Genomic DNA, 72,089 nt, shown 5'->3' on the forward strand with positions numbered 1-72,089 from the left:
AGTGGAGAGCATGTTTTACATGTTCGATCTCACAAGCCGCTCTTACCACTAGACCCACGTATCTCAAAACCTTGAAAGTCGCTTGTTTATGCAACGTTTTTGTTGTTATGCATCGTACTAAAAATACTATGCAGAACTATAAACCTTCGTTAAATTTTAAAATAATATACCTGAATAAGCAGAAGATATATTTGGCTACTTTCAAATATCGCAAGAAAGACAGACACAAGAAGTGATAGGATTGAGGTAAGAATTTATTAAATATTGATAAATATGCTAACAAATAATGATCATGACCTCACATTCCCTTTTATAGTTTCTAAAAAGATCTAGGCTGAACCTAAGGATGACACCAGACACTTGAATAATGACAAATCACTCAGAGTGTCTCATTAGCAACTAAATCGAAAGTCAAAATTAAACCCCAAATTATAATACGAAAATAAACTTGGCAAGTTTATAATAGCTCACTGTCGTTATAAATTAACCATAATTTACCCTGTAATATCTAATATACATCTGACATTCATCAACATTTTGTAAAACTAATAATTCTAAGAGCATTTTTAGTTTTCAAAAGGGAACACTTAAAACATTGTTAGCAGCAGAGTTGTGGAACCACATTTTTTGTGACTCTCAAGTATTTTTAAATATGATAAACATACCTAGTAATCTTTATAAAATGACAAACTGGACATACAAAACTCATTTATTAAAGGAACTAAAACTAGCTTTTAAAATCTGAATTTCAGGTATTGAACAGTGGAGCTATTTTCCTAGAAAACAGATGGTCATTCGTAATTGACATTTACAAGACAAATTTCTGAAGAACAAAGTTCTTATTATAGATAAAAATAATGTTAAATAATTCTAATTTTTAGAATTAAATATCAGATACAACTGTCTTGTTTAGAGTTTACTGTTGCAGGAATTATAACTTGAAAAATTAGTTTACTGAATGTGTAAAAGTTAACACTTAAATGGTTTTTCTGCTTTATGACTTTTCATATAAACTAAAAATTATTCTTTTCCATTGTTCCTTTTACACAACATTATATACAGTTATTTTTTGTTGAATTTTGCAAAAAATTACTACTAGTGGTCCTACTTGTAATAGCTGTTCTTAATTTTGAAGTGATAGATAAATAGGAGGCAGCTGCTCAATAAGAGAATGTTTAACAAAAAAACATTTTGATGTGTTTGATTGCATCACTTGTTACCACAAGTTAAAAAATATATATATACACACTCATGTATTACATAATAACTAGTACCAATTTAATGTTTTTAGATTTCATAAAATTTAAATTTAAATATTTATATGAGCAACTATTTTCATGTTTATTACCAGTTTAGAGATGTCGAGCAGTTTTCATTACTGTACATCTTTTGTTTATATGGACCATGGACTTCACACATTTTATTATTGGTAGAAACAGTTTTTTACCATAATAATTTGTATCATTTGATGAAACACACTAAAATTGCTGAATAAAACAAAACTTTAAAATGTTTTGTTATATTTTATTACTTAGTAAACCATAAAATCATTTAAATAAAAACTGGAGTTAACTTGTTTATTATTATTACTAGTTTAATCCTTGAACTTGGTAGACATGCAATTTTTCATACAATCATATATGTAACATACTGGCTTACCAATGGCAGCAACTTACAATTGAAATATACTAATACTGATATGATAGAAGCCTACAAGGAAAAATCACCAATAACAATTAGCAAGAGAATCATATTATTACAGTTATAATATGAACTAAACTTCTTAACTGAACAAATGTCAGCCCAAGTTATTTTTCCCAGACTAATAATAACACACCATGCCTTTAACACATCACTAACCTTTGCTAATTCATCAATAAATAATTTATACACATGCCGTGAATTGTAAATGTAACTTTTCCATGCTAAAAATTCAGCTCAAAAGCAATGGCAAAGTTTGTCTGAAAAATTAATAATTTGGTTAAATAGTTACATAATACTTAAAACTGGTGAAACAATAACATTGAATGTTATTAGAAACACATATTAAAATCAAAATATTTACAAGTAGTGCTATAGGGACTTACAAGCACTAACAGCCATTCCAGTTAAAACAGATGATTCAAAATAACAGCTCATGCTTGTGGAAACATTCAACACTGTCAGATTTCAACTGGTATCTTAAAATTTTAAATTATTTTGGTAATCTATTTCTGAGTTCTAACTTTTTTTGATAAAAACTAAAAAAAATATTCAATGTTTTAATTTAGATGTTTCCTAGAGGGAGCTAATGATGTAATCATCTAGAAATTTTCTTCAAATAAAGAGAAATAAGAATAGCAGGTAAACATGAATCGTCACTATTGAGTGGGTTCAGTTACTAAAGTTCTCAGTGAGTGATCTATTAGTGAGGAAACTATGTAACTTTGTGAGTTTGTTATACTTACCACTGGTCTTAGAATTTCTATTGAAATGTTGCTTTCTGCCCTAGGCCTACAACTTGGGTTAAAGTGATAGTAGTATTCAACAGTTGTTAAGAAAAATTAACTAATTTGGTATCATTACATGGACTGAGGTTGTAACTGTTCTTAACAAATAATCTAAAGCAGTGGTTCTCAACCTCTTTCATTGTTTTACTCACTGAGACTCTCCAGGGTATTACTGTGAGCCCTATAATAATTTTTGTAATGGTGAACTTTGCGTAAAGGTAGAATAAAACAAAACTATATAAAGATCCTAATTTATTGAAAATGTTACAAATAAATGGCCTTGATAAATGCTACAAGTGCTAAACAAATGTAAAATCCATGGAATTACTGAACATCATACAAAACCTACTTATTCACTCAGTGTGAGGGTTGATATAATGAGAAAATATACTAAATACGATGGAAACTTTGATATTTAAATTTTAAGTTTGATGTATTAATATTACATAGTTAAAAAAATTTAGGCAATTCCAAACGTTGTAATATATGAAAATTTTTACTCAAAATTAGACAGGTGGCTGCACAACAAGCATCTCGACGTGGTTCAACTGCCGAACTTCAGAGTGTTTCTCATTGGTGGGCAGTTACAGGCACTTGCCACAAAAATTACAAACTGCTCCGTGATTTCCCCAATAATTACCAAACCTTCCGTGACCCCCCGAGAAACTTCAAACAACCCCCCAAGGGTCACGACCCCTAGGTTAAGAACCACTGAAATTATTCTAAAGGAACCTGTCAATAACAAAATAAATTGCAGTAATAACAATGACTTGGGAATGTAAACACATCACAATGGAATATTAAATGTCACATGCACTTGTTTACTTAATTTATACAACTAAATAGTTTTATATTAATCAGAAAATAAATCATGAAGTCATTAAATATAAACATTAAAGAGTACTGAGAACTGACAGAACTATTTTTAAAAGGTATTAAATAACAATAAGTAAACTAAGGCTGCTACTTTGTTCTTGCTGTAAGAAATAATCACCTCCATAAGACACAATCTAACACACTAAGAAGCACATGATAGTTCTTTATCTTGCAGATGGTTGTAAGCAACAAGTGTGCTTCATACAAAGATTTATTTAAAATCATTTGTATGTTATTAAAACAACAGCTTGAATTTCTGAAGTAAGAGAATTACAAAATGTATAAAGTTAATATTTCAGGAACCTGACTCAACACTGATACAATTTCCAAACATTTAGTACCTTTAAATAATATCTTATTACAGTTCTTAGAAAATTTACACCAGCTGGCACTTCCTGAACTTATGAGAACAAATGGTTTACATAAAACTTGTGTCTAACTGGAAAAACTTTTTACATCAAACCTAACATTAATCAACTAAAAATGTATTATGTTCATCGATGCTTGAATGCAGCTATATGAAAGGTAGTTTTCTTAGAAAGTTCTTGCAACCAATTTTATCAAATACCTAAGTTTAAAATTGATTCTACAGGAAAACCCATCAATCTTTCTGAAGAAATCTAGTCTTTCTAATGTAATAATTGTTTGGCACAACAATGTTTTCTATGATGTGACTTTACAAAACATTATTATCACTATTTGAATAATGTTACAGTATATAATTTAAACTGCTGGTTGCCATGTTTCTATATTATACATCACTTTTAAGATTTTAAGAGTTCAAAATTAAAAGTACATTTCAGAAAAGTAGCAAAAGAGAACATGCAATGCATATTGCCTATAAATTTCAAAATACCTATACTTGTTATATTGCTAGAATGTTAGGTATTTATTAATTTAAAAATTATTTGAAAACAACATTTTTTAACTGGATAAATAACAGACTTCTGTCACACACATACATGACCAATAACACTGCCATAAAAGGACAAATTCCAGTGCTGACATTACTTTGAAAAACTAAGAAAGTTATATATATAATTAAAAACAATCACAAACTGCATAATGAAGTTATATTTATATTATATATATTTAGTTCCTTCAATATTTTATTTTTACAACTTCTTGAGAAGCATCCTGCTACACATACTCCCTATTGTCAACAATACCTCATCTTGCTACACATACTCCCTATTGTCAACGATACCTTATCCTGCTACACATACTCCCTATTGTCAACAAACCTCATCCTGCTACACATACTCCCTATTGTCAACAAACCTCATCCTGCTACACATACTCCCTATTGTCAACAAACCTCATCCTGTCCAACAAACCTCATCCTGCTACACATACTCCCTATTGTCCACAAACCTCATCCTGCTACACATACTCCCTATTGTCAACAAACCTCATCCTGCTACACATACTCCCTATTGTCCACAATACCTTATCCTCAGTGATGTCGAGAAAACCACTTGTAGAGAAATATATATTTAAAACGGCTTGTTTGGGTTGAGAAAATATTTTCATAGTATTATCTTGGATTGGAATTATATTTAACGTACCAAAATATATACTAGGACATTTTAAATATTTAATGGAATTTAATTAAGAAGCTGTACAGTTAATGAATGAACCCTAAATAACGATTAAATATTGGTTCAGCTTAAATTTCACCGCCTCCTGGTGAAAAAATGATTAATTAAAAAAATTAACTTTTAAAGTTTGTTTTTGTTTTTTGGAATTTCGCACAAAGCTACACAAGGGCTGTCTGCGCTAGCCATCCCTAATTTAGCAGTGTAAGACTAGAGGAAAGGCAGCTAGTCATCACCACCCACTGCCAACTCTTGGGCTACTCTTTTACCAACGAATAGTGGGATTGACCGTCACATTATAACGCCCCCACAGCTGAAAGGGCGAGCATGTTTGGTGCGACGGGTATTCGAACCCGCGATCCTCGGATTACAAGTCGAACGCCTTAACTCACTTGGCCATGCCAGGCCAACTTTTAAAGAATGTTTGTCTTGTTGCATCCGATATTGTACTATCAAGTATTAATAGAGAAAATTTGAATCATAATTTTAAACGTTACTGGATAAAAGTATTGCCCAGGTTAAATAATAGTTTCATCTCTAAAAAAGTAATAAAAAATTGCAAAAATTAAACATGACGTAGGGATAGTAATGCTAAAAATTACAATAACAAGGTGGGAATGAATACACAAAACCATATATCGTACAAACACCACGAAATAACCATTTTGTTTTTCTCGCCCATTCCTACATATTAAACACTACTGTGTTAGAGATAATAATTGGTTGCAGCGTAAGGAAAATATTGAAAAATCTTTAAATTCTGAGAAGAGTTAGCACACAAGATAACATACAAAAGTTGTAATAGTTTTCAAACGAGACCAAAAACATGAGCGCTTTAGAATGTTTAACTGTTCTTCTTTATGAGAATAAAAAGTTGTGTTTAATGAATGCAATGAAATATGTATGCATTGATGTTAACGTTATACAAACCGAGTGTGCCAAACCAACAGCAGATACAAAACTAGAAATTATATTTGGTTTACAAAAAGTGTGTTTACACACTTAGGTGGTCTGCCTTCAATGATTATAAATACCAGAAAAAGGAAAACACAATTACTAATCACAACCAGAACATGGCACAGACAACTGAGACATTTTCTTTTAATTACACTTCAGAAACTTGGGGTTGTCGTATTTTAAGGTTGTCAAATGCACATTTCAGTTGGATCTTACTTTCTTGTAGAATGAAAAGGTAAGTCAAGCAAGCACAACACAATGTAAAGCTTTTTCAATAATTAACCAACACAATTTCTCATAAAAACTCCAGACAATAGAAAATGTATTATGAAATAAATTACCCACATAAACAGTTTTAACTGTTAAATTCAAGTGACTCTGACACATACCTCTCACAAGAAATCAAACTTAATATTGAAATAAAAACTGAACTTTTGTTTAAGGAATTCAAGCATTATAAGTACATCACAGTTCTATGGTTTACCAAAAGACCACAAGGAAGACATGCCATCTGACAATAGCATCCATCTGTTGACCAGCATCAGTTTTACTACTATCTTACATTCCAACACAACAAAGTACAAATGATTTTTCGAGTTAGAAAAGGTACCAATCCAGCAAAACTTTCAGTCTAAATGTAATCACTCTCTATTCATTAATATCTGTAAATTAAGGTTTCTCAACAATAGTAAATACCAGAGAAAACCCCAAAAAGACCTGAATATGTTTTTGATATTTCTCTGAGAAATTTAGAATGATGTATTCACTATGTTCTGATTAATAGTTATTACAAGTTCAACAAAAACTTTGCTATGGAAAATAGAATTACAATAGATTTAGTAACAATAAACATTAAAACAAAAGGTGCTCTAATTTCATGATTCTAAAAGGAAGATGAAATATTTATGTTGTGATTAAGGTGTACACGAGATATCTTCGACCTTCCATCATCCATAAATAAGAAACATTTCACAATATTTGAACAGCTAACAAACAAATATAATTTTTTTATACTAAAGCATTCAGTTTTCTAGAAGTATTTCTTGATTATCTATGATGTAAGGTTATAATAAGTGTACTAAAATCTCTTATCTGGATTGGTATTACTACACTCAGATTCACATCACCCTACTAAATATAATAAAACTATCATAACACAGGCCAACAAAATTGACTGAATTTTACATTCTAATGAAAGCAAACTCTAGGGGCTGACAGACATGCAACATGTGCTCATACTGAATGATCAGAAAGAGAGTTTTATCTCTGATTCATTCAACCATTCCTCAAAGGGAGTTAAGAGAGGAACATTACTGAATGCAAGGATGCCACACATAACTGTACAATTTGGACTACACTATCCATTAGTGACAGACTTAAAAACAACTTACATTCAGTGATATGGTGGGTACGGTGTCATCATTTGTACAAAAACCAGGAATAAATATTAATAAATTTCACATTCAATCCAGTTAATGCTTACAAGAAACTTTATGCTTTTACATTGGAGAAACATTTTATACATTACACAATAGATTTATTAAACAAGGACAAGACTTAAGTGAACTAAACAAAGGTGCCAGTGCCATAGTATAGTAGTTCCCAAAGTCTTAGTCTGAGGCTTCCTTGATGTAAAAGGTTTGAGCCCCTAAAACACAAAAATGCCTTTAAAATACTCTACACACACACTACTTTAACTTGCTGTAGTAAAAACAATAATGCCTCCTTTGAACATACTGTATTATTTAATTATTTCAACATAACTTTTATCACATTATTCTTTATTTACAATTGAAATTGATTCAAAATCTCTGTTTTCAGCTCATTTTTTTGCAGTTACCCAGAAAAAATTTAATGACCCCCACTTTCCGAAACATTGCCATAGTGGACCACCACATAAAAAAAAAACATGGTAGAGTGGCATGTGATTACCCTTTAAAAATAGATATGATACTGATTTTCTTGCTTACAAATAGATATGTTTTGAAATTTAAGACAAATTACTCACAACATGGGATAGGGTAAATTAGTGTAGTTATTTCTTTCCCATCTACTTCCACTTTTTACATTTTTCTTAAATATAAAATATAATGATTTTATTTTCATAATCACTTTTTTATACCAATATTCAAATGATTTTCACTAAGATTTCAAGCTACATAGTAACATTCATATGATCAAACATTAGTGCTACTGTGCATCTTTATTTTAATGTAAATTATCTTATCCATATAGTCTTGTTCTGTACTCTCCCATTGGTCTATATAACAAATTTAAAAGTTTGTTTGTGTGTAACAGGATCATTCAGAAAAAAATGTAAAACAAATCTTGGTGAGAAATAAGTATATTTTTCAGGAGTTTGTGATTCTTTTTTCTCCATATAAAATGTCTTAAGTTACTTCAGTCAGCACTGGATACTGTAAAATCATAGCATTCACAAAAATAATGAAGTTTGATATTGTTAGGCAATTATATATAGTGGTATAGCTATTAAAAGGAGAAAACCACTGCCAAAAAAGTGAACAAAAACATTACCTAATATTTTATTAAAGCTTATCCACAATTAAAATTATGCATCCCTTACACTGGTGTGTAACCAAAGACAAATTAAATTCACACAATAATTCATATTTTGCTTAACTAACAAACACAACCAAAATCATGCAACCACTAAAATTAAACCATCTTTGATAATGGATTACAGCTGCACATCATGAATTAACAACATTAGCTCAAATGTAATATTTTTCTTCTAAAATGAGTATTCATTAAACCTAGCATGACAAGAAGCTATCTTAAATCTTTAAATAAATCTATTTGGTTTAACTTATTTCATTTTACTAGTCTTGTTAATCAGATAGGGAATCTTTACTAGTATCAACCCCAACTTTATTAACACTTAGGGTAATGCCTTGCAGAACTGCTTGTATTCCACTATTACTGTCCACAGGAGAACGCTGAAGAACCACCGAGTCTTCTCCCAGGAGTGTACAGAGTTCCTGAAGTCTGCCTTCCATCTGTGGTACTCCTGTTAACTGGGCTTCTAACCTTTCTTTTTCTTCTCGTAATGACAAACGAGTGTTAGTGTCAAGTGGCTCTAAACGCCAATTTCCTTCTCCGTCAAACTGGAGAAGATGGGTGTGGAATTGCCTAAAAATGCATGCAACACAAACAATTTCAGAATGTAATTATTATTGGATAATATATACAAGTTGATGGTCTGAAGCTAAATAAAACAGTCTGATGTAAAGAAAAGAATGTACTAATACAAACATTTACACTCATGGTAAAATCAGAAACTTGTATACAAGTTCTTTAAATGCAGTTCTATACAGCTTATAATAGTTGACATTTTTTATATAATGCATAAACTATAAACCAACAGATTCTCCTTATTGGAAAGATTCACATATACATTTCATGAAGTTGATGACAGTAAAACAAAAGAAATACAGTTTTAATCACACATAAAGACTTCCTTTTTTTTAAACGTTTATTTCTTCACTTGTTTCTTTCTTAATGCAGTATTTTAATAGACACAGGAAGGTTGTATTTATAACCAAGTACTAAATACAATGAGGTTCCACCTATAATATTTATCGTTTATCTATTATTTGCTGGTAATTCCTGCTTCACCTTGTAATTATGCTTTTCAAAGCAACATCAAATTTTTTATAGAAAGCAAACATTGTTTACACTAAAATTATGATTTTCTTTGTAATTAGGACTAGTTATTAATACTTATAAAAGCAGATACTCCATTTGAAACTAGTGAACTTCAGTGAAACTAGATGACACCACAGTTTTGTTTTCTGTGTTATCACATAAGAAAAAAGGAACCAGGTATTCAAACATTTTGCTATGACATTCCCAGAACTTGTGATTCATCCATTATATGGATATTATTATAAAAAGAAATACTGTATAGCATTATAAGGTTCTGATAATCTACTGCAGAGATAGTTAAAATACCATTTTGATTAACACTCCAACGCAGGGCTACTGTTTGCCTGATAAACCACACAGTAGGGAGTCCAAACTAGTGAAATATACTGTTCTTACGTTATTAATTGTAAAAGTTAAAACCAACTTTTCCATCACTTTAGTGCCCTTGCTGCAATATATATTTTTTGGACATAATTTCATTAATATATCATGAGGTCCACCAGTTTAAGATTTAAGTTAGTATTAAATTCATATACTAATCTAATGATGTAAAATAATCTTTATAAACAAATAAATTTATAAGAAAATTAATCATAAAAACATACATTAGACAATCTAATCAACACTAAAGAAATTAACATCACATAAAATATACAACATACATAAACACAAGCTGTTTACTTCATGTACTGCTGTAGATTTAATGTTCCTTGAATACGTTTCACGAACTTTACAGAGTGCTCCTTAATATCTTTTTTGGACCAACGAAAGCCAATTATATAATGCTGACAGGATGTAATTTTAGAGTATCCTGACATCTAGGACAAATTACAGAGTAACATCATCACATGCAAACAGTTGTGTGGTCATTTGCATCTTAAATAATATATATGCATACATTAATTAAGAGACGAGAACAGTTTCCAAACAAAAAATATTACTGTGCTCTTAATTTAACCCTTTTACTACTACTACTTTGCAAAAACAGTTGCTAGAAACAAATGTGCAAGGAGTGCCAAAAGAGTTAAAAGTAACCTTTTCCTCATAGGCAAAATTTATTTATTTTTTATTAAATTTTAGTTTTATTAGATTAAGCACTAGCTATCATGTTTCATGTTCTTTCAAGTGCCCTTTCCTTCTCTAGTACGTGTGTACAAGTAACCACAATTTTTAGTTTATTTAGAGATAAAAACATGTATCATCTGGAACTTTAACTTCTGGGTGTAACCTTAAAAAGAAAAGAAAAAAAATAACTATTTTAACAAGTCTTAGTTCAGACAAATAATCCAATTTAACAATAATTTTTATGAACAGGACATTTCAGGAACAGATTTTTAGATTTTTTTTACACACAACTTAAAACTGTAGATTCCTCCTTAGAACATACAATGCTTTCAGAATTTTAAATCCTGTTGAACAGTTACCTGAGGATATCGAATATCTACCTTTTAATTCAATGTACTTAAACACATCTGAATATTTTAACTGAAAACATTAACTACTGATGTAACAATAACATTCCCTTTTTTGGATGTTAATTATTTAACCAAATGTTGCCTTTGTTAGATGTCATCTACTGAATATCTTCACAGCTTATCATGAGTTCAATATTTCATATAGAAGAAGAAAAAACCACCTACTTTCCTAAAACTGTAAATGCAAGACTAGACTATTTTATGTAATGAGTAATCAAAGTATGTTTGATAAGCTCTAATGTAATAAAATCTCCCTTCATATTAACCCTTTTGCAACAGGCTCTGAATAATACACACACATTCATCTACACATTTGCACCTGTTGAGTATTTGCACTATAACTTTTGATAATACACTTGTATCTTCATAAAATCTGATAGACTTTTAGTAAATATTACATGTTTTTTTGTATGCATAAAATCAGTTTTTTTAATGAAATATTTTTAATAAAGATTTGTTTGTGGAAATAAAGAGTGTTTCTTTACTTGTCTGATGGTTTCATGTATTGCTCACAAAGCTACTTTTTCATTCCAAAAATTTCAAATATTGTGTAATCTCTAAAACCTCCTAAGTTCATTTCAAATGTTTATTTTAAGTATGACGATATATTTTGTTATTTTCTGTACCCTAATTACTGAGGGGTCTGTCACTTGCCCAATAACTTAACAATAATAAAAAATTAGGAAATAGATATACATTATTTGTTTTTTTTTCATGCTAAAATGACTACATATTATAACAAAAATATACAGATGCTTAGTGTAAGTTGCTTAAGTTCCATAATGCTTCATATTTATTATTTTTCTTTATACTGACCTTCCAGTCATGCTGAACCAACATTACATACCTTACACTGACACGGTAGAAGTGCACTCGTGTTACATGTCCAGTAACATGTAATTGCACTTTAGTCTCTCCTGTCTTGGTCATGTTTTACTAAACTAGTATTTTGTAATGTACAGTTACATTTCAATTATTATACATTATATATATGTATATAGATTATCACTATTTAGAAATAAACTATGATTTTTTTTTCTTAATAATACAAAACAAATTAAGAAGAAATATACACAATTATCTCTTCCAGCTATGACCTTTGAACTCAGTTGTTGCTAGACATAGGTTGCTAAGCCTTTTAAAATATTGCAGATGATGGACACCAAACAAAATTTGATTTTAGGTTTTTTTTTTATATATATACAGTTGAATAACCAAAAAATCATAAATAACTACACTGATACCATAAAATTCCACTATAATTTATTAAGTTTAGCAACTAAGATGTACTTCAGTTTAAAAAAATACAAAACTTCAAGCAGACTAAGGACACAACCTACCTTCTTGGACGTTTTACAGCATAAAATGACTGAGAAAACCCCTGTGGGGACGTTCAAAGGTATCAACTGATTATTCAAATCATATATTGAAGTAAATGTATACAAGGGACCACTTCCAAAAAAACATAGAAAGAGGTAAAGAGGGCCACTGCATTTAATTCAGTACATAAGCCATATCTCAGCAAAGAAAAAAGATACAAATTTCTTATATTATATTCCAGCTTGTTAATATCAGTAATTTGAGTTCCTAATTTGTCCAAAAGTATAGACTTAGTATTTTAACATCACAGACATCAGTTTTAAACAGTGTTGGATTAAACATACCTCATGACTCACTAAAATCTGTATTTAGGTATGTTCTTTTAATATTTACTTTTAAGTTAAGAAATTAACTCATACATAATATTAAAGTTTGAATTATAACATACAATTTGATTCTACACTTACTGACTTCAATTCATAAAATAGTAGTTCAATGAAATTTTGAATGCAAGTCAACAAATGCAATGACATGGCCTTTAACCCCTGACCCTTCATGAAAGCATTAAATACATTTTTCTTTTTATCATACATATAATAACAACAACCTAATACAAAAAACTGAAAACTTCTTTGCCCTAATAGAGGTGATGCTTTAACTTTGGTTATCTGAATCTTCATTCACTTGAATTCTACATTAAAAAAACTGAATTTGTTATAAGCTTTCTTACCATGACTTAATGCTATTTCTATTTGTAATGTTTCTCACAATTCAGTTATCACACAAGTATTTCTGACAGAAAACATGAATGCTAAACAGTAGCTTTAATGAGTAGTGTATGTACTAAAACAAAACAAACCTTCAAGGGCACATCAAGCAGCAAATATTCATTCACTGATGATAACTCTTTTCTTAGGACTAATATCCTGAAATTACCTTATGTATATTTTTCTTATATTTAAGTTTGAAAACGTCTGGCTGGTTTAGTCTCAATGCTGCAGATGGACCCATTGCAGAGATCAAACCCTACATTTTAGTACTACGAGCCCTCATGGTTACTAGCGAGCTACTCGAAGGCAAGTTTTACAAGAAAACTTCATATTTTTAATAATTTTTTCAAAGTTTTGTTCAAAAAGTTTAATGTGGTAATCACATACAATAATAAATAAATTCCATAGAAGAAGTAAAATAATTAATTTAGCAATGACGTTGTTGGAAGTACTTTAATAATTAAAAGGATTGTTAGTTACTAAAGAACACAGATGTAATGTTATTGAGTTTTATGCACTAGCAAATGCTTTGTCATTTTAACAGTTCAGGTCTTTAATATCACCATGCAATAGCCAAGACCAATGCATGTAAAAACCTTATTAATTTGACTTTTGCACAAACCTACTTGACGGTTATTTACGCTAGCATCCTTCAATCTAAAAGTAATAGAATGGAGGGAAGGCAACTAGTTATTTTCCATCCACCATCAATTTATGGGCTACTGTAATCAAATACTGGGATTTGACTGTCACTGTTAAGACACACTCACAGCATCGAATTGCACAGCAAAGTCAGCAAAAGACTAAAGCACAGAGCCTTAGTCAGCTTATCTCATTAATTAAGTACATATGGACTTTCAGTAACAGAGTATATACAAAAATGACAACAAGGTTTCAGGTTTATATTCACCAGTGTACTTATTGTCTTTTGGTTTATTAAGAACTGAAACACAATTATTTTATAATGTCTATTTTTAGTCCATAATTGGAAATGTTTTATTTCCACATCTGCAAGTTTGTCCATAGATTCAACACTTTTTTTTACTTACAATTTTCAGTTTTGTTCAACATCAATTTTAGAATCAAAATAAAAGACAGAAATGTCATACAAATAAACATTATATAGTTAATATTACTTAGAAACTTGTACTGGTATAGGTTCATGCAAGTCAGATGAAACTAGCAAATAATTAATCTGAAACTTTAATACTATTCATAACTACTGTTAAATATTTGGTTTGTGAATGGCCTAAATTTACAGATTAGATTTCTGTGGTTCATACATAGCTATTCTTGATTTATAACAACTGACCAGAGATAGGGTAGCCAATCAACAGCAACTACTTCCATGTACATAGCTATTTTTAACTAGATATTGAGATAAACCATCATAATTATGATGCCTTGCTAACAAAAGTGTGAAATGTACACAGTCACATGTTATAACTTAAACTTTGAACTTTGTAAACCATGGTCTGGTACATGCAGTTTACTTGATAATTTGATTTCCTATACTTTATAAAAATCACTTTTAAAAATTATGAATATTCTCAGTTCTTTATTAATTTAACTTTATATTACACTCTACATGACTTTGAAATATAAGGTATTTTCTATTATATAATATGTTATTATATAAAGCTTATAATATGTTAAAGGTGGATTATTTGCTTTCATAATACATAATAATGAAAACAGGAAACTTCAAGTAAGGCTAAAATTATTACAGTAAAATATCAAAATAAATTAAACTTACCACAGAGATGGACGATGAGTGATGGTCAATAGAGAAATTCCAAAGTCCTTTGCAGCCTGATACATCTTACTTTCAACATCAATAGACACTGCACTAGTACACTCATCAAGAAGGGCAAACTGGGGTCTAAAACACAGTTTGGGAATTATTTATACTTTTGTAAATTTTTCTTCTAACAAATTTAGCTAAAAAAGCTAGTCCAACTTTGAATCATACAGGTAAGTAAAGCCCCTTCCTCCACCCCAAAATAGCCGAATTTTGACAACATTACACATTCCTCTGAATGTCACTAGTTTTAGAAAAATACCCAGTGAATTATTTCTCTCTTTAAATACACATGTACTGAATGCATGGACCTTATTTATGTAAAAGCTCCTCAAAAAGATAAAACCATAATTTAAACAAAGCATATTTTATTTTTATTCTACTGTCAAGACTAGAAATAAACATGATGCTAAAAAACAATAAATTACAAACAATCAGTTTAACACAGAGATATCATACACAATGACTCGAGCACTTTCAAAAGATGGACCTTTCTTCTTCAAGAGCAAAACAGTGATTCCCAGTTAAATACTGGAAACAAAAAAACAGCTGAAAAATCTATATGACCTCAAGAATTGTTGTATACTTTCATAAATCCCAACCACTGTCAGAGAAAGTGACTGAAAAAGAAAAACAAATGTTCTCCCAACTGGGTATATTTTCCTCTGACATAGATTTATATTAAGTATTACATACACACCTGTGGCTTCTTGCATAATCAAATAGGGCTTATACAGCAAGCTATGCAACCATCATTTTGATGGTCAGTTAGTCAGAAAAAGAAGACTCCTTTTTCCCCATTGCTTCATTATTTTATGAAGAGAATTTGATGTTCTTACATAAGATAATTTTCATTATAAATCATTGTTTGTTACTCTTTCATTGTGTCAGCATAATATACTTCCACATACAAATATGCTTACAGTGATAATACCTCATTGTACCACATCATCAAAGGATCAGTTTCATCATATTTTTCTTACTTGATGTTGCTTATTACAGAAAATAAGAATTGTTTCTAAAAAAAATTTTACTTTAGAGCATTCACAGCTCATTTATTGTGATAAAGACCTCAGATTTAGACACAATGAAAAACACTGTAAAGTGCTGGGTGTTTGAGTACAGGCAACCTCCATAATAATATACATCTTGACCTCAAGAGCACACCTTAGTTTCAAAACAATAATCCAATTCTGTCACGCTGCATGTTCTAATCTCTTTATTCAATCTTTCTTGTTCCTTGAACCTTGTTTGTCATTTGACAAACACAGGACTGTCAACTTTTCAAAGCCTGTTTTAGTGAGTATGTCAAAAAAGTAAACTTTTAGCATGTGCTAGTCTTGAAACAGTAAAAGAAACAGTCTACACCTATAGTACTAATGGTAAGGGCTCTTTTGCTGTTCTAAAAGGAAACTAGACAATTTTTCTCCACAGCTTTTACATTCCTTAAGACAGGACTGAACCAATGTCTATGTGATTTATTAAGACTGCCTTAATACCTTCTCATGAAAATTCTTTATTCGATTAAAAAAGAAATGCAATCTCATCCAATTTTTGGATCAACATGAAGCTACATTTGACCTGAATTCAGTCAGAAACCATAATGCATTACAGAAAGCTTCTAATTTGACCAAAACATGAGCTTTACTAATGTTTGAGAGCATGAGAATAAATCTTTGTATATATGTTTCATGCTCAACAGGTGAGTTGGTAGCACTGCAAACAGTACATTTTTTCCTAATAAATTACTCAGGTATAAGCTAGAGATTATTAGGTAACAAAATAAATTCAATCATTCACTGGCCCAACTTTAACCATTTCTACAAATGTTCATGGATAACAAATGAAGTCATATTCTTTGAGACTCTTAAATGTGCCATGTTAGTTGCTGTCAATGAAACATCTCACTTTTCATAATTCTTTTTAATATTTTGTTTTAAACTTTATATTTATATAACTGATATTATATTTTTCCATCCATATTTTACTTTACATGGCCTTTTCTCTCTGTCTATTGGATCCACCAGCTACCAATGATCCCACAGCCCAAGCTACTCTGTATCATCACATTATCTGCTGCAGGTGATGCTCAGTTATGTATATTTTGCTTTATAAGGAATTAAAATAAAATTAATGATAAATTACTATTTTATATAATTATTGTTTGTTGGTTTGTTTCTTTTAGAATTTTGCACAAAGCTACTCGAGGGCTATCTGTGCTAGCCATCCCTAATTTAGCAGTGTAAGACTGGAGGGAAGGCAGCTTGTCATCACCACCCACCGCAAACTCTTGGGCTACTCTTTTACCAATGAATAGTGAGATTGACCGTCACATTATAATGCCCCCACAGCTGGGAGGGCGAGCATGTTTGATGTGACAGGAATGAGAAACCCGCGACCCTCAGATTACGAGTCGCACGCCTTAACACGCTTGGCCATGCCTGGCCCTTATATAATTATTAAATTTATTTTAAATAGTTAATTACATAAATACAAGTACAGGTATGAAATAAAAATTTAACAAAAGTGTATAGGCCTGTTCTCTCTTTGAACTTCCAGACTTTATTAAAATAATCTAAGCATCTTTTTTCATATTGACATCTTTCAAATCTTTCTACCATATATATATATATATATATATATATAAATATGTTAATGACATAATACACCCAGGATTTCATTTGTACCCAGTAATGTGAAGACTGTTTTTATTAAGGCACTAAAACTCCTAAAATGAAAATAACATATTTAATGAAAACAGCCTATTTCTAAATAGTAATTTGTCATGGGCTTTCATGCTTTAGTAAGTTGATTTTGCTTGCCTAAGTTTGGGGAAGACTATACAAAATTTTCCAAAACCTTCATCCTTTATTTAGACAAACATAGATACAGTTTACATAATCTATTATAACTGCTTTAATACTCCATAAAAATATAAGTAGAACAATTTTTATGCATAAAGTATGGATATATAAATACTAAATGTACCATAGCTAACTCTAAGCAATTTTTTTACACTAATGATAAATTATTTTTTGTAATCTATGTCCTAGAAGTATCACTGAATCGCATGAAATTCACTAACATTTCACAGCTTTTGTCTGTAATATGAAATTCCCTGATGTTTTCTGAGTTAATAATACAAAAAATATAGTTCACCCACTTCTTCTGGTTTCCTTGACCCACAGAAACCATGGTAAATGTAAACAGAGGCTTACATAGCATGTGACCTATTCAAATTAATGATTGAAGTGACTGTACATAAAGATAAAAACTTAAGTGAAATAATAAAATGACATCCAAATTTCATTAAGGTATTTTAACATATTACTTAGAAAGTTATTTTTTAAACAGTTTACCTGTGATAAAACAGTCTTGCTACACCCATTCGCTGTTTCTCACCGCCTGACAAAACGTCCTTCCAATCACCGACAACATCCCAGCCTGTAACACAGATGTGACAGAAACTTAATACAAGTAGGAAGAATAGCAATGTGCTACATTAACCCTGTAATATACCAAACAAGGCAATAAAAATTACTTGTTAAGAGAAATGCATAGTATATCACTATTACCTTCACCACTCTTTGGTGGACAGAGGTTATGGTTTTACCTCTCTCTTTCTCTCTCTCTGTGTGTGTGTGTGTGTGTGTGTGTGTGTGTTTGGGTGAAAGTTGGTATGCATTTGGGCTATGACTCAAGTTAGAAGTGATCAGTTTTTGTCAAGGTCACAAAAAAAACACTGGAACCAATTTTTCAAATTTTATTTGCTCTATAACTCAAAAATGACTGGATTTCAATGACATGCACAAAATATTATTCCTTAGTGTTCTCCCAAAAATGGTCCACATCCACTGGTAATGACGGAAATATGGACACAATTTCTTATCTTTTGAGAGCCAAGTATGATCAATGTTTCATGCCAGATGTGCAAGTCCTTTAGTTGTTTTATATATTTTGTCTTGTGCTACTTTTTGACATAACACCAAACACAGACTACACTTTATCTAAAAACAAGTGTATTTCACACCATAAGTACTACGTACACACTATGCATCAAAACAAGCATCCACTACTAATTGTGGAGTTTTTGAGATTATATTTTCCAGTTTATATTTGTGAAAAAAGTGTGTAATATAATTACTGGCTAGTATGTTTACACCATATCTTATTATATTATATATTAAAGGTCTTGTTACTTAATGGTAAACGGTGTTCACTCAACAATCTGTCTTGTCAGTCATGTGGCAAATATTCATCTGCTAACTATATTGTCCATGTGCATATTACGTAATGCACACTATTTATATAGAAGAATTTGCTGTAAGTTACATAGATTTTATTAATTGAATGTAAACACTGACAGATTATGCAGTTTTCTCACTACATTCTATGTCTACTTAACCAGGTGGAAAATACACATTCTCTAACTGTGTATTTATAATGTGCATAATTTAATTATACATCTGTATTTGTCGCAAGATGTTCACGTATTATTACATGCAAACACTGATATATTATATACATAAAACGTTTTACAGCAACATATTGTGTATTTCAAAGAAGTTCAACTGATGATCAAAAGCTAATTTGCTCTAATCCAGCAGAAACTTAATCATTAGTAAAAACGTTACTTAAATGTATATTTTCCAAAAATGATAATGTAAACCACAGATTCAAAAGTTTAATTTAATTTTTTTTTTTAAATTATACATTGAAAGATTACAATTTCTATCAAATATTTTTGTGCAAATTTGTAAAATTTAACTACTTATTCAACTAACCTCCTTCTCTGATGATGATTGATTGAAGATTAACAATAGCCAAAATATCTTCCAAGTCTTCATCTGTCAGTCCTTTCATCTTCATTTCCTTCACTGTATCTGGGTATATAACCTGATCTCTCAAAGTTCCAAGTGACATGTATGGCCTGGTTTTTTTATTTAAAAGAGAAACAAGTGTTAAAACAGAAAAATACATGTATATGTATTCACTGTTTTCAAGCAAACAACAAAATATGTTTTTCGTTCAACATTCATGGATATATCTTGTTTCCTTTTTGTTACTCGTGAATTTAAAAATATTAACACATTTTTCATCTAATTATGTATATACAACATACTTAAACATCACATCATTTACAAGTGCCAAAACCAATAAACAGAAGTGATAAATGCACTACTATAATAAACATCCACTTTTATGGATATCTTGGACTCTAGTAACAATATTCCACAAATCAGATTTTTTCATGTTTCATTTAATAGGATGTATGCTGTTATTCCTATAATTATAATACAGAATATTTTAAAAGTGACTGCCTAAATAATTCTCATCTACGATTTAAACAAAAAAGGGGTTGTATGTCCACAAATTGTCCAGTTTTAAATTAAAAAAAAAAAGGAGAAATCTTCTGTCCACACAAAAAAGTAGAACATTCACTTTATCCAAACACAATAATATATTTATATGACACAGCAAAATGCCTTACTTACCAACAGTCTTGAGATTAATTTATAAACATGTCTCACTCAGTATCAGATACATTCTGTTAGCTGTACAGTCTATATTCTGGAGTGTATGCTGTCACTGGTTACCTTATCACTTAACATTATGATGAAACGTGTACATCACTGATGCATTTGAGTTTCATTGACAAATACAACTTCTGAGATCCAACAATATTCCTTCATCAATTAAGGAGACAAGTGATTTTAATCTTTAGATGTAATTGTTGTAGACAAATAATCCAAAAACCATTAAAAAAAACTATTAAAACACAAAAGGTATGCTTACTGGGACCTACCTCTGAGGTATATAAAACATCTGTCCTGTTGGTGGTCGTTCTAAGCGACCAGCATATGTTGGCCAGAGACCTCGTAGTATTCTGAATAAAGAACTTTTACCACATCCATTTGGTCCAGTAATTAACAAATGCATACCTTTAGTCATCTAAGTAAGAAATAAAAAATTCTCTTTGTCTATAGTTTAAAGCAAAATTTTTGTAGAAGAATATATTTGTAGAATTGTGACACACATTCTAATAAAATTAATTTTAAAACAGAAAATGAATCACCTACACAGCTACAATAGTATGATAAGAAAATATGCAGCTACTAAATGTGCATCCTTTGGACACAATTCTTAGAGTAATATATTAATTACATTCAAGAACATGGTTCCCAAAGTAACTATCATTCTTGTAAATAATATGTACATTTCACTGTTACTTCAATAAGATCTACAAATATTTCTAGTATTATTTATTAAACACTAAGTATATCACCATCAAACCACCTTACAATACAAGTTCAGTTAGTAGAGCCAAGGTTTAGTAATACTTGAGAATTTATCAGTCTTGTAGTTACAAATAGCACTTACAATACCCAAGAAAACATTGGGTGACACAGTACTTCTCACCTTTACTATAAAGTTTGATTACATTTAAAACTGTGATTTTCATCACTGAAATATGGTAGGTCATCAGTCATAATTTATAAAACACATTATTTATAACAAACAGATCATTTTAAGATTTTTCAAAAAACAAAACCAAGTCTAAAAATTATATTTCTTTGCAATATTTGCTCACAGACAACTTTAGAATATTATAATATATCGGAAAGTTGCTTTATACTTTTTTTACCTGAAATAGACAGAAAGCCAAGTACTGGTTTGTGATCAGATTACTGGCAGTGTTTTAACTAACATTGAGTGATATGTTTTCAAACAATGCATTTTTAATAGAAGACTAAAAACGTTTATTAGCACTGGATCAAGTATAAATTACGTCCAAAGGACCTGAATTATATGTGAAAACAACATCACAGTACAGCTTAAAATATATATAGTTCCCAATTTTTAATTTGCAGACCAAACTCACTTGTTCCTTTCTCATCATGAATGTTTTCTTCTTTTAAATCACACACACACATTTATAACGCACACATATCTGTCTATCACCTTTCTGTTAGCTTGTTATAAGTGCTGCATGTGATCCAATTTCACATTCAGTTAGAAAGAAAGTAAAGTTAAGACTAAAACTGTTAAGTTGCTAAGTGATAAACTGATCAGCCAGGATCAAAAACAAGTTTATACAATTTGTGTTACTGCTCCCCTCCACATTTGTGTTTGTTTAGATAAATTGGAAAATGATTGCAAAAATAAATAAATACTATTCTCACACCAAAGTTTTGTTTTGTAAACGTATTCTATAAAGTCGAGAAAACAATACACTGGCCTAAACGTATGCAATTCCACAGCATAAACACAATGTTGCAAACTACTATAGAATCTGTTAATACCACGTGTTGTTTTATGAACACCAGACTTTTAGAAATTTATGATGGAATAAGTTGTATAATCCATACACATAAGTACATAGGATTAAATATGGATATAAATTAAAAACAATAAAATCATAAAGTAATGCACCACAGTGGGTAGCATATGTATATTTCAGAGATAATATGTAATATTACATTTCTTCACTAGCTATAACTGCATTGGCCCAATGTAATAGGCATGGAATATGAAACTTTCCATGTAAAAATACTGCTTTAGTGCTCAATAATTTCACTAAGCAGGCCCAATCTCATCAGGTGTTCTTGGGTTAAGGACTGAAAACACTGCTAACAGCATGAGTACTCAACTGCTGACTTTAAGGTAAGGTGGTATAAATTAGCCTGTTACTCATAACTGATTATTATTATTATTATTACAGATTCTTAGCAACTCTTCAGGCTTACAAATTTAAACTTCATGGAAGTTGTTTTGCTTTTTAATAATAGATTTTTCCATAATTCAGCTATGCAGATTTTGAAAAAATATTAATTTTTTTCTATTATATAAGGACTTTTACAAATCTCGAACAAAAACTCTTAATGAGAGCAAATTATTATTTCATTTACTGTAATGAACATTTTTTATTACTACGTTTGTTATATTTGGTCTCTAAAATGATTGACAAGACTCTAGCTTTGTGATTGGTGGAAAGAAGTCTAGAGCAAGTGATTGTTAACATTTTAAGCAAAACAAAATGTGACCCAATTCCGATGGAAATGATTCATTGAAAAATTAAAAATACACAACATTTTGTGAAAGATCTATATATGATGGAGGAAAATGGATATCATTTTTAGATTCAGTGTAGATTCAAGGCAATAAAACCATAACAAACCTATCTTATTAAAGCAGAATTTAGCATTGTTTTTGGTTTTTTTATTATTTTAGATCCTCAATAAAAACAGGGATTTTACAGTGCAATTGCTACGTCATCTTAACTCTTTTAACCCAGGTGTCCCATATTACACATAATGGAAAGTTGTAGCGTTATATGCTCGGTTTTAGTAAACTACTTTTTGTTTGTGTTCTACCAATTAGTATAGCATAAAATATTAACTAACCATCCAACTTTTAATAGTAAATAAGCTTTAAGTTCCTTATTCTACAAGAAAATATTTTTAAAAATCCTTAATTTTCCCCAGTGTGACAGACATGACATTTTCTCTAATCATCTTATCTTCTCTATTTTTCCACCACCTCTTGAAAGAGCAAAAAATTAAACAAATTATTCACTACAGAAATGTTATTGCTGAGACAAACTATAAACTTTTATTGCCTTCAATTTTTTTGGTTACAGAGTACCAATAGAAAACCAGATCCTTCTTACCACACCCACCTGTAACATTCTCTCTTTCAGGATACATTAACAGTTCTCTCTTACGTTTAATTATATATTATATATAATCCACAGAAATTCAAAGTTATTGCAGAGCACTGTGTTTTGAATAGATAATAATCAATTTCACACAGCATACAAGAAATATTCCAGCGAGAAACTTAATGACTAGTTTGGATGAAATTATAATGTCTCTTGCTGCATAGTTAGAAAGAGGAAGGGGAAATTGTCTACATTTTGCATGTTATTAGTCTGTGTTCCTTGTTGTATTATTTGATTAAATAAAAATTATTTAGTGTATTATTAATATTATTAGTATAAAACATAGGCTTAATTATCCTCAACAACTGACAGCAAAAAAACAAAACTTTATTTCTTATTTTACATATTTATTCTTTATTTATTATTATAAGATTAATTAAAATGTAAAAACAGTGATCTTTTTTAGGTTAGTTAAAATTAGATTATGTTAATTGAATAATAATAATATAAAGATGTTTCATGAGGCAAGCATGCAAGCAGCACTTGGGCGATATAATTCGACAGTATAACGTAAGCCACACACACCTCGAGTGACTTAACTCTATAATGGCATGGATAGTAGTTAAATGTGGTTTAAGAGGCAAAAAAAAATGTTATTATGAATAGATGTATACTGTTACAAGTTTAAAGTTAATTAGAATAAACATGTCATCCCACATGACAACTTGAAGACATTCTAGAAAGAAACTAAAGGTAATTTAGATTTTTTTTTTGTAGTTAAGAGGTCAGTCAAATTGATCAATCTCATTTCAAGTGAGGAAAGATAAAATAACAGATAAAATATTAAGTTTCACTGACAAAAAAATGTTTGGAATGTATTAAGGAGATTTTAAGGATGAAAAAGGAAATGAATCTTAACATGAAAATTACTTTGCAAACAGACTATTCAAAACAAGTACTCAATATATTGATGGACAAATCTTTATTTTAGTTTATTAAAAAACTTCACTAAAAGCTAAGTTTCTTTGCATATGAGAGACTTATAATGTTAACTCAAAGAGTGCAAAAATTTGTGAAGATATACACACTATGTTGAAAGTTAAAAGTATTAAATCTACAATGACATTAAATGAGTACAAATAGATCATGTGACCTGTCAAATTAACCAAGTCACTGTTGAAAGGGTTAATACACATTGCTTTAATAAACACTAACTAACAATCAATAGAGTTTTTCCACTTTTCGTGAGATTCTTAAATCCTCCATTTTTGTTATTATATATATAGACACACAGAGACAGCATATAAATTTGCAAGTTCATCATTACAAAATATTGTTAGGCAGAAAAATTCTAATGGATTCCCTATTTATTGGTGGATAAACTGTACCATAATATTATGAACCAGTGTAAATTTGTTTGTGATTCATCACTAGAAGTGAAAATAATTCCCAATAAAATACACTCATCAATAGTTCTTCACTCAAATATAGTAAAAAATCAATAGCTCTTTTTGTTTTGCTAATCAAATATTTTTTTACCATATCGTAACATGCCGTATTTATTTGTGACAATAATGAAACCATACATAAAAATACATGTTAAGCCTACTTTATTTATCAAACAAGTGACCACATATCAACATTATCCAAGATCCCATAACACAGACCAAACTGTATGTGTCTTTGTTTGAAGTTAAGCATGAAACTAAACAGTAGGTTACCTCTGCTGTAGCCATCGTGAGTATCAAAACTGGTTTTTAGCAATATAAGTCTGCAGACTTACTGCTATAGAGGGCACTGTTGATGCAAGTCATAATTTATGTGACAATGTCTATTGATTAAACTTTTAAAACAATTTCAAAAATAACCAATGAATATTTACACATAAAAAAAAAAATCAACTCTTTCTTTCTTTCTAAAAATAGCATAAAGTACTTATTTACTTAACATTACTTTCACAATTATATTACTACATCACTTTATCTTCAAAACCATTTAAATAATGCTATGGATGTTATACCTATCAGAGCTATGTTACACCCTTCAGACACCCTAATTAGTTTTCTAAACTATTACCAATAATAACTAATTATTAAACTTACTTAATATAAAACTAACAAAGTTACTGGAACTTTGCTAGCACCAAACTTGGGGTTAATGTTTTTCTTTGTTTTCAAAAATAAGCTGAAAAATTTATAACGTGATATTAAATAAAAACCCCTTTCAAAACCAGGTTTATAACTAATATTTTATATTAGGGTTAATTGATAAAACCTAAATTGGCAGTAAGAAAAAAAAACTAGCAATGTTTTCAACTAATTATCATTTACATTTGTGTATGTTTGAGTGTGTATAGTTAATCTGTGTTCACAGCTTACAGACAATTTCAGTCCAAGTTCAAGGGTAAGATAAAAAAATAACTGTAGGTACATCACAGTTATTCTAATATAAAATACTGTGCACTAGTCATTTACTAATCTCAGCACACAAACTGTAGTATAAAAACACAATTTAGGAAATACTGACAACCAGTACATCTTGAAACTACTTAGAATATTATGCTAAAGCAGCAGCAGTTGTACAGAACTTACGTTAAAAGTAACACATTTTATCCAAAACTTACAACAAACGAGAGATCTGGAACTACAACATCACAGTTGGGAGTGATAATGGGGACATTTTCCAGTTTGAGGGTACCATCATCTCTCTCAATGACTATTCCTATAGAAAAAAAAAAACATTTAATATATAGACAAATTTATATTTAAGCCTAACACAGTAACTGAATAATAAATGTACACTCAGAGCTCTATAAATATTAAGAGACGTTTAGGAGATACATAGGTTATATATCAGAGGAAATATAAAACAAAACAGATGTGAAACAAACAAAAGCACATTTGTAGAGTAGGAAATCTGTTACTTAAAATTTACAGCAGAGAAAAAGACTAGAAATGTGAAAATATTTAGGCTCAATTCAATTAGGTGAAAATAAGTGTTTCATAACTGGAATTTTATTTTCACAATTAAGTTACTCAAAACAGTTCACTCGTGAAAAAAAAATCAAGAAAACATTATATTCACATACTAACAAATCTAAAGAATAGAATTTTTATTCTATAGGCATATGTAGACTGTAAAGTACTTTTGACATTAAATCTATTTATGCAAATAAAACACAAATTTCTTGATAATGAGAGACTCACTTGAAATAAAAATGTATTTCAGAACAGCTGGTGTGAGTATTAACACTTTTACTGACAAGCAGAGAACAACATTTCGACCATCGTAGGTCATCTTCAGGTTAAACTGTTAATAACCATTCCAGCCGTCCTGAGAAAACACAAACTGACATCTTTGTCAAAATGATTTTGTTCTTATGTAAACTTATTGTACATAAATGTATAAAATTATTAAAACTAAACAAATCTTATTTAGTATTCCTTTTCCTTTGATCAATGCTATCATACATGGATGCAAAAATATGTACATAAATCTAATTATGTTCAGAACGTGTTGCCTATAAAAATGCATTTAGCAGAATTGTAATAAATCTTTAATTTTTTGTGATCATTCATGAAGCATACAGAAAAGATGACAGCCAAAAGTAATAAAATAAGTTATGGAAAATCAGAAATTATTGGACACAAAACTGTGGAAAAAAAAAAGAATACAAGCAATGATCCTCACAATTTTGAAAAGATTTTATATGAAGCAAAGAAAAATAAAAATTAAAATAAAGGAAAAAACACCTTTTGAACATAGCAGTGCTGTGTAATTTCTTTTATATACATTTGGTAACTATGCTGACATGATACAAATATCCGCAACGTTAGAGTAGACATCTTCTTGCTTCTTTTTTTCATAATGCGTCTCACTTTAAGCAACTGCACAATGTGCACGTACAAATTCATTTGCACATAAATCACCACACACACATTTCTCACAAAAGAGCAATGTCACAGATATGTTTGGACGTGCGTACAACATCATGTTTCTAAAGTAAAACCAGTGGCAAATATTTTGTTTTGAACTTGAAACAATTGTTTCAATACACGATTATATTAAAATACACTTATATGCTATACTGTACATGTATTTCCTTTATACTTTCATTACTAATTACAAGAATGAGTTAGCTCTAAAGGATAAAGCTTAAATTTTATGTTATTATGATATAATAGCTTGGTTGATATACATTGCACAAAAAGAAATATTGTAAAAATCAACATTGCCTTATGCTAGAGCTAGTGGAAACTAGAAAACATCGAAGGAGCTATGCTTCATTTGGAGATGATAAAAATATACACAAAGTAAAACATTAACATAACAAAGTTAATACAGCAAGCGATTATCAGAGATATGAAATAATAATAAACAGAATGACTAACAAGTCTAGTTTGTTCTTGTGTTTTTAATTTCCTTTATTTTCTGTTTAGTTTATTTGATGTAATCCTGTTACAGTAGTTTTATACCTGTTTGAATTTAATAATTACAATAAAGATAACTACAAACATGAAATGTAATTCGAGTCCAATTAGTACAGCAGTTGACTATAAATTGAAACTACATCAGCTAATCTGTACATAAGACTTGACAAAAATGTTTATATATTTCCATTTAATACACATATGCATATGACCATATAATGTGTACTGTCTGTGACAAAAAGAAGTTCAGAAATTTATTATTAAGACATATGGTTGTGTGTTGTGCAGCCAAATCAACCTGCTGCAGAACACATGTGGCAATCCAAACAACTATCACATGTTTTCAGTAGATGTGCTTTACTGGACTTTTAATTCACATAACAAATTTTTGAAGGTAACTCTAAGAAATACCTGATATATAACATCTACTATGTTCATTAAGTTCCTTCCTTTTTTTTTTCTCTTCTCTTCAAAAGTACAAAAACTTTCTTAGGAAATAATACTTGACTTTTACAAATTTTGTTTTTTTCACATTTGGTACACTGGTAGAGCTTTTAACCCATAATTAGTAGCCTCATTTGATGTAAATATAAGGCACACTGCAAAGTTATTCAACAAAACACACCCACATTTAATGAACATTCTTGCACATGCATATGTAAAAAGTCCTGTGAGCTATTGGTTTAACATTCTTACTACAATTTCACCTAAGAGTAAAATTGAACTGTTTTTAGTTTTTGTAAATTGGATTAAACACAGCTAACTTAAAGATACACAAGTACTGGTTACACCAAGTAAGCTAGATCAACAGTTTCTAGCTCAAGTTTTCAAGAGAATCATATGCATGTACAATTATTACTGATTATTCATAACCAACTTTTCAGCACAAATTTACTAAGTTTTATGAAATTATCCTAATTAAAGAGCATTTAATATTATATGATATTAGCTTAGGCAATTAGCATAAATAATGAAACTTGATACAATTGTACCAACTGCATGGGAGTATCATTCTTTAAACATGACATTTCTTTTATTTATTTATTTTATTTTATTTATTTATCAAAGGATTTATTTGTGAATATATTCAGTGTTTCATTACTTGTCCATGTGCAAACTGATTTTAATGTGAAGATCAAAAATGCTTTCCTTCATTTCAAAAACCTCAAATTTCATTTGCATAATCTCCAAAACCTGCTAAATACATTTCAATTGTTTGTTTTCAGTAAAACTTGTTATTTTATCTGTTATTTGCCCAACCTTAACTACATGAAGTTGGTCAATTTGGCATACCTTGAAACCATGAAAAAACAAATTGAAATAAATCTAAATTACACTGTCTTTCTTTCCAGAATGACTTCAAATTGTAACATGAAGCTACATTCTGAAGCAGCTTTAAACTTCAACAATATACAACTGTTTATACATAAATTTTATTGTTTTATTGCTCTTTGACTGTGTCTAACTATTATTGACACTATAAGTTGTAAATTACATAGAGAACACAAGGCTTATGTTATACTATTGAATTATATTAGCAACAAGATATTCCAAGCTGCTCCCATGTGTGACTCATGAATTTTTTTATTATTATTTATTTTACCTAATATAACATTAACTAGCCTAAAGAGATTACCTATTCTTACATTTTAGTTGATTTTATAATAATAAATAAAGATTAAACATGAAAAACAAGAAATACAATACTTACCTGAACCTTCCTTTTGCTGTGGACAACACTTTACTTCTTCATATTAATGAAAGTAGTGCACTAAATACTTGTTATTTAATTAAATAATGCATCAAAGAACATAGAATAATAACTTGCAAAAGGCATAAAATGTCTCATAATTACCACAATTGTTCTGGATTTCTAACTATGCAACAAAAGCCATTACAAATTCATCTGAGTTATTCTATATATTTCCCATGAGAATGAAGCTTATACTAATAGAGAAACTGACAATTGTCTGTTCAGAAAACAATGTAATATAATACATCACTTAATAGATGAGAACCTTGGTTTTCTGTTAGTTATAAATATTATTAAACTTAAGAAAGAGCTATAAACAAATTCTAAAAGAGAGGATGTGACAAATGGGTATGACCTGAGGATTCTGGTTTTCTATTTGATGGTTCTTCAGCCAAACAAAATTGAAGGATACAAACACTATATTTTGTCCGAGTGATGATCATTTTATAGTGACTAATTTAAATCAAATTTCTTACTTAATGGAGGGGTTGTGACTAAATTACAGAAAAGGGGATGACTAGAGAACAAAAGTCACAGTTCTAACATTAGGGATAAGTTGGAAGTTTTTCAAATATTGCTTTGTGGATTATTAGCTACAATTCTATGCTACACTAATTGGCATAGCCTAAACAAAACGTAGTTCAATTAAATTTTAAATGTAAGACACTAGAAACCTCCTGACATGCACAGTAAAGGATGCCCATGTATTAAGGGCTAAATATTCATTAGTAGAAATTGAAGGACAAAAATAATCTCAGAATCCAGTGATCTCATAATCATCACGTATTACCTTTTTTTTGTTTGTTTTTTGAATTTTGCATAAAGCTACTCGAGAGCTATCTGTGCTAGTCATCCCTAATTTAGCAGTGTAAGACTAGAGGGAAGGCAGCTAGTCATCACCACCCACTGCCAACTCTTGAGCTACTCTTTTACCAGCAAATAGTAGGATTGACCGTAACATTATAATGCCCCCACCGCTGAAAGGGCAAACATGTTTGGCACGATGGGGATGTGAACCCGCGACCCTCAGATTACGAGTCACATGCTATAACACGCTTGGCCATGCCGGACCCCACCTTTTTTGTATCATCCATCAAAAGCCTTACTCCCATCCTAGCATTCTTTTACCCCTAATGTATTGAAAGAAATCCTTACTTCTTTTACATTTTTAGTCAACGTTTTTCTCATAGTTTTTTTATTCCTAATTTTCAGTTTTCACTCTTGCTCTTCCATAATCCTCCAAGTTTTCAATAATTTCAGTCTATTTAAAGCTCTTAAATTTATATTTTTCTTTAATTTTTCCTTTACATTCTTTGCGAGTCAACCTGGTTGTTGACTTCAAACCACCCCTCTTTTGATTTTCTATATGGACATTTAAGTTGTTGTTTTTCTAATTTCATATTTAATCAGTATTCTCAGTAGATAACTCTTGCCTCACTCTTTCAAAACTTTTTTTTCCTGAAATTTGGAACCAAAATCTAATTATTCCCTAATCTCTTTCCTAACCCATCCTGATCAGTTTCTGAAAAACCTCTTTCTTTCAATTTGATTATCTTTTACCAGTCTACAAACCTGAAAATAAAATCTCATAACTGTAAGTTCATTAAAAATTGAATTCCTTACCTCATTTAGAGTTTCTCATTACCATCACCAGTTTAATCTGGTGATCTGTAACAGATAACTAAAAAAAAACCTTCTCTCTTTGTAATCACTGAAGACAAGCCAAAAAGATTTAACCTCATTGCTATTAGCTTTGATATCAACTTGAACAGGATGTAACTTGTGTTTTACATATAAAGCACTCTTACCCTCTATTTACAGTACTCATCAAACAACCTGTATTTCAGACAAGTTCTTAACACTTAAATTACCTATTTAATATGTTAGCAAAATAAGAAACATTATATCTACACCTGTATGTGTGTTACATAAAGTTTTGTTCAAACTTCTCGCATGTACCAGCATTTGAAGCAACATTTCATGTGTATATAAAGATGTACCCATAATTACAAAATTTAAATAACACTATTTTCTATAATCTGTAGAAAGTTATAGTCTTATGTACTGATAAAAAGAGATATATTTTACATGTATATGGAGATAATGGATCAATTCCATAGAAAACAAACCATTAGCTTCTGGCATTCCATCCTTAAAAGTCAGTCCTTTTATCTTCAAAGATTTTTTAGTATCTCTCTTGTTTAATGTTGCTAGAGTTCTTTGGTATTTGCCTCGACTAACTTCCTCAAATACTGTGAACATTTTGGACACTCGTGATGTATATCCTGCCAACTCAGTTATCTAGTAAAATAAATAATTCATTACAAAAAGTATAGCGTTAACACAGAAAAAAATATAGCTCTTTAGACTACAAGTTCTTCAAATTCCAAACTGAACATTTGAGTGGTTGATTCTCAGATAACTGTACAAATCTACTCCAAGACTATCTGTGCTAAACATCACTAATTTTGAACTGACAACCTGAAGGAAAGACAGTTAGCTAATAACACCAAATACCAACTTTTGGCTATTTTCTGTATGACTGAAATAGTAGGATCTAACCATCACACTGATAAATGCACACATGGCTAAAAATACAGAGTAATATTTTAATTTTGCAGAAATAGAACACAAAAATTGTAACTATGTATTCTCAAGATGGCTGGTGTGGGTATTAGCACTTTAATTAAAATAAAATAGAGAACAACATTTCGACCTTAGGTCATCATCAGCTTAACCTTCATTTTAATTAAAATACCAGTCATCTTGAGAATACATTTTTACTTCGAGTAGGTTACTTGTCACCACAAAACATTGTAACTGCAAATCTATATTCCAGCATTCTGGTCATCTGGTCATTCTCAGCCAATACCAAACTAAAAGTTGGAATTCCTTCAGCAAAGGAAGAAAGCTGAAAAATTAGAAAACAGTTAGTGTACATACCTTATAAGATTATATTTTTGTCATACATTTCAATATCTGTCAGTACCCAAGTACTCAGTAACTTCTCAAATTCTGCACTTTTCAACTGATACTTTTTCATACATTTCAGTATCATACTTCAGAAACTTTTCTCAAAAATATCTAAAGTACTTATGTTTAAAAAAAAACAAATTACAATATTCTTAACCTCAGTGCTGCCACCTACATGCACCTTCTAAGTTTTTGAAGAACTATACAGCAGCAAACATACAAATACCTCTTTATAGGAGGACATTAGCCTCTCTACAGCATCTGCTCCAGCAATCAAGATATTTTTTGCTGTTGTCATGTACTGTGTCCTTGTACTGACTCCATCATCTCCTTTGTATCCATCACCTGTAAACATGAAAATACTTTTTTCCATATCTTATTACTTCCCTATAATCAACCCACAAAACTGAGATTTTCAATAAGAATGTAATAATGCTTTGGCCACAGTTCAAGTGTCCAGGTATAAAATTTTTAGAAATATACTGTATAGTAATCTTGATATAGTAAAGATCTTCAATCTTTAATACACAGTCAATTTACAGAAATTAATAACTGTATATATATCATGACATGAAGTAGCCAAACAATTTAATACCACTCCAATTTTTTTCAGTTGAACAGATTACTATGCACTTTTCTTCCTGAGTTATCTTTTAAATATACATGAAATAAATACATTCAATGACTTCATTAAAAGATGTATAGAATGCCTTTAAATTGTATCTATGAATAATCAGTAACAGACTGAGTTCGTTTGAAAATAAGAGTTACTAATTTTGTTTCCTGCATTTTGAGAAAAGCTATTCAAGAGCGAGCTGCACTACATGTGCCACAGCTCTTCAATTATCCTTTACCAACAAATAATGTACCCATGGTTAAAAAGGCAAGCATGTTCAGAAATACTTGATGATGAGAAACAGACTTGAAGTAAAAATGTATCTCAGAACAGCTGATATGGGATTTAACACTTTTACTAATAAAGCAGAGAACAACAATTTGATCTTCCTTGGTAATCTTCACGTTAACACAGATTTTTCAACTGAAAATAGCTGGGCACATCTTAGAGATGAGAGTATAAACAGGTATGAGATTGTAGGGAGCCTTGTCGTTAGATGTTAGGTTATTAATTAGTATAGGTATAAAGGTATTCCTTTATATTGGTTTAATTTTGGTTTCAGTTGTTATATAAGTAGAGCTCCTTAAATTTTGCATTTATTTATATTTGTTTCCCTACTTAATATCTGGGTGTTTTCTATGGTTATGTTGTGTTTATTTTATTTGCAGTGTTTATAAACGTGTGAAGGTGTATTTTTTTGCTCTATGGATCTGGTTTCCATTGTTCTACTTGTTTCTGCAATATAAAAGTCATGGCAGTTGTTGCATTATATTTTATAAATTATGATGATGTTGTGTTTGTCAGTGTAGTTTTTACTTAGTGTGGACTTTAGTTTTGTACCTGGTTTTTTAATAAATTTAGTGTTAACTTGAATGTTGTGTTTTGTTATGCTTTTTCCAAATGTTGGTTATTTTTTTGCTGATGTCAGGAATATATAGTATGCAGCAGTGTAAGGTTTTTAGTTTGTTGTATCTTGAGGTTTGTTTGTTCTTGATTGTGTTGTTGGTCTAGGTGTGTACATATAATTTTTTCAATGATTTTTGGAGGAAATTTGTTAATGTTGATGAAGTGTTGTTTTATTTTGTCAATTTCATCATTAATTTTACCAGGTGACCTTAGGAAGGTTGAAACATTGTTCTCTGCTTTATTAGTAAGTGCTAATACCCATACCAGCTGTTCCGAGATAAATGTTCAGCGATAGTTTCTACCCTAGGACTCACAGATTGCAAGTCAAGTACTCTAACTGATAGGCCACTAACATACTAATAAATTGTAAGTTAGTTAAAACATAACACTACAACTAGTAGTAACAGGTCAAGTGTTTCACTTAAAAATACAATGGTAATAAAAAGTATCCAAATAGTTCAAGAATCTGATATCTGTGATATGTTCCTACTACCTTCAGTTTTTTTTCTCCAAAAGTGTCATTAATATAACATAGCATAATGGGACTTGAATAACATGCAAAATGTCATACAAAGAATTTGAGATTATAACTATCTCATAGAACAATGATTTATCACTCTAATATTACTATTTTTACTTTGGTTACAAGTCAGTGTGCAACCCAAATAGAATGATGCCATCCCTACCTTCAAACTACCGACTGCAGACGGTCAACTGGTCAGCAGCTATTTAATGTTATTTTTTTAAATTTTATTTAATAATTTACTAATTCATTTATTTTTTTCACACCAATTTTCCATCACAAGCAAGAGAGGAGTGCAATCTGAATATAAAGAAGTAAAGCACAGCCAACCATCGACACCTCAACATATATAATTACACAAGCTAAGCAAATTAGATTTTATTCTTGGCTACTCATTTACCATGTAACATGTCAACTTAAAACAACAAGAGGGCAAACAAATGTAAGTTTCGTTTAGTCTTAACAGTTACTCAATAAAAACTCCCACAAAGTAAATTGATATAAATTTTCTACTGTAGTCTCGAAGTAATTTAATATTAATTAAAATATTTATTAGAAATTTTAAAGACTATTACATGGGTTGTAGTTAAAAAAACAAGAATCGGAGAACTTGGCTTACTTCACTACATTTTCGTTTAAGCACCTTCTTTCACAGCACATCAATTTATAATTCTGTTTACGTTACTGGTTTCAAAGAACAGTAATACGTACAAGCACAAAATATGTACGTATAATATACGTAATCGTTTCTTCTTCTTCATTCAATATTTCAAACAAAAAAGGTTCACTACTTGCAAAGTCGGTCAGTTGGTTGGTTGGTTTGGTGTTTTATGGTGCAAAACAACTTGGCTATCTGTGCTTCTTGCAAAGTACTGAATTCCTAGTTAATGTTTAATAGCAACATACAAAGTGTGCAGTACTACATCATGATAAAAGCACATTAATATCAAATGTTACTCTCCACATGAATAAGCATTCTACAGCTTATGTCTCATTGCTTTATGAGTGAGTTACATCTGTTGCATTTTAACTAAACCTATGTATGTTGTAACCTCAAGGATTTGATGAGCAATGGCATTGAAAAACATGCAGCAGTAGCAACAGAATATAACAAGCAAGGTATTATATTTATTAAGCAAGGTATAATTGAAATTCTAGTGCAATTCTTTCTAAGTAAATAGATAAAAACTGTAATTTAAGTTACATTTGCTCCTATTGTGATACATGACTAAAGTATCACACCAACACAATTGCCATACACATGCAGTTTTTACAAGTTTAACTATATTAAAAGAATTCAGGGATTCGTTATGTATATTTTTCAACATTATTAACCAGTTCACTTCTTAACAACATGATGTGGCTACTTCACTTTAAAAGTTGTAAAACCAAGTGTCAAGTTTACATGAACAAAATATCTGAACATGGATACCACCAAATCTTTCTATTTCTCAAAAGTTTCACATACGAGTCTCTCAATGGTGTTGTTAGAATCTTGCAGTGGTTAAGAAATTTATTCAATTTTATATTACCGACATACTGTGTACAGTATGTAATAATACATTAATTTGATTTTCTAATCAAAACATGAATATAAAAAATCTGGTCATTAAGTCCCTTAGTAGCATTACAGTTTTCTTAAATAGCTTTTATAAACAACTACAGTTTAATCCAACTGATACAACACACATTAGTAGAGCTAACATTTTCCTAAACTGAAAATGTATTTCCAAACAGATACCCATCTCCTCTCATAATAAGCTTTCTTCATTAGTATTGTCCACTACTTCCCCACAATTTTTTATTGGCACTAGCCTTACAATCCCCACTTCTATCTAAATATTGACATGCAAGTGATCATGCAGCAACCTTCCACCAATAAGAGTGCAACACTACCCCTATCGTGCAATTAGCACTCTCTAATAATACACCCACCTGCTAATGGCTTTGAGATTGAGCCATGACAAAGTCAACTAATACACCACAAGTGGAGAGGATGGGTGGGATATGTGAGAGGAGGTAAGTATCTATTCTGATATACATTTTTAGCTTAGGAAGATGTTAGCTTCTGATACAATAACTTGCCTCTCTTCACAAGTATCCCACATTGTACTGGTTGAGGGATGGTGAGAAAATGATGCTTCTTTAGAAAGTGTCCAAAGGTAGACCAAGTGTTTTGTGAAAGAAATTACAAACATTACACCCTTGAGTAGTGTCACTAAAATGAAAGGGTGAAAACAGAAGTGGACACCAAAATTATTTCATTATAAATAGATCCTCTAAGTGTTGAATAGCTAGGGTGCAACAGACTGTAAAAGGGAGTTCTACCTCAACCAACACCTGGCTGCATCTGGTAATGTATTTCAGTTCCATAGTAGGAAGAGGCTCCTCTACCTTTCATCTGAAAAACAGGTACTGAGAGGGAAGACTAGTTTCCATATCAATAGCCTATCTCCACATGTGCACATTTCTAACACAACCAGCACTGAATCCACCAGGAACTCATATCTAGTAGGTGGTAGGAAAGAAAGAGAGCTCAAAAGAATTAAAATCTGATCTAAAACTTGGAAGCATGGGGAATATCTCATCCAGTCCACAATAAAAAAAAAAAAAACCTGCCTAACATATGTGGGAATTCACAAGTCCATCCAGGTTCAACTAACACCAGATCCATTAGGAATTGACATTCAGCATGTAATAGGAAAATGAAGAGAGAACTCAATTTGGGTTGCATCTCCAGTCTAAAACCTGGTAGCATTGGGAATTTATCATCCAGTCCACAACAGGAGGGTCATATCAACCAAACACCTTTGAGGATTTATGTGGCTGGATCATTTTCAACCAACATCCAAAAGATATTTCTCAGTTGGAGGAACAAACTGCAATACATAAAATATACGTTGGAGTGCTGCAACTAACACCTGGCAAAATCTGGAATAGTACATTAGGTCCATCATAGAAAAGGCATCAGCAGAATGCTACTTCTCTATTCTCAAATGACTGTAATTGTGTTTCATTCAAGAAGATTGGCTCCCAAAGTCTGCCAATCGAGGGATTAAAAACTTGTAGGAGGCAAGGACTCTCATACTCCATCAGAAGAAAAGAGGGACAAAATGCACTGAAGAGTCCAGAGGCCTGCAGCACAAAATACAGTGCAATGAGTGACCACAATAATCTATTTTGAAAAGCAGAGCAACTATGTTGACAGAGTTGATCAAACAACACATAGCATTGTCTGGAACTGCAAATCAAGTTCATGACAGAAAGAAACTCAATGATTTTGATAATGGAAAGGACCCTGAGGAAAAAGTGGATGAGAAGTCCAGTCCTGACTAAGACTGGTTAAACCCAAAGGATGAAGAACAGGAGTTCAAAACAGGGAGCATTTGGTATTCAGATGGGTGACAAATGGATGTGGAGTACTCAACTGAGAGCACAGCCACCTGAAAACCTGATCATCAAAGGCTAACTATGCAGGATGAATCATGTCAGGATGGTATAGATGCTCAGCTACAAGATTGAGAGCACCTGAAATTTTACAGGTTAGCAAACAAATGTGATGACTGTGGGCCCAAAACAGCATGTCCACTGTGTGAGGACACAGTAATTACAACACATGGCCCACTGCCAAGTGAGATAAAATAGTTGAAATGTTAGAGTGGATCAGCACAAAACTAAGGTCTATACTATGTAAAAACTACACTGATAAACACAACATCAACATAATTTATAAAATACAATGTGATAACTGTCATGACTTCTGTATTGGAGAAACAAGTAGAAAAATGGAAACCAGATTCAAAGAACACAAAAAGTCACCTTCACACATTTTCGAACACTGCATATCAAATAAACACAACATAACCATAGAAAACACCCAAATATTAAAAAAAAGAAACAAACATAAACAAACGCAAAATTAAAGAAGCCTTACTTTTACAACAACTCAAGCCCAAAATAAACCAATACAAAGGAACACCTTTATACCTATATTAATAAATACAGTCTAACATCTAAGCATGCCCTCTACATTCCTACACTCAATTACACAACTACCTTCAAACATGTGGTCAGCTATTGGTTAGTTACCTCTATCTTTCTTTGTGAACCTGATGATGACCAAAGAAGGTCAAAACGTTGTTTGCTCCTCTACATAGTGCTTTCTCTACCAATAGCAGCCATTTTTTACATATATAATTTTGTCGTCATCACAGATTAGCACTGTTTAGCCATTCAAAACTCAATGTAGAAACTTACGACCATTGGCTCAAGATCCCTTGGGCATTTCAATACAACCCCAGTCCAACAGAGAAGTGTCCATAAACAGATGCACCTCTGGTTGTGTAGAAAGAAGAGGGACATTGGTCATCATGTTGCCCATCTTGCCACCAGGTAAAATTGGTCTGTAAGGAAGGAGGAAATAACAATGGGCAATCTAGAGGATTTCTGATGAAGTTTTATTAATTCTGCATGTTGATGACAAAGGCTGAAAGTGAAAAAACTGAAAGCAGGCAGTCGTCCTTATAAAGATAAAAATGAAGTCCATGCAATTGAAGTTGAGTGAAGACTTTGTCCACCAGACAAAAACTGTAAATGGCCAAGGCCAACAAAAAGGGGAAGCCAAACCTGTACACAGCCTGTGGATGAAGTAAAGATAATAACAGGATACTGGAGAAATAGAAATGGTGTTGAAGGAAAACAAAGGGAGAATCCTTCTAATAAGACCTGAAGAACTTAATCTAACATGACAGTCACCTACATCATTGACAGCATGCAGGTTAGTAGTGACCAATAATACCTCATGAAGGCTTGAGACATGAGAAAGGAGCCAAAACACAGGAACAGAAGCAGGGAAAGGTAGCAATAAGTGAGAGGCCAGAGGTAAGTATGCAAACAGACAGATTTCACTCTCAATATTAAAAGTTGGGTAGACTACCAAAAACCATTTGTCATAAAAAAAAAAAAGACATGCATAAATCACCCAAAGAAGTAAAAGGAGAGGTGCCAACAACAAAGAAGCCAAGTTTGGAGAGAAAAGGCTGAATAGGACAAGTATAACAATGTAGAGAAGAGGAGGGAATGGACATCTGCCAAAAACCTCTTAGGAAAGTGATGGACAGCCTCAGACAAAAATTGTATGAATGAAAGGTTAATGTCAGGCAAAGGCAAGAAAATTGTGCCAAGGAAATATGCACGGAAGTGTCAGGGTCCAACCCCCAAATAGGGAGGAGTGAATCCAAAATCCAAGTGAATCCAGAAAACAATATCCCAAACAATGGTAAGTCAAAGTGTGAGTCTCAGCCATGCATAGGAAATAGAGTATGCTGACCCTTGAAGACAATTGCTGGACAAAATACTTGGTATGGACTCTAATTCATTCTAATGTCACAAAAGAGCAGTAACAGTAGAAAGACATGTTTATTCACTTCACAAATTGTACTGAACAGACTGTGAGTAAACATGATTGTAAAGTTCATAAATACAAGAATTTTTTGATAAAACAATTTACAGGTCAGAAGATCAAATAAACAAGTTTAAATATAAAAACTCTTAAAACAAATACAGTTAAGGTAGTGTTACTTTTCTAATAAGGTGTTCAGCCTCTGGAGTAGCTTACCTTTATTTTGCAAAATTAGGAGATTAGTTGAGTGCCTTAGGAACTTAGAGGTCAATACACAAGTTAAAAAAAAAATTTTGTTCGGGCTGTGTTAGTAAAAGAAAATGAAATAGCCTAAATGAGTTAAATGGCTCTTTGCTTTCCCTTAAAAATGAAATTGATATAGGAAGTTATACTTGAATACTATTTTATAAAAAGGCCTATGAACACTGTTAACAGAACAGCATTAAATCAGCAGAACTGCACACTATGTTTCAAAATAAAATGTGAAAGCTACTGAATTTATAATAGGCTAATAATAATAATATGTTAAGGGGTTCTGTAATTTTGTCTTTAAATTACAAATAAACATGTGACTGGAAGTACATGTATTTAGGTATAAGGTATAAAGTTGATTAAAATGTTTTGCCAACAATATAATGTACAATGTTGTTAATTAATAAATTTTATTAATATATATATTTATTAAGACAAGAACAAACACATGCAGCATTTTCTGAAGGCGTTATTTCATTGTTTCCAAGATACTCACGTAAGGTACATTTCAATGACTTGTACAGACTAACCTGACTTCAACAAATGCATGGTAAATTGTACCAGTAATTTAGAATGGAAAAGCAATTTCATATTAAAATACAAATAAAATTTGAAAAAAAAACAATCCTTCTCTCTATCTCTATTAGAATAACAAAATACTCATAAATTTAAAAAATTTACATACAAGCTGTACAAAAGATCAGTCAAGATTATAAAATAATACCATTTTTTAACAGAATTGGCATTATTTTGATTCTTCTAGTTTCAATACAAAATAGTTTGAGTATTTTTAACACTGTAATTAACAGTCAGAATAATAACAATAATACCAATTGTATCAAACTTTCTATGTTTTAACATATTACCATTTTCTTGCTGCTGATTACCAGTTAAAACTGGTAAAGAAATGATAATCATTCCCACAGCACTCCAACAGTATTTCATGAGGAACTGTTCCAGCATGACGTAACAAAGTCGTTTGTTGAAGATAAGATTCATCTGTCTGGCAAGGGATCTGTAGCTTTGCTGGAGTATATTCAGTTCAACCTTTTCAAGAATTACATATTTGTCATCAATTTTGTGATTAAAAGCATTAAATACAAATAAAAACTTATCTTTGAAGTTCTAGAAATACTCTATAAATTTTGGTAATAAATGAAGTACAAAACAGTTAATCAAAGTATGTAAAAGAATAGTTAAAGTGTGTCAGTTTTACCACGAGTACATGACAAATTACATTACAGCACATGTGTCATAGAAATGGAAATCGGAATAAGTGGTTGCAAAGATGCACAAATCATATAGATCTTTATTTGGTATATCAGTTCAAGTCTGTTTCACTAATAATAAGTTCAAGATCTAATTCTGTAACTTCATGAACAAGTACTCGCACACGTAATACACTTTATTACATCTGATTTATTCATAACAAAGACTGAAAACAATGACTTAAACTCAGCTTTAAAACCATCACAGTTCAGATTAAGCTACTGCATGTGACTGACACATTAATTTTCCATTATAGGTTGAGTAAAATCCACCCAGCTTGTAACTACAAAAGTATCTACAAGAGTAATTCTACTATGTTTTTGATAATATACACATATGATTACAAAATTTTGCATGTTAGTGGTAAACACTACCAGGTTTTTAAATTAAGTATTACAATTTTTAATTAAAGATTTTCTTCTATTTTTTTTTCCAGAAAGTTTACTATCCAACTTGCAGAGTAATTTTCATTTTAAGACTAAAAAAACTTTTATGCATCAGGAAAGTTTCAAATTTCACATGTGAAGTATGTATAACTTCCAGATAAGTATCAATGTTTTTTAAGAAAGAAGATCTTCATATTTTGTCTCATTTTCACTATTGAATTAGAATATCTGTATGTATTTGATAGGTTTGACCTATTTCTTAGCCAATATAAAAAATTAGGAAATAAATATAAATTTTGTTTTTTTTCCTAGAATGACTGCAGATTATAACTCAAAAACACAAATATCTAAATAGCCTAAATGTCATAACATAATACATTTATGTATATTTATAATTTTTATTACATTGACCTTTCAACCATTGCAGGGTAATATCACACAAGTAACAATGATGTAGTGCATGTGGCCTGTCTTGGTTGTGTTTTAGTGCCCTAGTGTTTTGTAAAATACAGTCACATTTCAGTAATAATACATTACATATGTAAATACATTATTACTTTTTACAAATACGTTTTTAAACTTATTTTTTTAAAAGCATAAAACAGTGAAGTAAAGCAAACATTTCTTCTAGTTACGACCTTTGCACTTGGTTGTTGTTTGTCGAAGGTTGCTAAGCCTATGGAATGTTTGCACATGAAAGACATAAAATGAAATAATTTTAAGTTTTATATGTACATTTGAATAATCAAAAAATTATAAATTACTATAGAAATACCAAATAATTCCATCAAGTTTAGTAACTAAGCTATACTTGGGTCTGCAAAAATATGAAGTTTAGTAACTAAGCTATACTTGGGTCTGCAAAAATATGAAATTTTAAATATGCTGAAGACTCAACTTACCAGCACAATGATTTGTCTCAAAAGAAAGAGATGATGTAATATTTGAAAACAACTGAGTAAACCACTTGGGGACATTCTGAGCATTCAAATGGTTATTCACGTCATATTCAGATGCAAGTGTAATATTAGGGACTGTTTCCAAAAATGGAAAGAGGCAATTTGGGTCTCAATATTTAATTCAGTACATGGGCAATATCTCAGCAAACAGAAAATACAAGAGGTTCTTATTTTATATTCTAGCTTTCCAATATTAATGAGTTCCTAATTTGTATAAAACTATAAACTTTGTATTTTGACATCACAAGTATCTAATTTGAACCAGTTCTGCACTCAACATATCATGTGACAGAAAAACTGATGTTTAGGTTGTTTTTATTAATTACTTTTAAATTAACATAAACATTTGAATTATAATCCACAGTTTGATATTAAACTTAGTGACAAATTCATAAAAAATAGTTCATTAAAATTTTGAATGCAAGTCAACACGGGTGATGACACAGCCTTTGACCTGTGACCTGTATGGTTGAAAGTTAACAGCAATGCAATAGAAAATATTAAATTTCTGAAACATATTAACTGTATCCATTTCTTGAAAAAAAATATTCCAAAGAATCCCAGATGTAAGCACCAACTTTCTCTCTTAATGTTCAACCCACCAACAATAATTTAATTATCCCATAGAATTAACTCAATACCATGATTCCACCTAAGGTCTAGCCTTTGTAAAAATGCAAACCCTGTTACAAATGTCTTAGGCTTAAGGAAAGTGCTTATATCTATTTTAATCAGTAATTGTTTTTACTCATTATCAACTGACACAACAGTAATTATACACATTCAGAAAACAATATGATTACAAAAAACACTTCAGTTTCTTTCCTGTATTTACAGTATTAGTTCCATTTTTACAAAATTCAAAGCTTAAATTTCTCCTGTAAGATGATAGCAAAAAATGCAAGAGGGCAAACAACACTAAATTTTTAGTTGTTTATGTGTATTTTTATTCATTTTTATAAAAGTAACAAAAATATAAAATTCAGAAATGTATGAGATTAAATAAAAAAGCAAATTGAAAAGTTAAAATAAAAATTTCTCAGCTAAGTCTGCATGTGAACTGTTTATGAATTATGTAGTTCATTTATGTAACTCGATCTATGAAGTCACTGCACAAGTTTTATTTTATGAAGGATTTGTGCTCAAAAAGTGTTCCAAGAGCAATCTAATAAAATAGTTGTGAAAGGGATAGACCAGCAAATATTTTAGAATAAATCATAACCGTATTACAATCTGCAGTCATTCTAGACAGAAAAATAAAAGTAACTTATTTTGTTTGGGTTTTTGTTTGTATCTTTACTGTTAAGCACAAAGCTAAACAATGCACTATAAGTACAGTGCCCACCACTTGTGTTAAAACCCAGTTTATAGTGTTATACACCTTTAAAATTACTGTTCAACCATTAGAGGGCTTTTGTGGTGGTTACATCAGGTCATTCAAATGAACAAGTCTGTTATATATTAGAGCTAAGAAAGTAATAGAAATATTTGCTGAAAAGGAAACAAACCTTTTGACATTAATTTAGGATGTTCTAGTGATTGTGAAAATCAAAACCTGTATGATGCAAAAAAATTGTTTTTTTTATACATGTTGTTTAGGTAAAATATTCATCACGAAGTTTAGTTGAATGGATGGCAACTGCCTTGTCGTATAAACACAAATGTAGAGGAAGGAATTTCAAGTCTTCCACTTTTTGTTTGAAGACAAAAAGCAGGAAACTTTTGAAACATCATGGCATTCATCAAAATTATTAAATACATATAGAGTTCGTTTAAAACTATTACACAACTATGAACCAAAATTGAGTGGCAGATAACATACGGCCTTATTAAAAATGAAGGTGCAAGCAACTTGTTTAAAATTAATCTTGAAAGGCATCCGATGAAGATTAAATCACCCACACAATTTTAAAATCTTAAATAAACAGGTAAAAATGAGTATAATAACCTACTTGATGAAGTATGCCATACATAAAAGTTTCTTTAAATATAAAATGGGCTTAGCTTACAATTTTGCAAACTAATCAATTCGCTGAACCTTCTATATCTACTTTAAAAACCAAGCAAAAATTTTCATCATTACTTTCCTATAAATATTTAAATATTCACATGTTAACCAAAATTAAAAAACTGATAAAGAGATTCATGAATACTACAGGGTGTTTGGAAAGTCACTGTGCACTTGTATATTTATTAACAGACATCTTTCAATATAGAATACAGGAGGTAAATATGAATGACAATTATAAACAATGTTGAAAGTGACCCCCGTTGGCATCAATACAGGCTCGGATCCTTCTTATTTTGTTTCTAAACACCGCTATCAGTTGCTGGCTTGAAATAGACTGAATGAATGCTGTTATTGCTGATTACAAAACTGCATAGTGACTTTCCAAACACCCTGAATAATTAAGATTCACTTATTTCTGCTGGGATCCTTCACATACAGGGAATTCAAGAATCTTCAAAACACCTTTTTAAAAAAATGTTAGGAAGACCATCTAATACAGACACATTATTTGTCACAAGTTGAAGAATGATATATAGTTTCTTAAGCTGTATCAGTTGATGTCACTAACATTATTTCAGCAGGACGGTTTCCCTCCACAGTAGAGCTTTTGTATCTGTGACAGACCTAATGAAATATTACCTCGTCAGTGATCTAGGAAGGAAGGTCCAATCAGGTGGCCCTCACATTCACTGGACATGATGCCAGTAGATTCTTTTTTTATGGAGTTTTATAAAGAACAGATTTATAGTGGTAAAGTTGCATGTAAAAATGGATAGCAAAAGTGTACACAAGAAGCCTTCACAAAAATTACTCCTGCAATGTTATGAAACACTTGCCATAAGACAGAGTACAAACTGAACACTTTGTGTAACTTGTGGTGCACACAGTAAACTGTAGTAACTATATGCTACAAAGTAAGTACATAATCTTCCATATCCAAAAAACTGTCTCCCTATGTGTTTCCAAAATTCTTGGATAATATATTTCACAAAGAAAATAAGTGATTCCACCAAAAGTTCTTGATCAGTTCTTTAAACAAGATGTTGCAACAAGCAAGTAATAAAATTATTCAACATGGTGCAACATATACAAACTCCACCTGTAGTGGATGGCATAAAAATAACAATATTTTAAAACAGTCTTAACATCTTATAGTTGTAAATAAACCAGAAGGAGAAACATTAATTCCAAAATTAAAAAGTGTAACATCAGCTCTTGAAGTGTAGCACTGAGGAAAGTAATTCTTTCTTACTGTATGTGACAAGAGCTTATGTGATGAATGGATGAAAGACAAAGCTGATAAGATGTTAAACTTTCTGCTAATTGTTTAATTGTAGTGAGAGAATCAAACACACATTCCTGTTATTTTCTATATTTCTCTCTCTGTATCTATAAAAACATAGAAACTGTAACTCAAGGTGATTTCACTTCAACATGAATAAATTGAAAATTCCTGTTTGCTTTAAAGTTATTTTTTCTCTGGTGTAGAATGATTAAAAATGAAAAAAAAAAAATTTAAAGCATTCAAAATTACTATGGATTTGTACAGTCTTCTCAAAAGAGATTTGAGTGGTGAAAAAATTGGAAAGTTAATATGAATATCACAAATAACAGGTCTAAACTTTGGAAACTCAGATGAGATGGCTAGTTTTAAATAGTTGTTAACTTAATGTTTCTGTCATTCTAAAATACAATTTATCAAATACAGCAGAATGAGCAACAAACATTATTAGCAGTAAAAATAAACTTTGTGGAAAGTGCATGTAAATAAACTGCAGACAGTACAAGTGCAAAACATAACAGCTAAATGAATGTCAGTCCACTTGAAAAGAATGTAGTACATTACTATATGATGTTATAGACCACAAGTCTTGGCTCTTCAATATGTGCATTACATATCACCAGTGCTTGAAAGGTCACTGCTCCTGGCAATGACTACATGCTGAATAATTTTCATGGTTTGCTAGTCTTCTGTAGGGGAACACTGGCAAGTTACTCAAAGATTTGGCCTATTTCACTTGAAGGACTTGTGTGTAAAGTACTTGTAGTTTAAGGCATGAAGAATGTATTCAGTACATCTGTGATTCTTCTTGAATAATGGGTCACCAATTGTTTTACATTATTTCTAATGATAATATATTTTCTTAAAGGCAGGATGAAGAAATTATATTTATTGTAATAATCAGTTCAACTACCTTGAGAACAAAAATATATTGCATAGTAAAATATATGAATTAGAGAAACAATGTACTTCAAATTTAAATTGATACACACAACACACACAGTCTTCCCGAGCTGTAAACTTGTGTTCCTCTGTGTGTGTGTATAACTGTAAATCAAGGTGATTTCACTTCAGAATGAACATCAATAAAGTTAAAGTTCCTGTTTGTTTTGTGTTTGTTTGTTTTTTATGTACAGAACTATTTAGAGCAATAGATGGGCTAGTTAGACCTGTGTGACAGTTTTAGGGGTTAAAGTAAGTTATATGTTAAAAGTATGCTCCACTTAAGCAAGTTAAGAATGTTTGAAGTAGTCTAAATTTATTTATTAACAGTATTTTAAACAAGCTTAGTGGTAATGGAGCATGGGTTACTGGCCAACAAAGAGTTTAAAGGTACAAGATTCAAAACACAAGTTTTTGTTGTTGTTTTTTAAAATAAACGTAACAGTCACAAATAATCTTAGTTGCTATTATTCGAATGTTAGAAATATAAGAACAATATGGATGAATTCAGAGTTCTAGTTAAAATGGACAGACCTACAATAAAAATTACTGCAACTTTATTAGACTTGAAAATATTGATAACAGTAATCAAAATGTTTTGAAATTCTAGGCTATAGCTTATTTAAACAAATAGTCTTTTAAAACAGGGTGAAGGGTAGCTTTTTATACAGAGATAAGCTGCATCCTGTTAAACTGAAAACAAAAACAAAATATGGCAAGCAAGAGCTTGAACCTTGTGGGTCACACTCAGGCATTTCAAGGTTAATAAATTTTAAATGGTAGCTGCATGCCACCTGGTCAGACAAACAAGGTTAATGACAAACTGAATGAGTTCAAGTTTATCACTGACAAGAATATTGATGTAATAATTATGGGAGATTAATTTTAGAGACACTGATTAGGTGATATGGAGTCAAATAGCAAAGGAGAGACATTTCATGAAGATATCCAAGATGTTTTCTTTACCATATGGTCAAGGAGATACCATTTTACATTTAGTTTTAACTACTAATGAGAACAGGTAACAGAAATTGAAACTGGGTAATTTGTAGAAATGTGTTTACAATTTATTTATGCTTGATGTTTTGCTACATGTTAAAATAAGTTAGAAATCCTACTTCCTAATTTTTAGAAAGCTACTTTTGGGGCCATAAAACAAAATTTATTTTTAGTGAAAGGGGATAAAGAGATAAATGGTGATATGAGACAGGTTTTGAAAAGAGTAAAAAAATAAATTGTTTTTTATTTCAAGATAGGCATGTTTCTAAGAAGAAGAACAGGAAATCAGTAGAAATCATGTGTCAAAGTGGTTTACTGCTGACATAGAGAACAAAATCAGGAATGAATGCCAAATGTTCAAGAACTTTAAGCTGATATATAACTTGGAAGATTTACAAGATTGATTTTAAAAAATAATGAAGTTCATAAAATCTTATTAGAAACTGCTGGAGAATGATGTTACATCTAACAGCCATGATTTGTTTAAACATGTTAAATATATGCAAAATAATAAAATTGAGACTGGACCTGATGGTATGTATGTGTGTTTTTGTTTGTTTTTTTTGTTTTTGATGACTATGAGGTAGATTAGATACAATTTTTTTTTTTTTCCTTCCACTTTAACAAAGAGAATACAGTAATATCCCTGATCATAAAATGGTTAATCCACTGCTGGTAATTAGAAACACCAAGATTATATACTTTTTAAAGTTCCAAGGCCAAGGAAGATTTTCCCTCAGATTTCAAAAGAGGTCATATGGGGTACATGTGTGCCAGTCTCTCTTGTTTTTGTAGGTCAACAGACAAGACAGTATGCAGGTCCTTAAGGACTGAAAAACTGCTAATGTTGTTTCAAATTTTAAAGAGGAAGATTCCAACGCCCTGAAAATTACAGGTCATTCAGTTGTACTTCTAAAGTAAGAAAATTAATGAGGTTGAGAAAAAATCTTCACAAAACCATTTTGTGAAATATATCACAAACAAAACCCAACATGGGAAGTCTTGTTTTACTTCTCCCCCCGTGATGTTTCATATCTAGAGATGGAAAAGGTATATCCTGGATGCACTTAAGACTTGCAAGAAGTTCTTGATAAAGTTTCACATAAGAGGACAAAACTGAGTCAGTCAGGATATGAAGAAAGAATTAACTAGGTCAATAGAATATATATGAGAAGACACGTTTCCAGAAGCAGCATAGTTCTACAAAATATGTGGTTATACGTTAGTTAATAGGGATGATTTCAAGAAATAAAAAGAGTGGAGGAATAGCTTTATGTTATCTCTGTAGGTTTGAGGAAGATAAGTCACTTATTGGATAGAAAGGTGTCTAGATGGAAGAAACCAGAGCACTGTTATAAATAGAGTTCATTCCAACTGGATTAATGACAAAAATAAAGTAACTCAGAATAAGTGTGAATACCATTGTTTGTTTGTTTTTTTATCTGGGTCAATGACAAAATGGTCAATAAAGGTAAATAAATTATTTAATTTTTCTGATATTAAGTTATTGGATTGGTCACTACAAGGAGAATAATGTCGCTCCTTTACAAATGGACTGAAATCATTGGCTGAGGTGGCAAATAACCGACAGATTACTTTTAATTATAATAAACAATGTAATGCATATGGATTATCATAATTTGAATTGTCAGTATAGTCATTTTGATCTAAAAATAGTTAAAAAAGACCTTACTAAGCTGTTGAAGTGTCCAGCTTATTTATATATTAATGAATCATCTATTTTTTTGTACTCAACTGTAATTCTGAGAATGATACGACTACAGGACTATAAGTTTTGGAAGTGTAAGAATCATCTTCAACTAAGACACTTTTGTTTTTATAATGAAGTAGTTGGCCCTTAGAATGAATTGTCTTCAGATGTGATGGATGCAAAATATTTAAGAGAGGGCTTGAAAATAATTGAATAATGAGGTCTGAGTTTAGTGTGGATGGGATAACACAAATCAATCAACACTGGTCTCTTTGTCCTCACATTTTGTGTTAAGCTAATAATTGTATACCACTTGTCTGTTCTTATGCTGTTTTAAGGTATTTTTCTACCAGACCAATTCACAGGTAACTGCCATACTGCTTTATTAAAATACTGAATCTTTCTTTACAAGTTCAGTGAATGATAAATAAGTAAACACTGACATATTGGCATCTATTTATTAAGTTACATATAATGCATGTATAAAAAAACATAAATGTTTAAAAAGTAAAGCATCACTCTCACATAATAGTTTTAATTACAAAATGTTTAATTTTCAAGTATGCTAATGACACGATACATAGATATACAGGGTGGCCCGTAAATCCCCACCCATCCATATGTTGTGTCTAAACAACGTTATAGTACTAATGATGAGTTGAAGGCAGCTATTACTGCAATATTTGGAACAATAGCCCCTGCTATGTTGAGGAAAATGTCTCACAGAACGTGGTGTCGCATAATATTATCTAGCGAAAATGAGGGACACCACACAGATACACTGGATACATAAGATATATGGATGGGTAGGGACTTGTGGCCCACCCTGTACATGTCTAATTTGGTTATTTAGAATTAAGCACAAAGCTACACAATGGGCTAGCTATGCTTTGTCCAGCTAGGGTGTCAAAACCTGGTTTTTTAGTGGCTCGAGTCTGCAGACATACTGCTGTGCCACTTGGGTACAGGTATACATGTAATGTGTTGTTTAGTCCTCAGGCTATTCCACACGTATAATGCAGATGACATATCAATATTAATTACTGGATTTTTCTAAAGTATAAACCTTGAGTTTAACAAGGTTAAGTTGTCATGGTTTTAGGATTCTGACCTAATTTACAATGCAGAAGGTTAATACACTGATTACTCAATAACAATAAACAACACCAGGTTAAGTGTAACAAATCAACTTTTTTGTATCCAATGAGCCAATGACAAATATAAACAATTGTTTATATCTTCAATACACTAAAAGAATACATTCATGTGCATATAATATATACTTTCCATTATATTACATTTTGCTAAAGCTACTTTTATAACTCAGTACACTGTCATGTACTTCTGCATCCTTTTTTATTGTTTGTATTCAACAGTATTTTAAACATATCAGTTAATTTATATTTATTGTTATTTTTGTCTTTGGCTGTCCCGATCTCATCTAAACAAATTCCAATTTGAAGTTCATAATGTAACACAAACAAAATTTATATTAAATGTACATTAGTTAAGGCATAGAAACACTACTCTGTACAAATCTGGAGTTACAAATTGCAAGCCTATGTTTTCCCAAAGCATACAAACAACTTTCATTCAAGTCCTTCATATTTTCAGGACTACATTTCAGTCTAAAGAACTTATTTTAAATTTGTACAGCATACACTATGACATATTCAATTAAAAAAACATTACATCAATTTAACTACAACTGTTATGACATTACACTGTAATTATAGGTTACAATTATACACAACCATATTGAAAACCAGAACTTACCTCATGTCCTCCATAAAAAGCTATTTCTTCAGAATTGGCAATCAATCTAGAATGAATGAATCTTAAATATCCTTTGTGCTTGGCTTCTTCTGACACAAGTTTCCCAAACTTTGGTGATAATTTCCTTAATATATGTCCAGTTAAAAATACCATCGCTCCACCTAGCACATTCCCTGTAATACCAAATGAACCCATGCTTCTGGCCATTTTGAATAAAGTCAAGTTAATAATGGCAACATCTAACAATGGCTTAGTTATGTGGGAATACAAGTGGGCAACAGACTGTGAAAATGTTGCAATATCATCGGTTAAACAGTGGTCTGCATTTTCCAAGCGGCCATCCAAATTACTTACTCGATAGTAAGTCTGGTTTTCAAAATAAAGATCATAAGCGTGGCGAACCAAACGTGTGCGAAAGGCTAATGCCAACTGACTTTCCAAAAACCGTATAAGACTATTGATGAAAGTAGCTGGTATTGCTACCAGAAGCCATTTGGAAAGCTGAAAGGCAAATTTCATGATATCTTTTCTAACAATGTTTTTAACAACATGACCTTCTAACCTTGCAACATAAATTGACAAGAATGACCTTGACACCAGAGACACAGTATGCAAACCAAGAAGGCCCATTTCAAGTGAATGTAACTTAGGTATCATTATCCTGATGAGTTTTACAAGTTGTAGCAAGAACTGTTTGTTAAATGCTGGTGACAACTGTAACTTCTTTTTTGTCGAGTCATCTGTCAGCTCTGTTGATGTCAATGACTTTCCATCCTTTTGTGACCTTTTCTCAATTGTTTCAAATGGTTCTTCAGCTTCCTCATTTTCAGTAAGAACCCAATTTCTCTGCATAGATATAATTGGACTCGTACTAGAAATGTTTTCTTGAGCCTCTCTAGCTTTATTCCTTACTGCTGAAAGAGAACTGAGTAAAATTGGATACCCAATTTTTAAAACATAAGCTGTTATAATAGCTACAGTCAAACCTCTTGTAATAACTTCTGGAGGAACGCTTGCCTTCTTTGCTGTAACGTGGATTAACTTGGACAACGAATTTGTCATAGTGGAAAATGAGATGTAGTTTGACACTACAATTCTTCTATACCATAAATTATGATATTTGAAACTTATGGCTGTATATACCAGGTTGTTATTTAAAAATAAATGATACTTTTACAACCATATTTTGTTCACAAGTAGTTAAAGCTTGGTTCTTCTACACTATATACTAATTGTAATAAAACTTTAAAAAACTGTTACATAATTTTATTCCACTAAGCAAAACGACTCATTAATAAAAGAATTTAAGAATACCAGAAACAAGTGCAGACTGTATCTAGCTGAACTCTCAAAAGAACAAAAACACAAAACCTCCTAAGTGTTATGCTACTCTAAACCCAGATAATATATACCGTCCGTTCTTACGATTAGAAGAGCACGCCCCTTGAGTCACTGAATGACACTCTGACAGCCATACGACGTTGTAACGTTACTCTATTACTGTTAAACATGCAGCCCTATTTGTTAACATTTTTAATAATAATACTGTGCTAAGCAAATACATCTATATTAACATGGTTGCTGACATTTATTTTTAAAATTGTTATAGCAATAAACTAATTGATTTTCAACGTATTTTACAAAATTAGTGCCAGCAAGGTCACAGCACATACACAAAATTTATTAATTATTTCTAGTTGTTCACAATAAAAGAGTCATCTAACACAACAGTTGATATCAATAAGTCGCATCACAATCACAATGGTCTGTTGCTTATGCTTTTTAGTAACCTATATGTGTGTGTGATAATCTATTCTATCCGCCCACCGCGCTTTCATTCCAAGCCGGTTTCAATATATGACGTCATCCCATGGAGGACTTGTGGGAGAATGTAAACGTATCATATATTTTCCCTTTTTCTTTTCTAATTACAAAAGGTAGATTGAGGTATCTGACTTATTCTTTAAAATGTGATTTTAATTTTCTTCTTGCGTTGAAATATGAAAAGAAACAGCAAGCTTTCGATATACATATTTCATTTCCCAGTGGGACAGCGATAAGTCTAGACAACTCTGAAATCGGACTGTGCACAGCAGATAACCTATTGTGGCTTTGCTCTAAAATAAACAAAGAAACGTAACTACTTCAGGAGAAAATACTGTAACAACGACTTTAAATATGTTTATCTGTTTTTGAATTTCGCCTAAAACTACACAATGGCTATCTGCGCTAAACGTCCCTAATTTACAGGGGCGTAGATTTTTTACACCCGATGGGGGGAATGATTTTTGCGACCACTTATGTGGACTGTTCAATTTGCAAATTGGTAATCTCTGATTACGTGAACCTGAAAGTTGTAAACATGCAGTCACAGAGTAATCTTGTTGCCACGATACTTCAAGGTTTCCATGTAGGTTTGTATAAGTGAGGTGTTGTGAACAGTTTTCAAAATGTTAATAGAATAAAGACAAATGTGTCACACATTAACTGCCACATGAATTTATTCCTGGACACTGCACAGTATAAAAGATGGCCATTATACTTGACAAGGTTACTAATAACTTTCATTGCATGAATTACGTTTTCAAATATTAATAAAATTAGTAATTACCCTTGATAAGTTTATATCTAATGAAAAAATGTTCATGTTGTTTGATAAAAATAATTAAAAAGTCTTTGCAAACTCTTGAAAATTACACATCAATACAATGTAGCACATAATTATTCATACTTTTCATTGAAGTAAGATTCATTTAGTCCTCTAGTCTACATGCCCCCTTTGTTTGACCTCCTTTGTGATGATCTGTTTTTGAATTCTTTCATAAGGTCTTCTATATTTATCTTGTCGACCTCATCTTTGTGAGTGTGACAAACTGCCATATGGTTGAGGCGGCACTGAGACATAGTTGTCCTTAACCACGTCTTCAGCCGTCTTAATGCAGAAAAGCTGCGTTCACATTCGCAGCTAGATACTGGACAAACGAGCAAAATTTTGATAAGAAGAAACACTTCACTAAACATATGCTGGCTTGTTTCATGCATTTTACAGTAAGCATCCTTCGCACCTTTCAGAGATACTGCTTTTGTTGTTCCTTTGAACATGGACAACTGAAACTCGAGCCGTTATGCACAGATTTCTGGATAGAAGTTTATAATCGAGTTGTCAATCTTGCCAGATATTGCCTCAAGTCATTGTTGTCTGCATTGAATCTAGTGGTCAGATGTTCTATGACTGTGTCCACAAATTCAACATATTGGCTTCTGTTGCAGAATGGTGTTCTGATCCATCACCTGTGATCCTTTTCGGGGTTCTGCGAATGCGTAGTAGTTCAATAGGAACCAGATCTAGGGAAGTTACCTTTTTGTCTCAGTTTCATCAAATATCTTGTTGTAATTTTCCTCTGTTCGCGATACCCGCAATTGCTCAACTGTCATTGCAGATGCTTCAATCATGCCAGATACTGTCACTGATTTTGCTTGGAATGCACGGTTTAGTTCCTCTAATGCAGCTAATGGATGCTGAGCCATCAACAATCCTAAAACTGTCTTTCCTTTGTCAAATCTGTCCAACAAACCTCATATTTTCACTGCTACATCTGATTTTTCATTTGCTAATTCAGACAAAAAATCAACAATGTCACTGTAGTGATCAATAGCACATGTAATTGCAGATAGGCGGCACAACCAGCGTGTTGGACACAGTGAGCGGATGTACTAAACTGGACCATTGTGGCTGTCTGACGATACAATATTTTTAAAGATTGTCTTGTATTTGCCTGACCTCTGAAGCAAGACACCAAATTCATGTACCCACTGGATAGAATCTCGAACACATTCACAAGCTTCAACTGCATGTTGCATTATTAAATTAGCCTTGTGTGCTCCGCAGTGAAAAAAACAAAGCTGACGGTTGCTTCTCTTTTATTTTTGCCTGACATCCACTGTACGCACCATTAACGTTAGCGGCTTCATCATAAGTTTGTACTCTTAATCCTGACAATGGTAAACTGACTAGTCAGTACATCAAGTATTGTCGAGAATATTGTTTCACCAGTTGTATTGGAAACACTGTACAAACCAAGAACTGCCTCATGGACGTCAAGGTTCTCATCTAAGTATCGTACACATATTATTTCCTGTTCGGCACCTGTCACATCTTGAGTGCCATCAACCATTAATGCAAAGATTTTACTTTGCTGCACTTCGTGTGCTATGTTTCTCAGTATTTGATCGCTGAACATCTCCATCTTCCTCTTCCAGGAGCTTCATTAACTGCAGGAAGATCCCTTCCGCATCAGTATGTCCACGTAATGCTCAACCTTGACGCAGTAAGAAACGTAAACTACTGAATATTTTGGCTAGACTTCTTTTGCATTCTTCCTGCTGCTTCTTTTTTCCATCATGTAGCTGGACAGTCATTGGAGTGACATCAAGTGAACCTTCTGGAGATATAGCGAATCTGTGATGAGAGGAGGATTGGTATTCGTGGAATTTCTGTTTTGCTTTTTTCCAGTTGCAAAAACTGGTGGATATGAAGGTATACTCCACTGGCCTCTCCAATTTCCCTGTAAAAAGGCCTCTATTTTCCGCCTTGGAACAATGAAAGCATATGACTAAATTTTGCGTATGATTGTCGAAGTGCAGCCATGGGAACTCATCAAACCACTTGCCCTGGAAGTTCATATTTTGCGATTTTGCTTTCTGTTGTGGTAATAGTTGTGCGTCTGGATGATATGGCTTTCCACACTGTATCTGTGGAGTGTCAGATTTTTCATTACTGCACAAACTTGCTTCACGACTATCTGGTGGTTCATGATGTGCACTAGCTGCACAAACATTTTCAGACTCGTCCTCTGATGAACATGGTATTTCCTCTGTATAGCAAGTTTCTATTCCTTTGCTAGAAGTTGTTGGATTATCTGCATCTGCATTGTCACTTGTAGTACTAGTAACTGGCTCGCAGAACTGTCTAATATCGGAAAGTTTCAGACGCTTGCTTGTCATAATTGGAATCTGTTTCCCAGATGACTCAACAGGCTAAAATACAGTCTTTATTGAAAAACTATAACGTACAACGAACGAAGATAGAACAGAATGGAAGTAAGACTGAACTGTACAATGTATTTAAGTCGAACGTGCGAACCTCGTAGTGACTACCGAGCCAATTGACCGCCTGGGCATCGCTGGGACAATAATGTGTGTTAGTTTCAACACAAGTAATTGCAAGTTTCTCGAAAAATATTTAAACAATCACAAATATATTATATTCCTGTTAAAGCTCATCAAAAGGCAAACACATTGTGATATAATGTCTACAAGCACGACTATTAAATAAAAACACCTAAACAAAAACTAGCAATACAATTCAAGAAGAGGCTTCAGGTCGTTGAAATCGCTCCTTTTGTTTCCTAATTATACAAAAAAATACAATATTTTTACTGTCTATGATAAGAGAATATATTGTTCTTTTGCCATAAAGCACCAGCACTTTATTAGAGGGCGGTGATAATCTGAAATTTCATGGATTAATGAGGGCCACAAACATTGGTGTAATGAGCCCTGTTGTAAAATCGAAAAATCGAAGTTCAGAATAAAGGGAGCGGAGGGGGTGATAGAAGGCGCGTCTGGATCCGAGCGGCCTGAACCTGTCGTTAAATGTACACTAAACGTACACTATGGTCAGCGCTTCGGCAGATAAGGAGAGTAAGGCGTTTGACAATAAAACTGGCTAGTTGTTGTTTTGAATTAAGCATAAAGCTACACAATGGGCTATCTGTGCTCTGCCCAACACGGGTATCGAAACCCGGATTTTAGCGTTTTAAGTCCGCAGACGTCCCGCTGAGTCACTAGGGGACAAAACCGTCTAGACATGCATGAGAACAAATGGCGTAGGAAAACCGCACAATGTTCACACAGGCATACCAATGACATTTATGAAAAAAAGAGGAAAAGGTATATAGCCTGGCGCCAGAGGCGCCACAGCGCGGCACAGCTGCGCCTTACTAGGGGGGTCCGGGGGCATGCCCCCCCGGGAAATTTTAAAAAAATGGATGCTATTTGGTGTGATTTGGTGCAATCTGGGACATAATTTCTTTATGTTTTTTGACATTGCAATGTTGGAAAAGTACACAATATATATCATATAAAATAACAAAAGGAAATTAAAAGACTAAACCAAACTAATAAAAACTATAACTTTCATTTACAGTTTTTAGCAGATTGATTTATTCTTTTAATTTGCATTCATTTTTTAGAAGATATATCAAAATATCTAAAATTAACAAATAAAATAAAAAGTAAATAAATGAAATTTAAGATTGTTTATTTGCTATTTATTCAGTTTAATTTTTCTAAATCAAAATATATTAGTAATATGAGTTAATAAAGCCAAAATAACTCAGTAAATATTTCAAATACAAATCATTTCATTATTATCCTTTTTGTCATCAATACCATCATCATCATCAACTACTGGTATGCTGCCAATTAAATGTTTTACAGTCATTGCCAATAACTACTTCTCTGCTGCATATATTCCATACAATTTTCAAATCACATAAAATTACTCTTTTGACTAATCATGACTACCTACAGTTCAAATTGTTCATCTATGCAATCTTGTCATTATACTACTGATACCTTAATGTCAGTGAATTTTCCATTCTTTCACAAATTGACAATACAAACTAAAACAGCATATGAAGGAAAGCTATGACATTGCTTAAAAATTCAACTACTGATATGGTTCAATATTAAACTACTGATATCAGTGATATGCCTCAGAAATTAAATTTTGTACAGTCACTGACATCAACAACTACTGCTCTGCTGCATGTATTCCATTAAAATTTCAAATTACTTAAAATTACTCTACATGACTACCTACAGTAAAACTTGTTCATCTATACAATCTTGTCAGTAAATTACTGGTACCTCAATATCAGTATATTTTTCATTCTTTCACAATACAAACTAAAAGAGCAAATCAAGGAAAACTTTGACATTGCTTCAAAATAAAATTAATGACATGCTTTAAAATAAACCACTGGCACTGTATGCTGCAGATAATAATAAAATGTTTTTCAGTCACTGATATCAACTTCTGCTCTGCTGCATAAATTACAGTCAAATTTCAAATCACTTAATTTCCTTTAATCAATCTTGGCTACTTTCCTCTTTTTCGTGACAAGGGTTTCCAGTGCTCTCTTCCGAGCTTTTTTTCTCTCCTTCTCTGAATGGGCAGCTCTCTGTGCCTCTGCGGCTTTCTGGACTTTTTCTTTAGCCAAGGTGGCTGGGCCAGATTTCACAGAACCATAGGCCTCAAGCCTTTCTACCCTTTTCTTCTAATTCTCCCTCAGCTTTGAGGTATACTTTGAAGCTGCTGATCTAATGTCCTTACACATTCTATTGTCTACAGGATCAAAATGAACATCTTTCCTTTTAAACATTTCAATCGCTGTTGTTTCTTTGGAGTGTAGAGAATATTTTATCGTTTGGTATGCACACGATACCAGACCACGAGACCTGCAACGAGACGAAACGAGACTGCCTCCAAGATGGCGGTCAGATTTTTTTTTTTCTGCAATAAACATTGAAAAAATACGATTTCTCCTCAAAAACTACCTACCCGGCCCCCAAATCGCTCATATTTTCTCCTCGAATTTACACGAATCTCGTGGGTGATCGTTGGCCGTTTGAAAACCGCGGAACTCCGCGTTTCAGCGGAAAAATGGCACGCATGTACACATAAGATTGATGCAACTACAAGCTACAAATGGCCTGCCAGATCTAGATCACAGGAGTTTACGCTTGGAATTAATATTTTCGAATTTCATGCTCTGTTCAATCTGTTGTGATGAAAATTTTACTTAATCTTACACTACGTACAAGACGTAGGTAAATTCTGTGATTGTGTTTGCAAGCCTTGCATGTATACTTTGGCCTATTGACTGATACTTACGAACTATCGCTTAGATCGAAAAGTTTAGAAGCACGCCTATATTAATGATGTACATTTCGGCTACTGAAAAAGCCTACATCTAGGCCTAAGTATGTAATTCGATTGGTAAGAACACGAGAATCACAAGAACAAACACACAATTTGTAGGCCTGTGATGCAATAGAACAATTCAACAGACCAAACTGTAGGGGGGAATGATTGTATGCACCATACCCCCACCTAATATGAAGGGGGGATGTATCCCCATCTTCCACTCAGGATCTACGCCTCTGCTAATTTAGCAGCGTAAGACTACAGGCAAGGCAGCTAGCCATCACTATCCACCGCCAACTCTTGGGCGTATGTATGTAAATTTGTTTTCGTGGGTGTAAGATTTTTATTAAAATATGTACATGTTGAATAAAATACATTTCTTTAAATTTGGCTTATTTGCTTTAATGTAAAACTACACAACAAATTATCTGCATTCTGTCCATCACGGAGTATCGAACTGTGAATTTATAGTTGTGAGTCACAAATTTATCATCGACTCATCAGGGAAATAGGGGTTGAAAAGTAAAACCTGTCTTCTAATTTGTATAGCGTTTACATACACATAAATTAGTTTGTTATACCCAAAAACAAGCCAAAACAAAAATAAAATAAAAAACTCTGAACTAATTGAAAGGATTCCAGGGTACGGGCTATAATGTGGGATATAAAAGTACCCCAGATTTTCGAGCTGATTGATGAAAGTGGAACCCATATTGCAGTAGGGCTACATCGTCTATCAGTCTTAACTTCCATTCGCCAATGGCCCGGCATGCTCACCCTTTCAGCCGTGGGGGCGTTGTAATGTGATGATCAATCCCACTATTCGTTGGTAAAAGAGTAGCCCAAGAGTTGGCGGTGGGTGGTGATGACTAGCTGCCTTCCCTCTAGTCTCACACTGCTAAATTAGGGATGGCTAGCACAGATAGCCCTCGCGTAGCTTTGTGCGAAATTCAAAACACAAACAAACATAGAAACCATTTGCCAATCTTAATTGTTTCAGTTTACTTAGCTCTATCAGTATTAATATTCTCTAAACATATATTCAGTGTATGTGATTTGTTACTGACTATGTCGCACTTTTCCATTACATTGTTCAATTTTTATGAAATTATTTATAATAGTCTTAGCTAATGACATATTGTGAAGCTATAAATTAGCCTAGCGAGCTGATTATATTAATTATATTGCTAAGAATGTTGTAAAATGTAATAGCAAAAGATGTCTCGCGTGTCCTGTTCGAATATTTTTCACCCTATTACTTAATTAAACAAATTCATTTTGTAAAATAAAAATATAATTTATCTCTCAACATGTGTGTGTTTTTTCTTACAGCAAAGCCTCATCAAACCCCTGACTTTAGCGTTGTAAATCCGTAGACTTACCGCTGTACGAGCGGGGGACTATGAACACGTACTACATGTAATGTGGTATATGTGAGTCAAACTTCAAACCCATTGTATATACGTATAAAACAATTTAATGAATTCTATAGAATTAAAACATTTTAGAATTACACCTTTACCTCTATTAAGATGACTATATTAGAAACTGTTAATGAAGATACTAATAGACTACAACAAGAGAATTTCTACATTGTGAAACTAAGAACATTATATTCTCATGGATTATACCGAAATGGTAATAACTACTGCCTTGGATTTGAGTAATGATTGCTGTAATGCTAATTGTTCTTTACAGATAACTTTTTCATAGAAATAGGAAAACTAGTGTTAAAGGAGTGTGGCTGGCTGCAGAATCCACCGAGGGTTAAAGGAAATAATAAATTAAAATGGATTGATTTTTTTATATTTTTCCAGTAATTTAGGTAATAATTTTATCCTAGTATTAGTGTACATAAATTATCTTCCAAAAAGATTTATCAACTTAATATTCCAAAATACGAACATTAATTAATGTTATGAAAAATTTTGATTTTCGAAACGATCACGCAAAACACTTGTGTATATTATAAAATATCCATTAAAATTCAGTGTTTTAAAAAGAGAGAAACTGCAAATCAAACCTTCACATTTGGTAATTAATTTTAAGACCTAAACTATTCAATGACTTGCAGATTTATAAAAGTATTCCTCAATCTATGAAAGATAATATATTTCCTTGTAAATAATTTAAGCCTATCGTTAGTTATAAATATGAAGTTTCAATTGGTCCAAAATTATATAATTATAAAAGATTTTTAACCAAGTTAAATGTATATGAAATTAATAACTTACCTTGTAAGTGTGAAAATCGTTTATTTATTACTACTTTTCATCAATATATTGTTACTGGTAACTTGAAAATTATAAAATACAAAATATTAATTGAAATAGTAAAAAAAAAAGATCATATACAGAATAGCCATAAAATTTAATAAGATAAAATGTTCTAAAATTCATTGAAAGCAATATTGATGAATATATTTTAAAACTTAACTATATTATATCTTATCCACCTAGATGGATTTATAATGGAAGTTGTATTTACTTAAGATTTGTTTTTGTTTGTTTGTTTTGAATTTCGCACAAAGCTACTCGAGGGCTATCTGAGCTAGCCGTCCCTAATTTTACAGTGTAAGACTAGAGAGAAAGCAGCTAGTCATCACCACCCACCGCAAACTCTTGGGCTACTCTTTTATCAACGAATAGTGGGATTGACCGTCACATTATAACGCTCCCACGGCTGAAAGGGCGAGCATATTTGGCGCGACGGGGATGCGAACCCGCGACCCTCAGATTACGAGTCGCACGCCTTAACATGCTTGGCCATGCCGGGCCATTTACTTAGGAAAATAAAAAATAAATTATTCCATATAAAGTTAAATAAATACCATACAAATTTAACGTTTCATCAATTCAAATATGAGATTCAAGAATTGCTCGAAAAATATTATATTTCCCATTGATAACGCTAACTGTAATATTTGTATCATTTGTAAAACGTTTCATGCATTAATTATGATGAAAGAAATCAACAGTACAAAAACATTTAAACTTGTTAACCAATCTAAAAATACAGTAATTAATAGTTTTGTTAAAGCTTATAATAATCTTTATTCGAAACACAATTCTTATGTAGATTTACCTTTTCTCTATGTTTTTCTCAAACTCCATAAATCTTCAATTAAATTTAGATTTATTTATAATTCGATAAGAACAATTATTAAACAACTGGCAGTTTTATTATATAAATTGCTCAATATTTTACTTCGTAAAATAAAAAAAATATAGTGTTAATAATGAAAAAAACATACATTTGGATAATAAAAACTAATCAACCTATTTTACAATATCTAAGAAATTGTGAACAAATAAATAACATTTAAACATTTTATTTCACAACATTGTACACCCCAATTTCATTAAACTAGTTAATCGTTGTTTAAAAATTGATTAATAGAACAGTTCTGTTATCCTTTCATAAAATTGGAAGAAAGAAAATTTAGCTTCAAAAATATAAAAGATATATCAAGTATCTGTATTTATAATAATTATATATTTTTCAATAACTAGGTTTTTAAACAAGTAATAGGAGTTCCAATGGGAGTTAACTACTCTACTTGTATTGCACAGTTATATCTTTATTTCTATAAGAATAGATTTATTGAAAACTACACAAATCCAGACATTTTTACCTTAAGTTACAGATATATAGATGATTTAATTAGTATAAATAATCCTGAAATAAATAATGTTATTGACACTGTTTATCCAGCAGAACTGGAAATTCATTATACTCCGATATCTACTATAGAAGCACATTATTTACATTTTTTTTGTTTGTTTGTTTTGAAATTTGCACAAAGCTACTCGAGGGCTATCTGTGCTAGCCGTCCCTAATTTAGCAGTGTAAGACTAGAGGGAAGGCAGCTAGTCATCACCACCCACCGCCAACTCTTGGGCTACTCTTTTACCAATGAATAGTGGGATTGACCGTCAAATTATAACGCCCCCACGGCTGAAAGGGCGAGCATGTTTGGCGCGACGGGGATGCGAACCCACGACCCTCAGATTACGAGTCGCATGCCTTAACGTACTTGGCCATGCCGGGCCTATTTACATTTAGAAATTAAAATAAGTGATGAGGATATTGATGTAAATATTTTTGATAAAAGAAAACATTTTTTTTTTCCAATACATGACTTACTCTCTTTTAATAGTAATGTTCCGTACTCTTCTGTTATAAGCATAATAACTTTGCAATTATTCACATATTGTAAAATTTGAAAAATGATACAAAGATTATGGCTAATGGATTTAATAAAGAAACTTTAAATAAAGTTATTAAACTATTCTGTAATAAATATAATAATGTATTAAATAGATGTGAAGAAATCGCATCCCCGTCGCGCCAAGCATGCTCGCCCTTTCAGCCATGGGGAGTTATAAACAGTCAATCCCACTATTCGTTGGTAAAAGAGTAGCCCAAGAGTTGGCGGTGGGTGGTGGTGACTATGCCTCCCTCTAAAAAAATTACCAAATATTTTGATAATTAATTTTAGTTGTGAATAAGGTCATTTAACAACTTGGCACTACTCTAAGGAGATGTCATCTTATCGTACACAAAGGCTTATTTAGAGCATGATAGTTACAGTAGACTTAATGGATTGTGTTTAGAAGTAATACTAGTTAATTTAGATAACTGGATGAGACCCTTCATACGAGTATAATTCGTTTACTGGGCTACCACTCAGTGCCTTTATACCGTTATGAAGGTTGGAATATTAACATCAAAATGCACTTGTAGAGAAAAATATTTTTCTCAACCCAAACGAGTCGTTTTTGCATATATACAAATGTAAGTTTATTTAACTTACTTACCCCTAAATGACAGTGCGCCTTATTTTTATTTTTCAATTCATTATTCTTCGTCTTTACTTTGGAGAGCATTACCTTCTCTCAACTGTCTGCAGGCAGTGAAGGGTGATATAGATGTGGAACGTTGTAGGCTTGAGCACCCACATCTCACTCTCCTAATTTCTATATTTATTATTTTAATTTTAGCTTCTATTGTTATTCCTTTATTTTACGTGAGACTGCGATGGAGATTAAAACTGATAGATGGGTTATCCTCACCGAAATGTGGATCCTACTTTTTCAGTCACCTCAAAATCCTAGAGTTCAATTTATACCCCACATTATAGCTTGTACCCTGGGATCCTTTCAATTAGTGTAGCGTTTTCATTTTTGTTTCTGCTTGTTGTGGGTTATAAAAAACTAATATAGTTAGTTAGAGGTTTTAGTTTGCTGTTTTTAACGCAGTCCTTCCTGTTGATTTTATTTCAATTTACTAAGCTTTATCAGTATTAGTATTAGATAAATAAATAAACATGTGTGTGTATAACAAAGAATAACTAACCATTGTTAAAATACAATTTTTATAACGTTGTTCTTGGAGAGTATTGATTCTTTTAAATTGGCCTGTTGGATAAGGCACTCCACTTGAAAGTTGTGGATTACAGGTTCTAATCCCATGGTATTGTTACAATGTAATGATCACTCTCACTTTTCTTTGATAACGAATAACCTTGAGTTTGTGAATGTGGTATTTAGCACTTCAAATTTAGGGAATGGCTGGCGAAGATACCCCTTCCCCCATTAGCTTTGCGCGTAATTCATAAAAACAAAGAAACAGTCTTCTAAAATATTTTCGAATCTAAGAACAAATCCAGACCAAACAGCGATAACAAATTAATTTATTTCTTCTTTAACGCTGGCTGTTATTATGATCACGTTATGCAGTTGTTAATTTTTATCTTAAGTTTACGAATTGAATTCCAAAGGAAATATTATGTTAATTAACTACAGCCAGTCTGAAAAAAAGTTATTTGTACAATATCGGAATCGAACAACAAATTAACTGAATATGCATAACTAACAGAGATTCGAACACATTACTGAACGGCTGCACTATACCAAGTGAAAACAACATTAATTCATTACTTTCCTGAATATGATACTTATAATATACTTCCCTCTATCGATACCTTTAGGTACTTGACATCAATTTTATAACTTTCTAGACATTCAAGGGCTATTTTTTATAAAAGTTCCTATCTTATCATTATGTACTCCTTAGCTGGCATTGAAAATATAGTTTGCTACACTGCCTTCTTCTCAAATTGTGAAATTTCTTTAAAAATCCTAATATAAAAGTAAAACTCATATACTTGGTATGAACGTCTTTTAATAGAACATTGGTTCTTCATCATTACATGTGTATGTCATATTTTGGATTATATTCTGCTATACCTTAGTTTTAGTTTAGTGGTCTTTACTATCTTGTGTTTCCCGAATTTTATAGTTTTTTATCTTATGTTGCAGAAAATTACCAGCCACTTCAATGCTGCATAATATGTCCAAAGTGTAAACATTTGTCCATATAAATAATGATGGAAGTAGCGTAGGGCTCGAACATCTCTTAGCAGTTTTTTCCTAGTTATCTAATTCTTCTGTTCTGCACTATTCATTGCATTGTTGTTTTGAGCAATCACTTACACTATTCCGTGTTGTACTTGTGACGAAACTGCCCACACTGCAAAAGAACTGGCATCTATATCCAAAAATCAGTAAATCTTCTAAAAATAGATATGCTGAAATAGAAGTAACGGTCAATTTCTTCTTCGTTTTATTTAGTGTTTGGCATGGCCAGGTGGTTAAGGCACTCCACTTATAATCCTAAGGTCGCGGGTTCGAATCCCCGTCACACCAAACATGTTCGCTCTTTCAGCCCTGGGGGAGTTATAAGTGACGGTCAATTCGACTATTCTTTGGTGAGAGAGTAGTTCAAGAGTTGGCAGTGGGTGGTGATGACTAGCTGCCTTCCCTCTAGTCTTACACTGCTGAAGTAGAGACAGCTAGCGCAGATAGCCCTCGTGAAGCTTTGCGCGAAATTCAAAAAAGCAAAAACAAACATTATCGCTTTTGTAGTTTGTTTTTCGAATACTCGAGATTAATATAAAGACTGTTGCAAGTTTACTGTTTTGAACACAAACGAGTAGGATAGATCATAACATTTTACCGTTTCTTAGCACTCACAGATATACGTCGTGGAATTTGCACAAAAGTATCGATCCTGTGTTCTTACATAGAAATGAGTAATCGTAAAACATTTGTGGCTATAGTGCTGCGCGTTATATTAGAGTCCGGATCATGATGATTTGTAATATGTTAAAGATATACACAAAATCATGAAATCTTTTTTCAAACAAAAAGAAAGAAAGACAAAGTTCACGAGAACATAAACAGTCAAATGAAAGAAATCTTGGCTGAAACATATCGTTTGCCTGTCGAATATACTACTAGAAATTAAATAAAACATTGAGTTTTATAATATGTATTATGTAGAGTAAAAAAAAAAAAACAGTTTCCTGCGAGTACAGAGGTAAATCTAAGGATTTACAACGCTAAAACAAGGATTCGATTCCCCTCAGTGAACTCAGCAGATAGCCCAATATGATTTTGCTGTAAGAAAACACACACACACACAACATAGCTGTTGCTTCTGAAGTGAAAATATAAATTCCGGTTATATAGTTTCTTTTTCTACAAAAAACTTTGCCCCTGAAATTTTTTTTGACAACTATGGTGCTACTCATAAGACTTGGAGTTCTCGTGCAATAAAAATTACCACCTTTTTATATTATATATGCATATAATTACGTATTTAAAAATATCAACTTTGTGAGATCATTGCAGTTTGTGATACCGGTCTCATTTTATGTATTATGAGAAATTGTCCCCTATGTCTGTGGTCTCATGGGAGATATTTTATTCTTCATACCGTCAGGTCAATTAATCTGAGGCAAGTTATAGCTACATTGGTTAAATAGTACCGTACCGCTGGTTTGTTTTCTTACAGCAAAGCCACATCGGTCTATCTGCTGAGTCTGTTGTAAATCCGTAGACTGGTAGCCAACAACATCATAGATAAACGAAAAATTAAGAGATCTATGAGCGTGCACTTATTGAAGATTAATAAAACTTGACAACTAACAAATAATTAGAATTACAGAAAACTTGACCAAAATCCCTAAACATATTTACAACTAGGATTTCAAAGTGTAAAATATTTAGCTAGTTATCACCATTAGATTCCATCTAGGAACATAGGGCCGCAATCGCTTGCGAATTCTTCAACAAGTAATTAAGTGAGTAGGTTGTTAGCCCACTGCACCGAACCGTCCCTAAGTTAGCAGTCTAAGACTATAGGGAACTCTTGGGCTACTCTTTTACCAACGAATAGTGGGATTGACCGTACATTATAACGCCCCCACGGCTGGGAAGGCGAGCATGTTTGGCGCGAACCCGCGACCCTTGGATTACGAGTCGCACGCCTTACACGCTAGGCCATGCCAGGCCCAGTAAAATATTTATAACTACGTAATTATCTGTTTTATAAAACTACTTGTTGGATTTCTTATTAATATTCATGTTAATAAAACTTCTATAACACAAAGCAAACCATTCATCTGCATTTCATAAACTGTGTAGATTTAGTAGTTAATTTGTGTTGCACAAGGATTTATGTGAGTATTTAAACAGTGAAAATTTTTAGAAAATAGTTTGAAAAATATGTGATCTGAAGATAAAAATATAAAACTATAAACACGTGTAAACTATTCACACATAAGAAGTTTGTAGGGTCGTGTGAAAAACATTAAAACTGCAAATTTGGACGTTTGTTTGCATCTTGGCTGTGAGATGAAAAAAAAATGTGGTCCTATACCACATCAGTAAATAAAAACGTGACTCTCATAACAACAGGGGCCTCATGCCTCTCACTTAACAGCCAAAGTAATAAGTGGTGTAGCCATGTTTCCATTCGTGTGGGGGAGGGAGGTAGAAAATTTTAAAGGGGAGTAAATTAAAAAGCTGAAGTTGATTTGTTTTGAATTTCCGCGCAATCTGCACTATCTAGGCTATCTGCACTAGCCGTCACTACTTTACTAGTGTAAGACAAGAGAGAAGGCAGCTAGTCATCACGACCCGCTACAACCCTTGGGCTACTCTTTTACCAACGAAAAGTAGGATTGACCGTAACATTATAACGCCCCCACGGCTGAAATGGCGAGCATATTTGGAGTGACGGGGGTTCGAACCCGTAACGCTCAGGTAATGAGTCGAGTGCCTTAACCACCTGGCCATGCTAGGCCAAGCTGAAATTAATCTTTTTTTTTTTAAGTCATTAAAACAAAATTATTTATATAAGTTTATTTTTTGATTAAATAATACGAAACGAGTTTATTATATATAAAAAGCTGAAAATTAATAAGTAATTCATATGCCTAGATTTTGTTCAGAAATAGTGAGCCCACTTGCTCAATGTTGAAAGAAACAATTAGAAATACATCTTATTCAGAAGTTCTTTCTTCAATTTATGAAGCCCCCAGTGGCATGGTCTTACAACACTAGAAATCGATTTTCGATACCTGTGGTGGGCAGAGCACAAATAGCCTGTGGTATATCTTTGTGCTTAACTTCAAACAAACAGCTCGTGAATCACTCGTTCGAGCCCGGCATGGCCAGGTGTTTAAGGCACTCGACTCATAATCTGAGGGTCGCGAGTTCGAACTCTCTTCACTCCAAATTCGAACCACAACCACTTTTACGAAAATAAACAAGAGGTAATCCTCAGTATCCGCGGCATTTGAAATTCATTTAGGTAGAATTGGAGTAAATTAATCTATAATACCTTTTTTTTATTGGCTATATTATGCTAGTAATATCAAACGTGGAATGCGCGTGTACCCAATTCGATTTTATTACTCATCAGGATCTCTACCAGCCTTCATTCAAATTAAAATTACTTTAGGCAGGATTAAAGTAAGTTAATATAAGATCTTGGGCGTGGGCAAATACATCAAAAGAAAGGAGTTGACCTCCTGAGTCCTAAACTGCAAATAGATCTTTAATCTGTCAAGAGATGACGGAGCTACGAGCTGAAACTTTGTACTTGAAAACAACAACTGAGAGTTGTTCTATGAGTTGCTCAGCCACAGCTAAAAAAAATGCACTCCCACCTTGAAGTTATGGGAACAAATCTTGCATACATGTTTAAATGCACAATTTACACGTTAAGTTCAATTATCAGTTAATATATTTGCCTTGGAATATCAAAACAATCATCGCTGACTAATTTGAACATCATTTCTTAACTACGAATAAAAGTAATCCAAGTGTCTTGCCTTTGATATAGGCCTGGCATGGCCGAGCGCGTAAGGCGTGCAACTCGTAAGTCGTCTTACCTCCCAGCCGTTGTATAATGTGACGGTCAATCCCACTATTCGTTGGTAAAGAAAGTTGGCGGTGGGTGGTGATGACTAGCTGCCTTCCCTCTAGTCTTACACTGCTAAATTAGGGACGGCTAGCACAGATAGCCCTCGAGTAGTTTTGTGCGAAATTCCAAAACAAACAAACAAAATGCCTTTGATAAAAAAAAGCAAAATTAGCACGATATTTGGAAGAGTTTAAGCAAAATATAGGTGGAGGTAAAGCTTCACTTGAGATTTGTTTTTCTTTGTCTCTTTCTGGTCTTTTCAGTTTTCTCCGTTTTCCTATAGACACAGTAGTCTAAATTGTGTTCTGTCTCTCCTCAAAATTAACCTTTCTCTCAGGTCTGGTCATGGTAGTTTCTGTAACTATTTACTTAACCTACAAATTTTTTGTCCCACAACGAAAACGGTCTTAGTGTGAAATAATTTTCACTATGCATTTTTATGCAATCAGTTTTTCTTTCTTTACGTTCGATAATTTGCAGCATTTTTCTTCATCATCATGAGTTTGATGGTTCTGCACCACAGCTCATAACTTTTAGTTTGGCAGCCATTTCTTCATTAGTACCAAGACCACTATTTTCAATGTTCTACGGCTTGTTTCTTTGCACTGTTATTATCATGTCGAGAGGCCTGGCATGACCAGGTGGGTTAAGGCGTTCGACTCGTAATCTGAGGGTCGCGGGTTCGAATCCCGGTCGCACCAAACATGCTCGCCCTTTCAGCCGTGGGGACGTTATAATGTGTCAGTCAATCCCACTATTCGTTGGTAAAAGTATAACCCAAGATTTGGCGGTGGGTGGTGATGACTAGCTGCCTTCCCTCTAGTCTTACACTGCTAAATTAGGGACGGCTAGCGCAGATAGCCCTCGAGTAACTTTGCGCGAAATTTAAAAAAAAAACAAAATACATTATCATTGGCAAAAACGTTTTCGATAATGTGGTCACTTTGCAGTAAATGTCTTCTGATGCATTGCTTTGAAAGGATTTTTCCAATGTAAAGGTTTTTAGGGTATCAATCTGCACTTATTTTATGGGAAGAAGTTTCAACAAATTTAATTTATCGGCATTTTAACCCTAAGAGGATGACTTATAGATATTGTAATTATCAAAATTATTATTGAGTTAAAATGTGTCTACTTACCAGAAAATTAATTCGTTTTATTGTCTTAAGCTTATTTAAATTTTCGTTTATATAAAAAAATGTTAGATTACCTACACCATAGTGCCATATATTTAGTTTGTTTCGGAATTTCGCGCGAAGCTACACGAGGGCTATTTGTGCTAAACGTCCCTAATTTAGCAGTGTGAGACTAGAGGGAAGGCAGCTAGTCATCACCACCCACCGCCAACTCTTGGGCTACTCTTTTACCAACGAATAGTGGAATTGATCGTCACATTATAACGCCCCACGGCTGAAAGGTCGAGCATGTTTGGTGCGACGGGTATTCGAACCCGAGACCTGAAATTACGAGTTAACGCCTTAAACCAATGGCTATGCCGGGCCACCACATATTCAGTGAAATTTGCAAGAGAATTGAGGAAATACGAGATGTGAGCCTCCAGCAGATGAAATACCATACATAGCCTGGTTGACTCAAAGTTTTGTTGTTATTATAGATCAAAAGAATACTAAAAGCATAATCACCATGACACTTTATGGAGGTGAAATTAATTACATAACTACACTACAAAACATAATTCTAAAATATGCAACAAAAATATTTTGTGTCATTAGCAATGTGTACGCTACACTTCTGTTTATGTGAGGAAGCATGAATGTCTAAGGATATTTTGCATGTACTATGTATCCTGAAAAGAATACAAATTCCATTTTGCCTTCACAATTGATTATTTATTATTTTGTTGGTGACTTCATTATTGAATATTATTTTCAATAAATGTGTGATATTATTATTTGATGGCGAAAGACAGAACTATTTTATGCAAATACGGTCTATAAACACAAAAAAAGAAGTGACAAAGCATATTATTTTCGTCTTTATTAAAAGTAAATCGG

The 72,089-nt window shown here is 32.1% G+C and overlaps 1 protein-coding gene across 1 annotated transcript; it reads right to left on the reverse strand.

The window, feature by feature from the left end:
* Positions 1–8,150: 8,150 nt before the first annotated feature.
* Positions 8,151–53,649, reverse strand: LOC143240999 (ATP-binding cassette sub-family D member 1-like). The gene is made up of 10 exons (XM_076484432.1): positions 51,804–53,649; positions 41,335–41,515; positions 32,997–33,115; positions 31,927–32,098; positions 26,238–26,335; positions 20,759–20,904; positions 19,737–19,882; positions 18,312–18,396; positions 14,908–15,033; positions 8,151–9,070 (listed from the first exon to the last, which is right to left on the reverse strand). The coding sequence occupies exons 1-10, from the start codon at positions 52,863–52,865 to the stop codon at positions 8,770–8,772; spliced, it is 2,436 nt and encodes an 811-aa protein (XP_076340547.1). The 5' UTR covers positions 52,866–53,649; the 3' UTR covers positions 8,151–8,769.
* Between the last annotated feature and the right edge of the window lie 18,440 nt (positions 53,650–72,089).

The sequence above is a fragment of the Tachypleus tridentatus genome, chromosome 1 (genome assembly GCF_004210375.1).
Source record: "Tachypleus tridentatus isolate NWPU-2018 chromosome 1, ASM421037v1, whole genome shotgun sequence".
NCBI classification, from domain to species: domain Eukaryota; kingdom Metazoa; phylum Arthropoda; class Merostomata; order Xiphosura; family Limulidae; genus Tachypleus; species Tachypleus tridentatus.

Coding starts and splice junctions, on each gene's coding strand:
- LOC143240999 (XM_076484432.1), bottom strand. CDS start 52,865: ATGACAAATTCGTTGTCCAAGTTAATCCACGTTACAGCAAAGAAGGCA. Junction 32,099..32,996: donor TAATGTCCTCCTATAAAGAG/GTATTTGTATGT, acceptor TTATTTTACTAG/ATAACTGAGTTGGCAGGATA. Junction 15,034..18,311: donor GCAAGACTGTTTTATCACAG/GTAAACTGTTTA, acceptor ACTGTGTTTTAG/ACCCCAGTTTGCCCTTCTTG.